The 72,089-nt window shown below is 36.6% G+C and overlaps 1 protein-coding gene across 1 annotated transcript; it reads left to right on the forward strand.

Moving 5' to 3' along the window:
• Positions 1–5,075: 5,075 nt before the first annotated feature.
• LOC127964049 (chemokine-like protein TAFA-2) lies at positions 5,076–30,368 on the forward strand. The gene is made up of 4 exons (XM_052564196.1): positions 5,076–5,187; positions 23,265–23,414; positions 26,518–26,642; positions 29,560–30,368. Exons 1-4 carry the CDS (start codon positions 5,076–5,078, stop codon positions 29,569–29,571), a joined length of 399 nt encoding a protein of 132 aa, XP_052420156.1. The 3' UTR covers positions 29,572–30,368.
• Positions 30,369–72,089: the final 41,721 nt, after the last annotated feature.

Raw genomic sequence — 72,089 nt, forward strand, 5'->3', positions numbered from 1 at the left:
TATTACAATAAATGCTATTTAGTTTATTCAAACAAATATTTTTCTAAAGTAATCTAATCAGTGTTTATGAAAAGAGGTGTATGTCTTTTTAAAATGCATGTTAATCATTTTAATTAAATACCTTAAATTATGTTAACTTGTTAACATAATGTTACTCTCATTTTTTCCGCAGATTGATTGCACCGCCCTGTGGCATTTTCAGTTCGAAAACCTCTGCTGTAGCACTTCTATGGCTTTGTAGACAGTGAAAATATTGTCAGGTCAGGTAAAAACCTGAACTACTAAATATTTAATCAGGCAGGTAACTTAAAAACAAATTTTTATTTACCAGCATGACCTGACATGTCAGTATTGATTACTGCACATTAAGCTTCAGAGCTTCTCAACTTATGCATTGTTCATTGATTTTAAAGACTGCTGATAGATAAAAAAATAAAACATTTATGAGTGCTGATGCATTAATATCTTCAGGCCTTCTACTGCAGCCGTGTGTTCAGATATGCAGATTGTTCCTTTAGGGGAGAGAGAGGGAGAAAGGGAGAGTAGAGGGAGAACAGTAGAACTACAAACACATTAATTTTATAGTGCACAAAGCAGCACAGCTACCAGCCTGCAGCATTTGTTACAGGACTGGAAAACCTGTCTGAATAGAAGCAGGAAGGGAAGATGAAAGGGGCTTTGGGTGATTGGGTTAATATTCTTTGATGCCTTTTGGTCTGTCGGTCATAATGAGGTCTACAATGCAAAAGTTGTATGGATATTTGTGTGTTTATTTTTTGTGTTGATTTGTAGCTAGTGTTTGAACTTGAAACGTTACGAGAAATGATGAGAGCTCTCTGAAATGGTAAGATTGTTTCAGTCTTGGCCAACCGAACCATTAGGCCATGGTTTAAAATACTGAATGAGAAACAGAGAGACAGAAAGAGAGAGAGGTTTGATGTGGACATCCACTCTACTTGGGGAGAAACTGAAACAGAAATGTCTGCGTGTTATGATGTCACCATCTGCAAAAAGTCCAGTGGGACTAATTAAATGAATGGAACTGAGACTCCTGCCTCTCTCTCTCTCTCTCTCTCTCTCTCTCTCTCTAAATGTTTAAGATGCAGCTGCTGTACTGTGAAACACTAACTGGGTTAAAAAAGCCTCACTGCAAGTATACCTGCCCCTCACACTTCAAATATGGCTATTATACTTTTGAATGGGTGCCATCTTACCTCTCAAATAGCCTACAACTCTCACAATATAAACTTGTATCTCTAAAATACTGTAGCTCTATCTATGACTCTCAAAATACCACCTTTAACATTCAAATACTGCCCTCTTATTCCTGAAATACTGTCCTGTACTGCAATACTGTGCTATATCTTTGAAATTCTGCCGTTGTATCTCTGAAATATAGCCGACCTCTGAAATGCAGTACTACTGCTCTGTTTCTGAAATTATGTCTGAAATATTGCTGTGCATTTTCTAAATATTGCTTTATACCTCTGAAATTCTGCTGCTCTTGTGCTCTATTTATGTGATATTGTTCTATACCTTTAAAATACTACTGCTGTATCTCTGAAATACTGTCATATACCTCTGAAATACTGTTCTATACAATACTGATGCGCTGTCTGAAAGTTCTGCTCTATTTCTGTTGTTAAATACTGTTGTACATCTGTACAATTCTGCTGCTCTCTGTCAGAAAATACTGTTGTTCTATATCTGACCTATACTGCTCCTTTCATGGATTTTTTTTTTTTTTTTTTTTTTTGGCTCTGAATATTTTATACAAATATCTAATCTTAAACCCTTTTACTCTCAAATACTGCACTTGCTCCTCTGTCACATCAGTTCTCTATTTTCTCCATTACACTACAAACTTTTTAACACTCAAATTCTGCCATTGTAAGAAATACTGCTCCTTCTATTATTAATACAGCCTTACAACTCTAAAATACTGCTCCTTTACTTTGTATTACCAAAATACTTATGATTGAGTGCATTTGTGGTTGCAAATGAACAATTAATTCATTCTTTTGGATACAGGAAAAGGTGTGTGAAGTGTTTTACTGAATCATTTGATCAGAAAGATGTTTTTCCAATGAACACATCCAACCATTCTCTCTCTCCTTTCTTTCACTTTTACAGTCTCATTTCTTGTATGCTCTTTGGCATGAAAAACAACAGTACATTTGATGCAGCTGCAGGCTGAAAAGTAAATAATTGAAAAAAGGGAGGAAAAACATAAAAATAAAAAGGGTATGTTGGCACCAATAGCCTTGTGATTAGTGCATTGACATATTGACTGTGCTCATGGTGAAATGAGTTTGATTCCCGTCTTAAGGTCCTTTGCTGATCAAATCTCCTCCCAAAAATAAGTAAAAGTAAAAAAGGCATATACAACTACAGTAAAAATATATATGAATTTACATCCGTTTGAAACTCTTTGCCCTTTTTTTTGACATAAACTAAATAGCTAGCAATTAAAGTCTTGCTAGAGATTAAGCTTGACTGGAATTAGTGCAGAGACATGTTGATGATGCTAGCCAGTGGGTGTTTGGCAGTGTTTACTGAGAGTTCCTAAAGAACTAGTGAACACACAGTGGAAGTTTAGCTATCTAAAGAAGAGCAGCGAGAGCAAACCCAGATATACACACACTCAACCCAGCACACACAATGCACTTCTTCTGTGTGATCAGCCTGTTGAAATTCCAAAAATGACAAAATTAGAGTGTGTAATGAATCTCATTGCTTATTATTTTGCTGATTACAGTCTAAATTGACTCTGATTTGCATCTGTGTATACAGTAGTACATAATAAAATGTTAATGTTGATGTATTTTATATTAAAATACTTCTATCTCAGCTTATTGACTGCAAGTAAACCCAAAAAAGGCTTAAGCTTTGATGAATGTCTGTTTGTCTAAACAATGAGGAGATGTAAGTGTTTGGGAGAACGGTTCGGTTTGGTGCCACTTGTGGTGCAGAAATAACACACAGCAGATTTCTGTGAGAATATGATGTGAGAATATAAATGACAGCAGCAGTATCCTTTTGTGTGTTCATGGTCATCCACCTGCAAACTGTAAAACTCCCTCCAGGCAGGGGTTTTCCTGCCTAGCCCTCAGCTTTAACAGGAGAGATTTCTAGTGAGCACTGCTGGTTGAAAGATAATTAGTACGCTAAATCTGCATAATTTGACACATCCCAGGGCGACTCATAGACTTCACTGAGCCAGGCAGACTATTTCCAAAACACCGTTTTATGTTGGTTGTGTCTCTTTCTTCCACACACGTCTAACATTTCTATTTTTCCGAAACAAAATCTATCTTTTTCAATCTGCTGAATAACTATATGTGTCTAGAGTATGTGTGTGTTGTTCTATATGAGTTAAAAAAAAAAGAGGCAAATTCATTATTAAACTGATACTAATCAGAAAAGCAACTAACAGGCCTCCATTACCAAACTTCAGGGGGGAATAACAGGGGAGAGTTCACTAAGAATGAACTGTGCCCAGTAGTAATGTCATTTATTTGTGCATGCTGTTTGTGTTGTGTTAGTACCCAATTCACTAAATGAATTATGCAAATCAGGTAACAGTGCAAACATGCCCCAAAATTAGTGCTGAATGCAATTTGCACAGTGCAATTCCCCATTTTGCAGACAGGTTGTGTATGCTAGATTGTGGAGGATTGCTGAAACTACTGTGCAGCATTGCTCAAATGCAGTCCAGGCACCTGAATCAGCTCTTTAGAATGCAGATTCTCATCAATGCATTGTTTTTGGATGTGTGCCCCGTTATAACACTTTCTTTATCATTTGATCATCATTGGATGAGGTACTGCTGCCATGATCAGTAGAACATGTACACAAACTTCTCTTTGTAAGAGAATTCTGCTAACCAACCGTCTGTTTTCCACAGAAGTATACATGATAAAAGTGTGCTCTTATTGGTTGGCTGATACTATTAAATGCTCTCACATGATGTCTTCTGAACTTCCTCTCAGAAGTGTTATATAGAATTATAGACTAATGCTTACGGTAATAGCATAAGCACACAGTTGCACACATGCATATTTAGAGTTCATTTGCACCGTTTACCTTTCAGATGTCAGAACATTGTAAATGAATGATCTGCTTTCATTTTCTCTCCAAATGAAATGCTTAAATATGTCTGTGTGAGATAAAAGAATTGGGGGAAAAAAGAAGAAAGCTGAGAGGTGCCTTTTTCCTTGCAGAGTCTAAACCAATGGTCTATGTAGTTTTATGATTTCATTTCATTAGACCCGACACAAACATTCCTCAGAAGTGTCAATTATTTTCGGCCAGAGTGTGAATGGTGAGGATGTTTGGAAGGGAACTGACTATTCTAATTAAAGCTTAAACCCCCAATCAACATCATATTCTCAGCAGCTGTCTTATTTTCTTTTTTAATAGAAATGAATACTTTTATTAGCAAGAATGCATTAAATTGGTCAAATGTGAGGATAAACAAATATATTTCAAATAAATGCTGTTCTTTTGAACTTTCAATTCATTAGTATCCTGAAAAAAAAAATGTTTTCCAGAAAAATATTAGCAGCACCGTTACTGTTTTTCAACATTGATAATAATGAGATATGTTTCCTGAGCACAAATGTAACATTTCAGCTTTGCCATCATAGGAGTAAATTCTGTTTTATAAATATACAAATAGAAAACAGTTCTTTAAATTGTAATAATATTTCACTGTTTAACTTTTTTTTTTTTTTTTTCTGAATTCTGATTAAAATCAATGCATCCAACAAAATCCCCACCTCAAACAAGTAGACAACATTACCAAAATCAGTACCAAAATCAACCACTAGGGTCTCAGGGTGTGCCAGAAAACCCCACCTCACCCACGAAAGCTTACTCTCTCTGTAAGTAATTGTATATTTCAGTGTTTTGGAGCACTCAGCATTGTATCAGAAAACATTTAGGAAGAACATGATGACATTTAGATAGCGCTGGAGGAGAGAATGAGATCCCCTCTAGAAACACGCGGTCTAATAGCCTTTCTGATCAGTGTAGTGCTCATGTGCTGATATGCTTTGTGTGTGTGTTTCAGAATGCAGGAGCGGGCAATACAGAGGGTGTGTGTGTGGCTCTTGCTGGTGGTTTTGACCCTTCTGTCTCTCTGGGGTCATCTGTCTGATGCCTCCTCTCACCGCAGTCACATCGGTAAGTCAAGGTCAAGGTTCATTCGGTCAAGCTTGTTGTTATTGTTTTATTTTCATTTCATCCTACAGTGTTGATTATTTTAATGAGCCGTCTCATTAAAAAACAGCTTATGTGAATTGCATGAAGTTAGATTTGGGTCGATATTACCATAAACATTTTCATTCTGTTTTTAAAGATCTGAAGATTGGTTCTTGTGTCTATCTGTTTTTTTTTTTTTTTCTGTTTTTTTTTTATTGTAACATTCACAGCACAAACCAAAGACAGAAAGTAGCGTATTTTTGTAGACAACTCAGTGGTAGATGGATGCATAGATCAGCTTAAGGCTACAATTACACGACAATGGTGTAGTCAAAAACTGAAAAGTTTTTCCCTTGGGTTTTTTAAAAGTTTCATGTTTATACACAACAATGTTTTTTCTTAAATTATTTGCATTTACAGATATCTGCAAAAACGACAAAAACATGTACTCCGCCATTGTTTTGTATGATTGTTCACACTTGCCTTAAAATCAACACATCGACATCTAAAATGTACTTTGCACGCACATGACGTCACTGTTTTCAAATATTCCCATATTGGGTGTTCCCATATACGGAGCTGTTTTCAAAAACTTGAACTTTGTTACCCGTTTTAAAAAAATATGCATTTTCAATCCACAAAACGCTGTTGTTGTGTAGATGAACAGTCAAAATGCATAAAAAGCATCCCATTTTTGGCTGAAAATGTTGTCGTGTAAACGGCCCCTAAAATAATCTAGAGAATATTCTCTATTTATGACGTTTGAAGACACTGACGTCTCTGAGGTCATGTAGAGGCCACTGCAGAATGTTCCGGTAGAAAGTGATAAATAGTTTATTTGTCATAAGCACTTGTTTCTTTTATAAAGTAGATGAAGATGATTGATTCTGATTTATGCAACTGGCAGTTGCATTGCATTAAAGAAGTACATTTATCAGTTTATGGATTACAGAGAATTGACCTCATGGCCTTGGTAAAACTACACTTCTGGTTAGACAAACAACACTGCTGTTCAGAAGTTTGGGATTGGTAAGACTTTTTTTAGTGTTTTGAAAGAAATGTTTTCTGCTCACCAAGGCTGCAAATATTTGTTAAAATATATATAAAACAGCAATACTGTGATTTTTTTTACAATTTCAAATAAATATTTATTTTTAAAACATTTATGGTAAAGCTGAAATTTCAGCAGCAATTAAATGTTCCAAAAAGTGTTATTATCATTTTCCAATGATACAAATAAAATTCAATTCTGCTGTAAAGCAACCCTAAAAAGACAATAGTAAAATTTCAGATGAAATTAGTTTATTGTTGATTCAGTGTAAAGTCCATCAATTTTGGAATGAGTTAAATGTATCTATAATGCAGTTCTCATCCTATAGCATCCATGCAGTCAAAGTCAATAATATTGCCAAATATAAAGTGTCCCCAAATAAGCAAGACGGAGGTGTCAGTGGAACCCAAATTTCATTGGTGATAGAAATGGAAATATAAAAGTTTTGACGAATAGAGACATTCAAAAGTAAAACATTTATTTAAAAGGGAAGTCATTTGTAACAGTATTAAACTCTTTACTGACACTTTGGATCAATTTAAAATGTCCTTGGTGAACATTTTTCTTTTTAAAAAAAGAATTTTTAAATGGTAGTGATTTCTAATGTTTTGTCATTTTCTGTAATCTATTTAACTACCTTAAATGGATAGTTCACCCAAAAATGAAAAAATGTTGTCATAATTTACTCACTCTCATATCGTTCCAAACCTGTAAGCATTCCTTTCTTATGTTTAACATTAAACAAGAATTATTTGAAGAATGCTGATAATTAAACAGTTGAGGGTCCCCATTGACTTCCATGTTTCTTTCCCTATCATGGAAGTCAACGAGGACCGACAACTGTTTGGTTCTTCAAAACATCTTCTTTTGTGTTCAGCATAAGAAAGAAGCTAGTGCAGGTTTAGAATGACATGAGTGTGAGTAAATATTGACAACATTTTTGGATGAACTATTTCTTTAAATCAGTGGTACATCAAAATGCAAGTTTTGTTGTTTGTTTATTTTTATACGTTCACCATCTTCCAATATCTACCTGATTTTGTAGACAAGCCGGTGACGCAATGCAGTGTAATTTACTCTCTTTTTTGAGTGTATTTGTCCATTAAATCAAGATGCTATTTTTTTTTTTTTTTAGAAGTGATAAAAATTTTATGAGGAGGGTGATAAACCTGATCATCTTTTCTGACTTGTGCAGTAATTTTAAGGTAATTATCGAGTACTATTAATATGACATGTTTTAAAATGAAACACTTGCTTCTTCCCAAGTCTGTTTCTTTTCTTTTGTGGTGAGTAGATTGAATTTCTTGACAACATGACTCACTCTTTGTGTGAACTTCTCTCGTCTGCTGCAGCAGAATGGTGGCTCAGACTATTTTCTGAAGAAGGTGGAGGGGAATATCTGAAAATGTCACATAAGAAATGATTTGTGAATTCATTGCCTTTTATTGTGACGTAAAAAAATACAGCATATTACTGGAATTAATTGATGTGGGTCACTAGTCACTAGAATGTCGTTAGAAAATAGAATCTGTGGCTTTTCTTCCCTACACATTAGTTCTTTATTTTGATTGGATAAGTAGTCCAGGGGTTAAATCAGCCAATCAGAGGTGGGAAACAGTTTAGACAATCAGTTAATTACACACTACTGCTAACAGGTCAGAGCAAGGTGACTGATCACACACACACACACACACACACACAAACACACACTAAACCACTGGGAGGGAAAAAACTAATAACTCTAAACTCTTCTTCTCTACGAGCAGCAAAAGCTTCAGGGACAATGAGCTAAACGAGAGTGAAGTATTTGTTTCAAACACACACACACACATACACAGGGAATATAGAAAGTTTGCTGCTACTGTAGGTCATTCTTTATGAGGCTCATCCTCTCAATAAAACTAATATCCCTGGAGAGAGAAAGACAGAGAGAGAGTAAAGGAGGGAGAAGGGCTGCAGAGATCCATTGAAGGGCATAAAGAAGAGAAAGAGAGACAGAGACAGATGAGTGTGTCATGAGATGAAACGCAGGAAGAGACATGGCTCTTGTGGATGACTGCAGTCCTGAGCTCTCCTGCCCTCTCTTTCTCTCTCTTTCTGTGTGTGTGTGTGTGTGTCCTGTGGCCTTCTGCCCTGTAAAACATGAGTCTCGCTCTGTTTGTCTGACATGTCCTAAACCTGCCCTCCCTAAACAAGACACAGAGGCCCTGTCCAAACTAGTTCAGGTATTTTAAAAGCCGCAGATTTTTCTATGCGGTTTAGCCATTCGTCCACATGCAAACATTTTAAAACTCCTGCCAGGGTGAAAATTTTCGTTTTCAGGATTGGCCAACATGGCTTTACAGTTGAGATTATATCGCCGCCTGTTGGCTTGGCATGCTCTTGACAGTGCTTCATAGCATGCTTTTGTGTTTTCATGTAGACAGAGATTTTTTTTTTTAATGGGAGGAAAAACTCTTATAAAAATACCAGCATGCACATGGTTATGGTCTGAGACCAGTGACATCAAAACTATGAAGAGAAATAGTACAATTCAGTGGGACGGTGTGTCGCAAGGACACAGGGGAAAGAGTTTATAAATGTGGAAGAAGCTTTATGGCCGAACAAAACTGTGGAGGAAAATTCTGAAATCTTCGTTTTAGTGAATTAGTTCATTGGGAAATTCATCAAGATTAAACTGTTCAAAAATAATCAATTTGCAAATTTTAGTTGCTATTTAGCATATTATAAAATGTTGTAATAGCAAATATTGCTTTTCAAAATTGATATACATGACTCATTGTATTTAATAGTTTAATATGTAGCTCTGGTCTAAAAAAGCTTGTTTTAGTGAATTGGTTCAATGGGAAGATTCAAGTAACTTGTTCAAAAATAATTGATTCACACAGCAATCCATTCACCAAGAAAAAAATACAAATAAAGATGAAGCCCGTGCATCACTTTCAGGTACATTCATAATCCTGTGAAACTTTTTTTGCCTGTTGACTTTAATAACGTGTTTTAATGTCGGTAATAATTTCACCATCACCAGCGCATCTAAAATTCTCTTGAGTTTCCATGTTCCCTTCTGAAAATGAGCCATGGTTTTACAGGACGATCAAATGTTTAATATCGACCAAACATTTAATTCAAATATCCACTTAATCTTTCGTTTTTTTCCCACCTTTGTGTGATAGATGACACAGCCTTTAGAATTTCTTAACAAAAAGCATGTGGTCATCACAACCCTTACAAAATTAAGTTATATATACATATGATGGAAGGGGCACAACAATACAGTTCTACTTAGGACACCCATTTGTCCAGCAGTGGCCCTGCCTACACACATGCTTTGTTATATTTCAAAGCTGTTGTATTGATGTGATGTACCAGATCTCCCTGGCTATTTAACCAGTATGAGTTTTCAGTATTTGAAAACAGGCCATTTCAGTCTGTCTGAATTTTTTTTTTAAAGAACCTATTCACAATCCCATAACTCCGTTTTGCCTTGAACTCCGTGCATGATTCTCTGATATGTGTTAGCTCTTCCTGTAAATGTTCACAGCCTGTCCAAAGCGCCCATATGGCCTGTGAGAGACACAGAAGGAGAATTAAAAATGTGAAATTTTCAAGCACGCTGCTCTGTTTCATCTGTGGCATAAAACATGTAGGTCACACCACCGTCAAACCCTCCCAGAGCTCCCCAGCCTCATTGAGTTTTATTCAACCATCTTTTTTCACCACATTTGGGCTTTAGTGGCGCTATTTTTGAAATCATGTCACTTCGGAAGCAAAGTTATTGTATTCAATTCATTACATAGCAGGAAAGTACTAAAAAATGTTACATTTTCACCAAGATTATTTCAGCAATTTAGTCATATGTCCAGTATTTTACACTACTCAAAAGTTTGGGGTAGGTAAGAGTTTTTGATGTGTATATTAATAAATTTTTAAGTTCATCAAGGCTGCTTTTATTTAAAATATATCATTACAATTTAAACAAATTGCTTATTTTAATAGATTTTAAATTGTAATTAATTTCTATGATGGCAAAGCTGAATTTTCAGCAGCCGTTATCCTACTTAATTCTTCAGTGTCACATGATCCTTTACATATCCACATTTCTTAATATCAATGTTGTAAATCTTTGTGCAGCTTTATATTTTTGTGGAAACTGTGATGCATTATTTTCAGGATTCTTTGATGACCATAAAGTTCAAAACGATCATTTCTTTAGAGCTTTAGTGTTTTAGTAAATGTGTAGAACAAAACTAGATTGCCCGATTCCTGAATGAATCACTCTTTTGGGTTGTGATGTTTGATAAACCAGGTATAGAGGCTACTAAATGTTTTAAATCCATTCACAATTGATTTTTAATCTGAATCACACTCTGAATAGCTCAGAGTGGTTTTTCAGTCTGTGAAACTGTAAGAAGATACTTTAGAAAAGAGAATGAAAAGAGTGACTGGATGAAGTGGAAGATTTATCTATGATCAACTGAAACCACTTAAATAAGCATTAGTATTTATGTTTATGTTGATTTTTAACATATCAAGTAGTAAATATGTAGCAAGTTGCGTTTACCATTTAGGGTGCAGTGTATTTTCACAGTTTTACTGTAAATAATTTTTATGCAACCCTTGTTTCATTAATTATTAGCATTCAGTTTCCTGTTTCATTTAGAATGCAGTCCCCTTTAAAGATGGCTCTGGGCTCCATTAGTGTTTGATTATTAAAAACATAGTTATTGTTTTGTGCTTTTATTTATAATTTTCTAACTATAATTCTAGCAAGGCTGTTGCTTTATAATGGAAGGGCCTGTGTCAACTGATAATTTTTAATACTGTTGTCTGTGATTGGTACAACGAGGCTACCCTGAGTGTGTGTGTGTGTGTGTGTGTGTGTTGAGTGCACTAGAGTACAGTAAGTGATTTAAAATGGGCGTTTATGAGTGTCTTAAGCAGGCTGCTTTGAGCTTGATGGGTGTTTATGTATTCCATCAGAGCATGGTGTTTAATCTCTGAGCAGATGGCAGTGCGCTCACACTCTCCATAAACAAAAACAGCTTCCTATCCATCAGGCGTCCTGATTACGGCAGAATCAAACATGTGTTCGGGCAGAATTCTGCATGAGAAAAGGTGCTGACACATTTTTCTTATTGGATAAAGAAAAACGTGCTGATAGGTTTGATTCCCGTGCTCGAGTTGTGGAGGTGTTATTTTGAGAGAGCTGTTGAAAGAGAACTTTTATATAACTATGCGAATCATTATCATACCCTACCCGTGAACCTGCTAATAGATTAATGTTTCTGATGTTAGGTCTTTTAGTGCAGAGTATCGGTACTGAAAAGTTGCTTCTATTTAAGAGAAAATGGAAAAACAGACTGACGATTCAAAGATCTCATCACTGATGCCAAGGCAATATTTCGAACTTTGGTGCAAGCCTAATCTTTTCAATCTAATATCAGTATTTTCACATTTATTTCACTTCATTTAAATAATTTAAATGTGAACATATGAACCATGCATGAACCATGATGTTTGAACCAATGAGGTTTGACTTTTAATGTTCATATTTTATATTTAATGTAGTCTGTGTATGCAAGTTTATAAGTGTTTTGATTTGAAAGTCTTAAATATAAAAAATACAAATGTATGCACTTCTGTTCATACAAAGTGAGTATTTTCCTTCAGACATTATATGTGTAAATCACCTGTGCTTTCTTTTTGGGACTTGAATATTTTGAACCCCATTGAAATTGACGTCATTTGGACAAAAACAGCTCAAACATTCTCCAAAACATCATCTTTTGTGTCCTATTATTAATGACAGGATTGTCATTTTTGGGTGAACTATCCCTTGAAGTCAAATAATAGCAGCCTGTTCTTACTTTGTACATGCAAGTTTGTGAAGGGCTTTCTGAAGAGCTTTGTTTAACTGACAAGAGCAGTTTAAAATACGACAAAAGGAGAGAGTGGCGTCTCCTGGGACATGTGCCGTCACATTCTCACAAGGTGGTCTTATCAGGCTTCTGTATAAATGTGCTGACCCCTTCCACAGGACCTGAGGGAGATTGGTCTCACCACAAATATGTATTTCAAGATGCAGACGGAGCCAGCACTCTGGGACAGCATGCTGTCCTCTGACATTTGATGAGACTCTGGATGACAAGACGGAAATGAGGAAGAGATGAGTGCGGAAGGGAAGGAAGAAACACAGAAGCGCCGGATGACAGGAAAGGGGAAAGGTTCCGTTCCTCTCAAATTGAAGCCAATGAATAACATCTTCAGCTTCAACGGGATTGGACAGCCGTCAGAATGTCACTTTTTTTTCTCTCTTTACCCCTCCTTTTGTCTTTCTCAAGGGGTCTGAAGTGTATAGAAGAATATTTGTTTGAGAGTTGGCTGTTTGCACTGGGAGTTTCACTGAGGTGTGTAAATGTGGGTCGGTCTGAGAAGGAAGGAACACTGACCTCTGGATTATTGGAAGAGGCCTGACCACAGCAAACAGGTCGCGTGATACTTATTTCTGCCCATGTTCTCTTTTTTCGTTTATTCCCACTGGCCTCTGTCTGGCATTTCCAAATATTTCAGGAAGCCACAGCCTATCTGCATTCTTTAAACAAGACTTAAACAACAAAAGATAAAAAAACACAAACCTGTACAGGGTTGCATCTCATATAGTGTAAGAAACAATACGGCAGAATCAAAAGGGTATGTATCAGCATTTTGGTTAAGGCAATCAAAAAAAGCACAAAAATGTATTAATTAATTCAATGATCTGATCCAGATGGGATTGCATTATTGCAGATTTGAACTTATTTTTTAATTGCTGTTAAATCTGTTTAATGCACAGGTAGCTCCAAGTCAGTTTGATCACTTTTTTATATTAATGCGCTGCTTTAATTGACGCATACACATCACCTGCACACAGAGATTGGAGATTATGCTATGCACACACAAAATCATCCACAGAAACTTGTTGTCAACGCTGCTGAATCGCTACATTATATTTCTCAGCAAAAAGGAGGTAAAATCACTGTTTTTGAAGTAACTAAACTTACAGCTTCATTGTTTGTAGAGAGAGATGCAGGTAATTACAAACCAACTTTTCATCTCTCTCTCTCTCTCTCTCTCTCTCTCTCTCTCTCTCTCTGTCTCTGTCTCTCAATCGATCAACAGTAAATTGCAATAAATACTATATTTCATTCTTACTGCACTAATTCATCTCTGAGTTTGATTGGAAGCAGGCTCGCTCTAACTAGCTGTAACTGAGGAAAATAAACTTAATTTTCACCTTTCCGGTCAAATATTGCACTGCCAACATTATTTGTTCCAAACTGGGATGCACATCTGAATTAAATGTATCATCATAAAAAAAAAAACAACAACAACAACTGTAGGGCGAGGACTTGTTTCTATCCACTGATGTCACTGATGGTTGTTGATTCGATGAAGCCAGATCTGAACCCTAGTGAAAAATACATATACTAAAATGCATTTGAAATACATTTATTTCATGATAAGTATACAACAAATACATTTAAATATTGTTGTACTTAATAAAAGTGCACTGAAATTGTACTGGTGGCATGCCAAACTGTATACCTTAAATCTGCTAAATTGGAACAACCAATAATGTATTCAATGAACTTTGTGCATAAGTAGTGCTGAATTCCAATTAATGATACAGTATAATTAAGTATATCTGGTCATGCTAAAGTGGAACTATTGCAAGTATACTTCAGGCACACTTTAAATATTTTGCATTTAAAGGCTAATATTATTAAAAAATCATACAATCTTGGTGTGGGATTGAAGCATCCCTATCGTGTCTCACTTTCTCAATAAGTCTCACGTCTTCAGTGTGTCTTTGTTTGATGGATTGGTGCTTTTTTTGCCTCTATTTGGTGGTCTGTAATTAACATCAATGCTGCCGATACCCTGATAGAGATGGAGAGCAAGAGATAATGATAAGAGGGGGAAAAACAGGCTAGGGCAAAGTGCTGGCTGGGCAGATTTTGTGCTCAGCCGTTATTTTACATGAACCTCTCTATTTCACAGTTATCAGAAAAGGATGATCTCCTGTCTACTGCTATGGGAGGCTTAAATAATCTAACACCCCACTCTCCCAAAGAGAGCGTATGCCGAAGGACAGCATGTTTTTAACAGATTAGCAGATTAGAGGGCGATAGAGCGGATCTCTCCACCTGCGACGCCGCTCGCAGACCCCTCGCTGCCAGCTGCACAGGAAGGAGACGAGACACAAACCAGATCAGAAGTGAGAATAAATATCCCCAACATGGCAGTGATCTGAAATGTGTAAGAGAAATATGCTTAAGCTGGGTTTATATTTGCTAGTCCTTTAATATTAGAACTTTAAATAAAACACAAATGCTACTAAAATACTAATCTGCTTTTATGCCCTAATCCGACTTTAATATTACATACTCTTTCTGGGGGGAGAGAGAGTGTATGTGTGTGTGTGTGTGTGTGTGTGTGGGATTGGGAGAAACACAGAGGCAAAATAGACCTTTTCCTTTATTTTGAAACTGAATGATGCTAAGATGTATCTTTACAGGAAGTGATGTCATTAACAGCACATTTTCGCCATCTGTCAAGAGTTATATTTGCGACACGTTCTGGGAGCAGGATATCTAAACGCTTACTTTTTGTGCGAGAGAGGTCATTATTTCTCCCAGCCATACAGATTTTCAAAAGTGACGCATAATCACACATGACAGAAATCTGCTTAGGGAAAACAGTAAACAACAACAGCTGTTCAGGCCGGTTCGATTGCCTGACAGATCCTTAGTTTAGCCTCATGGATTTGTTTTCTTTTACCACACACTGCTGTCATCGTACCGGTCTAATCTCTTAGCTCTGTTCCTAAACCTGTTGAGCTTCTTTGCTGTCTGCTGCCTACATAGGCAACTGCTTTCTAAGATATCAGCCTAACGGAATTGAATCCTCATTGACTGGTTTATTATATGTATTATATGGTGTTTAGATAGTGCTCCTTGCAGGAAGTGCACAAGAAAATGTATTCACACTTGACTCTTACCGTAGACTACCATGTTGCTAAGCGAGCAGTGTTGGTATATTGTTTGCTTTAATTTATTTTTCCCACAGATTTTTTGTTCTGATTTTGTGGGAAAACCAGGAGAAAGTCATCTTTTGGACAATCCTTTGTCAGCATCCTTAAAATACCGTCTAGATAGGCAGCTCACTAAGTGTTGGAACAGAGCTATTATATCTGTGGAACTCATTAGGGACACTAGCATTCATAAGAACCATCCTGCTTTAATCGGGTTTATACATGCTCCAATAGACACTGCAACAAAAGAGCAAGGGGCTTGTACTTTAATAGAGAAACAATCTCTTAATGACTGAAGAGAAAGAGAAAGAGAGAGAGAGTGCATTGGTGCAGGTGTAATTCCATTATCATCTCAGTAGTGCAACTGCTCCAGGTGTCTGCAGTGCTCGAGAGCAGCAGGGCGTTTCCTCTCATCAGAGCTTTATAGTCATCTCGCTAATGAATATAATAACTGCACAAGTGCAGACCATGATTGGATGACAGCCTGAGATCAACCCCTCCCACTGATTATAAGCCTTTTAAAGTGACTCATCCTTTCTTGGTTAATGGGCCGTCCAGAAGTGGCCGTCGTGATGGCCAAGATACACAGTTACACATACACTTCCACAGAATTACATGAGTATGATACACTTTGGTGTATTTTTAATGTATTGTTTGAAAAAGTTCCGATTCCATTCTAAATGTAGTTAATAAAAAAGGTTAAATGTTTTATTCATAGTTATATGCAACTATTTGTATGATTTTTTAGTATTTTTTATATAGTATTATAGTATTTTTACAGAAGCATAGTATTTCTAAATGTCCCAGATTTTACTAAAGGGTTGCAAAAACTGTTGCTCACTGTCTAAAAAAAAAAAAAAGATAATAAAAGAACAAGATCAAACCACTTATGTGGTCCTTGTGGAGAGAGCTGTAGCTGTTACAGCAGAGCAGGATATTGTATGTGTAGTGGACGACACTAGAGAGCAGGTTAAAAGGGTTTTTAATGGGATGTCCATATTCCCAATCCAGCCAGCCTCTGTTTTAACACACACCTCCACTAGTGCAGACTCCAATAAAATACATATAGCTAGTATACCCCCCCCCCCCACCACCACCACCACCCAAAACACACACACACACACACACACACATGATGGGGCAAACCCAACAAAAACAATAACATTAAAAGGAGATCATCAGCATTGGCCTGATAATGGTTGTGGTATTTTTTTTTTTTTTTTAGTCTTTGTATGATATCTCTTAATATTTACAGATTTCCGACTTTGTGTATTGACTGATCGCTTGATTCTCTCTTCCTTATATTCTGTATTTGTGTGTGTGATGGTAAATGATCTGGTGAACTCTGGTGTGGGCTGGAGCTCAAATTGTCCTTTGAAATAAAGCCTGATTGAAATGGCCATAAAATGACACAGGCTTTAATAGCTATGTCATGAAACTCCCCCTCACAAAGCAGGAGGAAAAATCCGCTTGTAAAAGTGAAATATGTCCCTAGGGATGTTTATAGGGCTGGATATCTAGAGGAGATCAGATTTCATCAGACTCACCTTTCAGTCGATCGCAACCAAAGCACATATTAAACGTTAAAATACATAATTATATTATATTATATTATATTATATTATATTATATTATATTATATTATATTATATTATATTATATTATATTATATTATGGCAGAAATATTTAATGTTTGGATTATTTGTGTGTAACATAGACCGCTATTTCCTGACATCGCACACTCCCAACACACTACAATAATACACACAAGACCACAAATACCACATGCTAGATCACATACTCCTTCAAACCTCTGCATAACGTGTTTAAATAATGTATAGGATTGCGTGTTTAAATGACGCAGAATATGCTAGTGCAATATGGGAGATATTTTTAGTTACATTCTGAATGACATATGTGTGTGCGATCGCTGTGCTTAACATGCATATTAATACAGCACAGATGTTAGCAGTAAGGACACTTACATAAGCTACCAGTCCACAATAGTCATGTATGAAATGGAACAGGTGGATACATTTACAGTAGTAAAAATGTATTACAAACTACTTCAAATGCACACATACAGTCACAGTGAGCAAAGAGATTCTGCTTTATGGATAATCTGAAATTATGTTAAAATGTGTCTAGAGCAATATTGTTGTGATGAACTAACACATTTTGGTAGATGAGTTATTCCTTGCAAGACTATTGGAGGAGTGTGCTCAAGTGTACTATGGTGTTTATTGAACTATGGATACTTTTGGATCTCATTCATCCAATAGTTGAAATCGTTAAGGTCTATTGAAAATCAACTCACATAAGAGACACCCGCATAACCCTTGCAAATTCAGAGAATATTGATTAGATGTAAAATGAAGAAGGGCATACAACTGAAAAAAATAAAAATGGCCAAAACACAACACATGGCCTTTGTACCCTCACATTTCTAGCACTTGTTAAGACATTATTTCTCGCTGCCTCAGTGCAGTAGTTTTCTATGTCTAAGTTTGTATTGCTAAGAAATCATTTCAATTTGAATGTGCTTTCAAACCTACAGATGGAGCGATAAAAAGCCATTACAGTTAGACAGGTTAATGGTACATGAGAACGTGCTTGTGTTCATTGCATTGTTTTATAAAACCTGCCAGGAATCTGCTTACAGTGTATTGCAGTGTAGTGAACAAACAATTGAGTTCTACACACACAAGCATAGCGAATTCAGTGTTATATTAAAGCCATCCAAAAGAACGTTAACGAAATGAAAGCTTAAGACCTGCTAGTATAACACAGTAACTTCAACAATAGCTTTGTGCTCTTCCCGCTACACTTCTCTGTTGGCAGAATATCTCTTTGATAGATATATATTGTTTTATTCCCTCTTCCTTTCTCCCTCTGTCTCTCTATCTGTACGATATGAGGTTTAATTTGATATAGAGAGTTATAGATATTGTCAATCTCCAGAAGATCTTCCTTCCTCCAGAGTTTAGATCCAGCACAGCAATATCACACATGATTTTCAAATATAAACCCTTTGATTCAGAGGTGTTTCACCTGGATTCGTGTACTAAACCAACACATTTTACGATGAATTTAACAAATTGAAAACTGTGTGTCCTTTTTTTTTTTTTAAGTCAGTTATTTCATTTCGTGTGAACCCCGTAAAAGCATCTGTAAAACCATTAGCTCCTCTTCGTGCATGTGTATATGAATATGTTTATGCATTTGAGGGCTCTTCTTCTTAAAAAGCCCATTTTAAAGCGACGCCACAGGGGATGCGCCTTCAGAGACATAATGACTGTCGGTTTCCCTACAGACATTTGAGCTTTTTGAACGAGAAACTGTTTGATATATCAATGTGCGATCGGTGTGGGATAGATAAACTGACTCTTGAAGACTGTGTTTTGTGTTGGCATATCAAAAACTCCCCATCATCATCATTATAATGACCACTAGCAATTACAGTAATGTGTTGTGATATTCAGAATTTAAATAAGAAAGCCTTCTAAGTTCTAATTTTCAATTGTGAAATTTACTTAATAGACCTTAGTCAGGGTAGTACCATATTTAATTTTGGGCAGGAATGAAAACAAGGCTGTGAGGGATAGAAGTAGTTTGTTTAATGAATTGTACTATTGTTCATCATTCGATTAAACTTTTTATTTTAAACCAAATATCATCAAGATATTAAAAGTTATATGAGTGGAGTAATGTGGTGGACACTGTGTGTGACGTATTAGCTTTGGGCAGGATATAAACCTGAAGATCTCAAAAGAAGAGCAGTGATGCATGAGAGCCCAAGACAGAGAGTTTCTTGAGACTAAGTGAGCTGTCTTGATAAATCCGGCAAGCACCATGAAGATATCATTAACATACTGAGCAATTATCAGCATCTCCTGTGGCTAGTAAGGTGGAGAATACAAATCTTTTTCCTTCCATCCTGATGATTTCTGATGCGTCAAGCCCATCTCCCTGCCGTCTTGGGGTCCCACGATACAGGAAAGCCATCGCCCTCTCATTCTGATTACACAAAAATTTGCATTATGGCATTTAGAGCTGATTTGGGCGGCACTCACTCTGAGCTATGCAATTTTTCCCTCACAAATTGAAGGTTTTCTGTCTGTAATGACTGGGTAAAATAATTCACCCAACTTAGAGGATCCAACACTCACAATATTTACATCTTGACATTTCAATCAGTGGACTTTAATAAGCTGGTATTAAAAGAAGCAGAGCGGAAACCACACAGAAGCTTAGAGAACATCTCAGTCTCACTGTAAAACAGATTCTGAACTAAAAGGGGGACAACACATTTTAAGAAAATAATATATATATTTTATATTATTGCATAAATATTTGAAATGTAGCATATTTATTGATGAAATATTCAATAAATATCTGTCTGTCAATAGATAGAAACCTGTAATATTGTGAGCTATTATTTAATTTTCTAATATTTGTTTTTCTGTTTGAATATACTTTAAAATATAATTTATATCTGTGAACAAAGCTGAATTTTCATCAGCCATTACTCCAGTCTTCAGTGTCACATGATTTTATTTATTTATGTTGGAAATAGTTGTGCTGCTTTATGTTTTGTTGTTGTTTTGTTTGGAAACTGATACTTTTTTCCTGGATTGTTTTATGAATAATATGTTAAAAAGAACAGCATTTATTTAAAATGTAAATCTTTTCTAACAATATGAGTCTTTACGCTCAATATGAGTCTTTTTATCCATTTAAGACATCCCTGCTGAATAAAAGTATGAATGATTATGAATGAAGGATCATGTGACACTGAAGACTGGAGTAATGATGCTGAAAATTCAGCTTTGATCACAGGAATAAATTATATATATGTATATATATATTTATTGCAATATAATAATGAAAATAACTGTTTTTTCTGTATTTTTGCCTTGATGAGGACCAGCAATTTTGTAAAAAAAAATATAAAAAATCTTACTGATCCCACACTTTTAAACGGTAGTGTATATATACTGTACTGTATATAGTATGCTACAAATATTGTTGACTCTATGTCAAATTGCCTTAGTTCCTCTTTTGTTAGTTGCTATGGATAAAAGCATCTGCTGAATCCATAAAGGTACATTAAATGATAAGATAATATTATATTTTTTAATAATATGTTTAATATATAATATATTTCTATCTATAGACATACATATTACATACATACATACTTAGGAAATAGCCAAATAGGAAATTGTGAAAAGCTAAATCGAAAGACCCAGGCCAAGAGAGAGGTAGAGGAAGGAGAAAGTGGCAGGTGAGAAAGCAAGAAATGAAGAGAAAGATGGAATAAAGAAACATAACTCCCCTAGGACAAACACACACTCCCAGACCCCCGACCCAAACTCCTCCCGGGTGCTGTATGACAGTGTGTGTGTGAAAACAACGCCTCCGTTCAAATCTTCAGGGGCCATATTGTGGAATCCCATCATGTTGGGAACACAGAAATGAAATGCCCTGTCACTGCAGTTAGTGAGATGCATGATGAGAAAGAATATGGTTGAAAGAACCGTTTCTCAGCTGAGAGGTCGATCTCTCGGGACGGTTGACATTTACACATTTCGCGCACACACACACAGCACAGGCTGTTGACCAGCAGCGTCAACCCCCATTTTGACCCAGTCAGGATGGATTAATCTGATGTGAGGTAATGTGTGCGGAGAATGAATTGATTGGCTGTTTCTCCCTACACCGCCCATCCACTGAAGGACAGGGCTATTCCAAAAGCAACATAAAGCATGCTCTGTTCTGAAGGATATTTCATTCTGGCACTCACAAGAATTTCCTCTTCCAACTAGCTAAAGGTCATTCCATTCGAACACCAATGTAACATTTGGTCATGTTGGTTGGTTCATTTTAGTCGTGTACATCACAGCGGTTCAGTTGCTTAGCCTGTTCCTCATGTTCTGTTGCTGGTCAAGGTCTTATCACACAAGGTCTGATGCAATTAAACGGCACAAAAGTACAGAATAAAATCTGTCCTGAAACTATTCACACCGAGTCCAATTCAGAATGTTAGTACAATGCAAAAATCTATTCATTTAATCAAGATTTTTTCTCGATTTCAAGGAACAGAGTCCTATAATTTATGCAATATATCTGGATTTTTTTCTTGTTTTAAAAGTAAATTAATGTTTTTTCATATTTATTTACCTCTATTTAAGATGAAGAAGACAAAACCATTTCAATGGGGTAAGGGAAAAAAAAAAAAAAACAGCATATTTATTATTATTTATAGAGGAAGTCCAGCAACAGAATTATGATGTCATGGTGTACATATCCAAAACCTTCAAAAAAAACTGACTGGAACAAACAGCTGGCTTTAGTAAGGCTCAACTTGCTTTCATGACCAATAAATCTGGAACAAACAGGTGAGATTTGGAATAGAAGGCCCAGTACAGATTCAGAGGTTTTATTTTGGGCAATACTAAAAAAAGGACCCCAAAGCTGCAGTATCGATCTATGTGCAAGTCCACATAACATTGCCAGTACTAAAATTCCCTCCACAAACAGGGATCAGAAACTTTATACCACCTAACAGTTAAGAGCATCCCCCGTAAACACAGCGGCTGATGCTAAACCCGCTCCAGCCATTAAGGGGAATGTTCAAAAGCTCAGACTAAATTTCAGCCGAAGCCTCTGGTGTTTCTTAGGGTGAAACTCAATAAGCTGCACTGATCCACTATAAACTGTTTTGAATGCTTCAGACAAGGTGGGTGGATTGAGAAAGATCAAGAGTGATCTTTAAAAAAATGAATGCAGACGTTTGTTTCTCACTCATTAGTGGCATTTTCTCTTTTCTCTAATAGAACTCTGTGTTTCTCTGTCTTGCAGCTTCAGTTTGAATGTTTCAAAGGCATGTCTACAAATTTCAAACACTCGGAAAGAGGAAAAACACTTTTCATTGACGTGATATTGAGATAGTGAGATGGTGAAGATCTCTGCTAGAATTTCAATCATTTTGAAGGCCTAGCAAGTAGCCGCCGGGCACCCAGAGCGGTTCAGTTATTAATTTTTTGGTTATGTCTTCTTTTCATCTCTGTGACCCTCAGAGCTTTAATTAAAGTTCTTAAAAAATACTGCGCAAAGCTTGTATGTTTCCTACATTAGAAAAACAGGCCTAGATTCTTTGGACAGATTAAAAAATTGCTATGAAAATAGCTAGAAATTATGGTTATTTGACTTTTAATTCATTTAAATTATTTATATTAAGAATAACACAGTAAAAAACTGGCACATGCCCCCTGACCTGTGTGCAAAATGAATGTTGAAAAATATTTTTTGCAACATAAGTTGTATATAAAACAAAGATTATTGGAGTCATAGTCATAGAGTTTCAGTCGTTCTACTTCAACATGTCATGTTTAATTCAGTGTGTTTCTTGCCATTTCTGTGTAATGAATTGTGAAATTTACTAGCAATTTCTGAGTGAAAATGGTTTGTACATCGTTTTTTTGTGAGTGTGTATTTAAACCATACAACTATTTTTAAATTACAAAACATCATAAAACAATTTGCTAACACTGAAAAAACATGAAACACTAAAATATGTCCTTAAAAAAAACTAAATAAAAAAATTAATACAATGTGATTAAATTGAAATAACAATTTAATTACAATGAAAAATTTTACTATATTTATTATTTTATTAAATGATTGACTACATTTCTTACTAAATTTATTCAGTTAATCTTATGAAAAGTTATTGAATAACACTCGAACTATAAATATTGCATAAAACGAAGCTGTACCTAGCATAGGAGCAGGACAATATGTGCATGCAGTAACAGACTGTGGTGAAATGACTGACTGCAGGTGTGCCTGTGTAAATGAGATGCTGACTGCAATGTCATTCAGAGACAAATGTTCTTATGAAATGTGTGTGTGTCTTTTTTGTTGCAGTGCACGTGAAGGCTGGCACATGTGAGGTGATTGCAGCCCACCGCTGCTGTAACAGAAATAAGATTGAGGAGCGATCACAGACGGTTAAGTGTTCCTGCTTCCCAGGACAAGTCGCTGGAACAACAAGGGCTGCACCCTCCTGTGTGGATGGTAAAATGGACCTTCAATTAATTTAAACTCCTATTTCCATGTATATGTTGTTTGGATGAACTGTAATGTTTAACAAATTTACCCCTATGTTCACAAGATTAAAGGGTTCAATGAGAAACTGTGCCCTGCATTTTTTCATTCTTTTACTCCACCTCTCTCTTTTTCTCTCATTCTTTGTCTTTCGGTCTCTTTGTCTCCCTCAGCTGTCTGGCTGTTACATTTAATATTGTGTCAACACTGTCCACTTGACAGAGAAATCGATCGTTATCTTATTTTGCCTGACTGTAAGCTCAGGAAAAAATAGCTCGAGTGTCTCTACTCACAGCGTTCTGCGTGAGAGGAAATGTCAAATAAGCCATGTTTCACCCCATCTCATGCTTCATTCTTTCTCTCTGTATCATCTCAAATAGCTCATCTGTTTGCCATTTTCTTGCTCCTGAGCTGCTCCATGATCCACTGTATTTAAAGGGGTCATATCATTTGTATTTTTATTTTTTCTTTCCCTGGAGCCCACTTATAATTTTAACTGAGATATTAAACACCCTTAATTTGTAGGGCTTAAATTTTAATGGAATTAATTACATTAATTATAACTAATTATTGATGGATGAAAGATGGTCGTCTTTGGTTTTTATCACATCCTGCATTGTAATTAGCACATTTTTAAGATGTCATGTGCATAGCTGAAAGAGTTCAGCTTTCAAAAGATGCATTCTGTTAAATTCCATCCAGCTGTTTTTGAGCACAAGTACACATCATGTTTAAGTAGTTAATCTATTCTGTCTGCTCTCGATAAGCATGATTTGGTGAAGCGTATCACTTTTAGCATTGTACATGTCAGGGGGCATGATTAAATGCATGAATTTTTTATAATTAAGTGCACTAAATTAACAAGTTAAATCAACAGCCCTAGTAATTTTCACAATATGCTGTTATGGAAGCATGCAGGAGGCACTAAGAAATGTAAACAGTCTTAAATCCAAGGAACACAGGGGAAATCCACACAATGTGCACTGTAGCGAACATATGTACACAACAAGTAGATCCAACAGAGGAGAACTGCACAGACAATAAAATGCTAAGGATAAATAACAAATACAGGTGCACTGAATGACTAAACTAAACGAGGACAAGAACATCACCAGTTAATGGAACAAAAGAACAGGGGCAGTCTCGCGTGGTCCTCGAGAGATCTGTCCCCCTGCTCCAGCAGGAGGAGGAGGAGGAATTCCAGGTTGATGAAGGGATCCATACAAACAATGGAAATAAAAAAACATTGAGAAAAAAATGGAGGGTAGACACACGGAGGAAGCGGTTTTCGGTTGGGTCTTCCATCGTAATACACTGTTATGAAAGCACAAAGGAGGCAAAAGGAAATGAAACAGTCTTTAATCCAAGGAACACAGGGGGAACCCACACAGTGGGTGCTGGAGCAAACACGTACACAACAAGTAGACCCTGACAGAGGAGAATTGCACAGACGAGATCTTAAATGCTAGGGATAATTAGGGGTGGGTGATATTTAAAATATATTGAGATATTTTTTTTAATTCTATATGGATTTTGACATATCGTATATATCGATATATTGTTTATATTTAATTCTGATTCCGCCACTTTGCTTGTTTGCCTTCTCTGTGCTGTGCTCGGCCCCGCCTCCTTGATTTAGATCATAGTGTCATTGAACATGACGTCGTCCGCGACCAACCCGGAGGCTACAGAACTAGTCTAAAAAAAGGACAACTGGCTCCATTATATGGAGATACTTCGGTTTTATTGCATCGGACAAACAGCAGGCAGATGTCTAGTATGGGGGGCCCTATGATTTCCGTGATGCTGAACATGTGGATGGAATTCGCAGAAGCGCGTCGTCGTTTATGAGACACACAGAAGTGTGTGTGACGCTCTGGTGATTTCAGCTTTTATCGTCTCACTAAATTAGGACGTAAACACATGAGGAACATCTCCAGAACTGCACTGAGACTCACTTCATGAGCATTTGACCATTTGATTTGAGTAAAACTAGCGTCATATATCACATCATAGACTGTAGTATCACATACACAGAACTTTAAAGATACGGTAACCCATCAAAATAAAAGTCTGGTTTACATAATTTAAAGACAAGTATTTGCCAGTAATCTATTTCTATTGTTCATACCATACTACTACTACTATTAAAATTAAACAAACATATTTTTTTTAAGGAATAATCACACAACATTTCTTCCATGTATTATTTTTAATAGTAAATCCCCTTTGTTTACCAAAAAATAAAGTTTGCTTACTTTTCAATAGTTAAAAGATAAATTAAATGAATGTTTTATGCCTTCATTTGATAACCAGAAAATTGTACATATCAGAGGGGAAAAAAGGCTATTTTAAGAAAGAAAAATGGTTTTATGCATTTCAATAATTACACATGCTAAAACACAGAATTAGGTAACAATAAAACATATGATGAAGAAAAAAATACAACTTTTCATAGGGCTCTAAACGTGTAATATTTGGCATATTTGTTTTTGCAGGAGTTTTTGGGGAGTTATTTTTACTGTAAAGATATCGAGATATATATCGTATATCGAGATATAGCTAAATATATCGAGATATATTTTTTGCTCCATATCGCCCAGCCCTAGGGATAATTAACAAACACAGGTTCACTGAATGACTAATTAAACTAAATAGGAACAGGAACATGATGAATTTAGTTAGCACAGTAACAGAAACGGGCAAAGCATGACAAAACAGGTCCATGATCCTGACAGTAATTTAGTTGTTCATGCCAATTTTCCACCCTTTATTAAATCCTCAAAAATTAGCAGGTTGTATTTGCTATGACCTCTAATGACCTCTATTTCTTTGCCAAGCCTGCACTACATTGTGAAAATACTATCTGCACTGAAATAATCTGGGACCTATACATTTCTAACAGTGAGTTTCTTCAAAAGGAAATGTAGAGTAGTAGGTGTTACACCCATCTAGAAACAATGCAAAATTAGCTTGCTTCCATTCCATGATATGACCCCTACTTCTTTTAAGTTAGTGTGTTTGTGTACTGACCTGCGTGTACTTGTTCATGTTCCCTGTGATGTGTGTGTAGCGTCTATAGTAGCTCAGAAGTGGTGGTGTCAGATGCAGCCGTGTTTGGATGGTGAGGAGTGTAAAGTCCTGCCTGACCTCACAGGCTGGAGCTGCAGCACAGGAAACAAGGTGAAGACCACCAAGGTTAGTATACATTCCCACACATACATGCACATACACCTCAAAACACTCACCTTTTGACCTGTGGGATGCCGTAACTTTCAAAGCTGTCAGGGTCATTCAAACTCCAAGTGCAATACTCCAGCATAAGACAAATCACACAGAAATATCTAGTAAAACAGTCAATATTTATTAGACTGATGTTATATATTTTTTATTTTGTTCAAAAACCACATTATCTGATTTTGTTCAACATCCGTTTTTTTTTCCATTGCACTTGCTAGTTGCTATATATATATATATATATATATATATATATATATATATATATATATATATATATATATATATATATATATATATATATATATATATATACTGTGTATATATGATGCCTAAGAATGTGGCTAAAATGCGTCTCTCAGTATTTAAATTGTGGTCTAGCTAGGCAGCACACTAGATTTTGGAACAAAGCCTGTCTTTCTTTCTCTCAGTGACCTAATTCCTCTTGTTGTGAACACGCTCCGTACCATACCTTAGGAGTTCATGTGGAGAGAGTCTGAAGTTTGTTGGAACTGACATCAAACACAGTACAGCCTGATTTAGGAAAAAAAGATGTACAAAACAGAGAAACAGAGACAACCTCTTTTTATCCTGCCAATAAAGCTTCTTGAATTTTGACAAAGAGAGACAGAGACAGAGAGAGAGACAAGCACAGCAACAAACACACAAGCACTTATGATATGAGTGACAGATGTGAAGTGACTGACTGAGACTGTTCTCAAAAGAAAAAGTCAAAGGCGGAACAAAGCAGTAAATAAAATGAAATGAAGTGACCAGAAGACTTGAGGTCAACATTTATTCTGATCTCTAGTCACTGGAGAGCAGGGTACAAAATTAACTCTTGCCAAGTGGAAAATTCGAGGAAATGTGTGTGTGTGTGTGTGTGTGTGTGTATATATATATATATATATATATATATATATATATATATATATGCGCATTAGGCTATTTTGTATTTTACTACAATAATGTATTCAAAATCAGTAAGACATTTATTAAACATATTACTGGCAATTTTTGTCAGTTCACCCAACATCAAGTGTGACAGAAAGTTAATTTTGGAGAAAGTATCTAGGACTCAAATCAAATTATGCACACAACTGCATATATTATTATTACAATATTAACCAGTAGAATATGTATTTCCACAAACTGCAGTTCTAAATATTGAAATTTCCAATTAAAAGCTTTGAAAGATATACATTTTCTAGACTTAGTAAGCTTCTACTCTGTTTTATTTGTAGAGAACAATACATGGAGATGTATCTGAAGATTTTCATCCATTACTGTAAAAAAAAAAAGAGTCATGGTAATTTTAATAGTTTTTTAAAGAGTTCTATAAAAAATAAAATAAAAAACCCTAGAGTAGAGCAGAAGAGGAGGAGAAGATAGAGTCTGGTATGATCAATGACTGCTAAGCTATTCTGTGCCATCATATCTCTCATAACATAAAATGCACACATAACACTGATCCATATTTCATCACAGTGAATTCATGTGAACCTACATGTGTGTGATGAAGGGTTTTTAATGCATGTAATATTTCTTTAGATGTAGTGAAATTGTGTGTGTGTGTGTGTGTGTGTGTGTGTGTGTGTGTGTGTGTGTGTGTGTGTGTGTGTGTGAAAATTAGTTTTTGGACCATGCACACACACAGCCCTCTGTCACATTTTTCTGTCTTACACATGCACACACATTCTATCTGTCTCTCTCTGTAGGGAGATCTTGTTCCCACAATGCAGACAAAATCTGACCCAAAGCTTATTGTTAGTAGTGCCTGCTAACAAAAAATCATAAAGACTTGTCTCTCTTTTGGCTCGAGCAACCACCTAATGTTCCAAGAAATAAACTCCTCCATATCAACACCCAAACCACCCAGTGATAACCAGCCAAAATACCCTACAGCCTCATGGTAGCACTCACATTTTCTTAAAAGTTATATTGAAGCATGTATATTGTCTTTTTATATGAAAAACAAAAATGTTATTTACTTTATGAAAAATTTTTACCTTTGAGAACATCCCCAGAGGTTTTATCAGGTCCTATAAAAGTACAGCTACATAAACCCACACAAACACATTAATTCTCATTACAGATGCAACTGTGCTCAGAATGAGACCTACAGCACTGAACCTGCAGCTCTTAAACTCAATCTGAAATGTTTTAAAGTGATCTCACGTCTCTAAGTTTGTATTCAGTATTGGACCACATGCTGATCAAAACTTTTAACCAAGATTAATGTGATCTTGCAAATGATACATCGCATTAAATGAAACCGAAATCAAGAGAAAGAAGCTGGAGATCTTATATATTCCAAGAAAGAAAGATTTGGTGTAAGAATATAAGAGAGTTGCTTTGATCAGGTATGGATGTTTATAATGATTGATCAGTATGGTAACTGTTCGTTCTATGCCAGCACACCTCTTTCAACATAAACCTTGCCAAAACTGAAAGAGACACCGGGAAGATGAAAGAAAGAGGAAGACTGAGAGGGTGGATCAAGTATCAGGCATCGTGCCATGCCACTCTCTTCAGTCGTCCCTCTGTGCCAACTTGGAAGGCATGGTGCCATATTCTAAATGAATGAGTTTGCTTGGGCGCCAACTGTTTCTCCCACAGCTCCAGCGGACCATGCCCATCAGCGGCCAGGACAAGCAGTCTGTGCAGATAAATGTCAAGCATTAATGAAATCTGTTCTAACAGAGATGGAGAACCAGGCAACTTCTTCCTCTGCACAAAATGGGGACATATAGTTCATATTGGTTAATATTTTGGAGTCATTGGAATCAGATGTGCTGGTAAACAAATGTGCTGATGGGTCAAATGGGAAAATACCCCAAACTGTCAAACGTAAACTCTTCCCTGTTCTCTATTTCAGGTGACCCGGTAGTTCTACGCTCCAAGGAACCACCAGACCCAACTTACTGGGGACAAAAGCGCTGAAAGTGAAGACTAACTAGAGACTGCATTGAGCTTCAGCTAACAGGATCGATTAGTATTAGTCATATGAAAATTACTTGCAATCAGAACATCTGAGGAACAGACTGAACTCCAGAAATATATCCACCATAAACATTAGGACCATCCTGAAGTTAATGTGTCCTCCTCATTGGACCCCCTGGCCTTCCGGACGCTCAATCTTCTGGGTGTGGATCCACAACCTCTGGAATGTGTTGGCCGGGTGGTCTCGATGTACGTACGCAGTTGTTGTTGTTTTTTTTGTTTTGTTTTTTTACAGAAGATGTTTGGATCATCTATACCAGTGCGACCCAATGGAGTTTAAGCTTATCAGCAACATGCTCTCCTTCCTCGTCCTGCAGTACTTCCGGCAAATCCATAACCATCCCTGCTTTTCCCCGATCAGAAGGTCTGATCATTTCTTGTGGAGTTCTTTAAACAGCGTTTAAACATGTAAAATCGATCAGGACTTTTAACGGACTCATCTTCTGTATATTGTTTGTTTCGAAATTAAAGCTTTTCAAGCCCACAGTCTGAAATAACAGATTAGATGTACCAGTGTATTCTAGAAAATGTAAAAGTGTAAAAGATCAAAGTGTTCTTCTCAAAACAAGCAGAATAAAGTTTAAAGGTTATCACTTTTATTATCAATGTTTTTATCCAGCCTGGTAACTGCTATCGAGTACATGTGTCAGTATTATATACAATAATTAAAAATGTTGAAAATTATTTTTCTCCGTACTCTGATTTCAGAGGCTGCAAGCTAGTGAAACCCCATGGCTTGTTGTGCCACAAATAATATGATTTATTCAGTTTTCCTCCACCAATAGTGATACGCAGAAAAAGAACATAATCAGCATTATAAATGTATCATGCTTTCTGACCTTTACGCCTTAAGACAAAACCGCAGTCACACCCTCATGTTTCAAAAGGATCTAAAATAACTCTTTACAGTGTAAATATGTACGCTCTCTATGCACCACCTCTCTCTGTCCTTCCCTTTCTGACAACAAAATGGGATTTGCTTTTGTCTAATCAAATGCTCAGATCTGTTCAATGCACATGCTATTTAGCTTTGAGGAAATCTTGAGAATGTTTGTGCATGTCATTAAGAGATTAAAGAAATTAGCCCAAAATAAAATTCATTAATACAAACCACAACGGCAGCAGCACAGAGACAGAGAAAGAGTAAGAGGTGCACAAAGAGAGAAATTTGAAAGTGAAATGATGCATAGGCCGTGTATGGAGATGCATGCTGATATCGTAATACATGATATCATGAAACGCACACCCAGAGGCACACATACACATCCTGGAACTCACTGTAGCAGAAATACCCCCCCGCACAACAACCAGACTGTGAGTTTTAAAATTCAACAGAACATTGCGGAATAATAATAGGCGCAGCTCTTTTCTAAAGCATCTGGGATTGTTGGGCTACCTTGAATCAGTGGGAATCTGGCAAAATACAAACAGGTGAACAAAGCTGCAGACACATATTGTCAAGCACTGCCTGACTTTCTCTCATTCGCACACACCAGGAAATGACACGTCACCCTGAGATGTAGGTGTTGAGACTTGGTGCCGCTTATGCAAATACAACTTGCAGATTTAATGAAGTCTGACGGTAGAGGGAAAAGGCCAGGAGAGATACCATGCACACTGACAGCAACAGACGAAAATAAAATGTGAGCTAGATGAATAAATAAGAAAGAAAGACGAGAAATAAAGAGGGAAAGAATCACTGTACGGTTGTTGTTGTGTGACTGTGCGTATACATGTAGGCACTGTATATTGTATGTGTATGAAAGTGCACATGTACATACATAACACATTAATGCTAGGTTTTGCATGTACTGTATATGAATGTGATGTGATGTGAAAGCTGTATGATAGGTTGCATAAAAAATTTAATTCTGTAGGTGAAGCAAATGCTTACCTGCAGCCATTTGCAAGATAGTTAGGGCTATACAATTAGTTGTAGTTCTTGAATCTGATTGGATGAGCGGCGTTCCAGGGATGCCTCTTTCTGCACTGTACATAGTCTTTAAGAGTTCTTGAAATAAACATTGAATCATTCACTCTTAAAAAATAAGAGTTTCCACTGTAATTCCAAGAATCATTTTTGGTTTCCCAAAGAGGCTTTCAGTGAGCAGTGAACATAACCATTTATCTGAACATTTAAAAAAATCTGAAGACCATTTTTTTCTACTATGAAGAAACTTTTGTGGAATGGAAAGGTTCCATGGATGTTAGTTTTCCTTCACGGAACCACTAATGCCAATGAAGAACTGTTATTTTTTAAAGTGTCACTATGAGTCTTTGAATCATTCACTAAACCAATGTGTTCAAAAACACTAGTAAATTTAGAAACTAAATATGTGTTGCTCTTAAATGCACATCGGTAATTAACCTGCGACTTCATTTGGAACTTTTATCACTGATGCAACCAACATAGACACAATACAATTTCCAAAAAGTTGTTTATTGAACTGTTCATAGCAATATCATGTGGTATCACCCTTTATATCAGCATTGTCTAAAGCCAAAACACAGCCATGGTGATTTTCCAAACTTGCACTCTGCTTGATTAACATGCACACATGACCGTGACAACAGAATTTTAACACTTATTATTTAATAAATTATCACTTTTATTAATTTGAAAGGTTTTGCTTTAAAGATGCAAACATTACAGAATAAATCAGCATAAAATTACAAGTGGGTAGAGGATAGCAGCTTAATCAAAAACATCTGTAGATTATAAATTAGCATTATCGCCATCACACACACATAGCTACAAAGACACGCAGAGGAATGCATATTAATCATGCTTTATCTGGCTGGATTGTGTAAGTGTGTCTTCCACCGTTCCGAAGTTTAACATCGGTGACCTACATAACTGTTTGCTGATAAAAACACATCATTCCTCATTATTTTCATATCAGCCAGGCAGATGAACAATAATAGAGGAAAGATTGGATAGAGATTGGAAATGTTGTCTTCATAGTTTTTCGAATAGAAATTTGCATCAAAACACTGGTTGGGGCTTTAATGCATTTCGGCTAAATTATGATGCATTAATAACCTCCCAGCACACAAACACAGTACACACACTAAACTGTGTGTGTGTGTGTGAGAGAGAGAGAGTTTGTCACATACAGTATTCTGCAGCCTATAGCAATGTCTGAAAGGACATTCATTTTTCAAGTGTAGAAGAAATGGAAAGTTTCAGCCCCAAATTGCAAAGTGATGATAAATATTTTTGACCTGCAGTTGGCTCTTAACATGCTCACAGAAGAGTCGTTCCCTCCAGAGACCCAAAAGGCTTGTGGTGTTTAGAACAACAGAGACAAGCCAATAGGTGAATTGGGTGTATGCCACTGACAACAAGGATAAAAGAAACAGCAAGTAATATTGAGGAGAAATCTTTCTGTCTGCTCTTGGGTAGATCCCCTCTAGCATAATAATGTGAGAGGACACCAAGATCTTTCAGGAGCCAAACACCTCACAGCTAAATCTAGCAGATCTTAATAATTCAGCTGGCATGATGGTAACATTTAACTGACCCCTCTGTCATTCTGCTGTTCCACATTCAACAAGACAACATTCCCCATCAAAGTGTTTGTTGACATTAAATATTCAGGAATAGTAGTACTAAATCTAGTACTGCTATGGTCTAAGAAAATGTTGTTGTTTTTCTTTGAGCTCATTCTTTGGAGAAAGCAGTAATGCAAGTGGACTGCTAGGTTCAGGTTTTCGTTACATTGAGAGGAACAAAAACCTCTACAAAGTTAGTAAAATCTGAAAGCATAGGGACATTCCAACAATCCTCATGAGGAAAAAGGCTTAATAAATATAGTAAAGTTCAAATGCAGAGCAAAGTTCATTTATATAATCTCAAATGTTAAAATGTGTTATAGAAGTAGTACATTTTTAATAAATAGTGAGAGATTTTTGTACTTGCATATCTGCTTTCAGTTGCGCCACTAAATAATTAAATCTTGCCAAAATATATTTTAGATATTGAACATTGTTATGGTAAACCAGGACAGGAGGCTGAAATAACAGTAAACAGTTTATTGAGGCACAAGCAGAGGAGCAGGTAGTGTACTGAGGTAATGGTCCTGGAGGTAGTGTTGATGGGATCTGTTGGTGGAGAACTCAAGACGCTGGAGGTAGTGGACACACACACACACGATGGAGACTTGGAGATCGCTAGAGAGATGTAAGTAGATATATATATATATATATATATATATATATATATATATATATATATATATATATATATATATATATATATATAATTCTTTCTTTTTTCTTATATATTTAGTCTCATTTCTCTGTTCACATTTTTATTTCATTAATTTCATGACTAAATTTACTAAGTTTAATCATGTCTCTGGAGATCCAGTCCTTGGTGATGCTGAAAGAACAAGTGTAAATATGTGGAAATGTCAATGAAAAGTAGCTTGACTCTTTAAAAAAAAATATTATTTATGAGTGTTTCTGTGGCTGTCATGTACATCTAAATATCTTGATAATTTTTTTTTTTTTTTTTTTTTTAGGAAAATGCATGCTGAGAATGTTGTTGATTCAGTGACGAACATAAAATATTAACTGCTCAAGAAGCTTAAAGTGGCAAACCTAAAATAAACAGCCCCTATCTGAGTCACATCTACAGGTTTATAGGCCAGACTTCTGCTGGCACAGATGAAGCTTCCCCTCATTCACATTAGGAGTCTGTACCCAGATCCCTTGACTTTTCCTGAAAATGTGCCAGTGGCATGCAGAAAATAGTTCAGTGTGTGAGGGATTGTAGATTCCAATGCTCTAATTTGGTCCTATAGGACTTGCCGAGCTAATGCGACTCCTGTGGTCAAATTCCTTCAGATGCTGCCAACCGTCTCCACCGCTGTGATCCAGTGATCTCCAGAGCTGGAGTTTCATCCTGTGGTCTAATTGCTTAATTAATACTGTGGTTTATGCTGGACTTTATGCTATGGTGTTGTTGCACTTTTAAGTTTTATGATGCATCAAATGTAGTTCAGTGGTGCATCTTTGTAGTTTAATGTGCTCTTGTCTGCAGTCCATTGCTCCAGTGTAACCATGCAGCGTAATGTTATAGAATGATCACATTTGCCCTATGCTAACACATTTACACACCCTATTTAAATTTGTTGTGATTATCAGATACCAGGACACTAGTGCCATTTAGCATCACACAGTCCAGTGTGTGTGTGTGTGTGTGTGTGTGTGTGTGAACAGATGGCCCTGTCACAGAGCCATTAGCACTGAAGAGGATGAGTACAGAGCAACAACAGATGAACAGAATGAGTGAAAGAGAGATAAAAATGAAAAACAATGAGGATGAAAGAGACACATGAGTTTTATGAGTGTGTCATATGGTTTAAACTTTGAAAGTCTCTGAAATGTTTAGTTTAGTCCAGGGTTATAGAGTTTGTAGAGTTTGATATCTTTTTACATACCCAAAGCTCAATATGAATGCTTTATGGTTTATGGAAAGGGTTTTAAAACTGGCATCTGCTGGTATCGGAAAAATTCAGAGGGGGAAAAAAACATTTAAGAAATTGTTACTACTAATAATAATTGACATTTTCAGAATGTGACATTATTGGGTTTCATTCTGCTTTCAAAACACTGGCCAGAAATGATTAGATTAAACAAAAATTAAACACACACACACACACACACACACACATAGATATGTTGTGAAACCTATATATATATCTATATATAGGGGCATATTTCTACATATAATTAAAACAAGCTTAACGCTAGCGGTCGACCGATATATTGCCAAGGCCGTTATATCGGCCGATATTTGCCATTTTTCAAATATCGGCATCGGCCGATAAGTTTATGTGCTTGGCGATGTGTTCGAGGCGGGACTTTTATTTTGATGCCGTTGAGAACGGCAGCGCCACAGCACACAGCGCTCACCATAGACGTCTATAGTGCTCATGTTCTCCCTCTTGTTAGCTGTCATCATTCAGTTCTACCTAATACAGATAGAAGGCTGTCTATAATCGGATAGAACTGTTGAACAAATTAATTAAAAGGTAAACAAAAACTATTTTAATGATTGCTTTTATATTATTAGTAACAGAAAGGCAAACATAATACTTTCTCGTTTGCCATCACCATTCAGCAAATATGCATGTTATTTAAACAAACCTTTAAATGACTAATGAAAATTTTATTTCACAAAACTTAGTCGAATTTAGCTGTGAGATCTTGTGCCATGCGAATGGAATCTGGACAGGAGAGGTCAGCTTCACTGGAGACATGCGATCAACTTTAACCTCGTGACTTCAAACTATGCTGATTTATGCACTGTAATATTCATATAATTTTTACTGCGTGCTGCATGTGAAATTAATCTTGGCTTTAGTTGAAAAAATATAATTTCCAAATGCACACAAACTTACCAGATTACCATGTTCCCTGTTGGTTACAGTGTTTGCTTTCTTTTTGTTTAAATATTTTAAAATATTTCTTTATTTGTAAAAAAAAAAAATAATAATAATGATAATAATAATAATAATGATAATAATAATAAAACTGTAATAGAATTATAGTATCAGGGATGTTGCAATCTAAAGTATAAGTATGTATAGTTTACACATTTATTTTTAATATAATTCATTTTCAAATGATTTCAAGCTTCTCAAACATTCATGAAAATAAATAAAAATGATAATTAAAATAAAATATATAATTGTACACACACACACACACACACACACACATATATATATATATATATATATCGGCAAATGGACAGAAAATGGCCTATGTAGATGTTGTACAGAATAAAGCAGCGCTGAACACTCATCACCCAACCATTCAGTTCTTATCCAGAACCACACTGACAAAGACAATCAAACCGTTGGAAAAGAAGCTTGCAGTTGGAACCTCTATTATTTCTTGTGAGGCAGAGAGCAAACGAACACAGTGGGATTTGCAGTGAGAAACTAACAGCAGGCTTTTATTATAAATGAAATAACAAGGATTTACAGTGTCCATAGGGAAGTGAAGGTCAGGCTGTGCAGGGGGCGTTAGGTCCAGAGGCACAGGACCAGGCGGTCATTCTGTCTATAGGGGTCCTGCTATGTCATACCCTTCCTGGACTTTAAGGACACCTTGGTCATACACATGGGAGACCCGTGTCCTGTTAGAGAGACATGTGGAAGCCTTTATGGCAGTGCTGATGAGGCTCTAATAAGTTCAGGTGTGCCTCATCATACACAGAAACAGTCCCCTCTTAGCCACCTGCTTCTGTGAATCTTCTGACACCATGAAGATATGAGGGGAGGCACAATCTTTGTTGTATTTATGCTGATTTATACATTAGTGGTATATTACAACAACAATAACAATGACAACAACAATAATAATTGTTATGAAAAAAAAGAGAATGCTATGTTTGCATTAAATATCTATTGTTGGTGCTAAAAAAGTAATTATAGAAAAATATTATTATTATTTTTATTATTGGTTTGTTGTTGTTGTCAGTGTTATTGTTGTTGTTGTTATATACCACAAACAGTTATCAGTTAATTGTTTTCAGTTAACAAATATCAGTGTTATCAGTATTTAGAGAGATTGAACATATGCACATAAATATTTATTGCTGGTGATTAATTAGTATGTATATAATAATAATAATAATAATAATAATAATAATAATTGTATTCTCTCTAAATAAATTGAGAAAAGGTATAATAATACATAATACAATACATAATACATAATAATAATAATTCTGTCTGGGGTTAAAGGCACAGATAGAAAAAAAATCTAACTTAAAATCTGTGCAACATGCTCTTGTTCATCTTGTCAGCGTTTTTGGTTATAAACAAAAAACCTTCCATTTAGATGCATTGCAGAATTCACCTGATTTACTTGAAATTGCAAAAAGACTATTTTCAGATCTCTTTTTCATCTTCCTGTGTGTGCCAGGATGTTTCCTGTTGTGGAAGTTTGTGACCTGTATTTGGGAGAGAAGCAGAAAAAAAAGTGAGTCCCATGGTGCTGGAGCTTAATTAGTAAGCCAGAGCAGTGAGAAGAAAAAAAACCTGAGAACAGAGGATGGAGACAGCAAGACAAATGGCTTGAGAACACAATGATAAAATGGCAGCAATTATATCAGTGTTCACTGGCTGTACGGATCCTCTAAACACATTTATTCTCCAGTTCTGGATTTTTGGGAAGAATACACACTGAGAAGAACACAAGAAAAAGGGACTATTTCATAGCTGGCCGTGACAGAAACAGCACACCAAATGTGCCTACAGTCAGAAAAGAGAGAGAGAGGACTAAACCAACTGGAAGTCATTTATTTTCAATGAGAATTGGCAATTTACAGCAACATGAGAGACAAGGGCCACTGACGATCTCATTTAATGCAGCAAATAAGCATATTAGAATGATTTTTGAAGGATCATTTGACACTTAAGACAGGTTTAATGGCTGCCATCACAGGAAGAAATTACATATTAAAATATATTCAAATAGTTATTTTAATTTATAATGATATCTATAATCATATAAAATGACAGTTTTTACAGTAGTTTTGATCAAAGAAATACAGCCTTGGTGTGTATAAGACTTCAACATCTTACCAACCTCAAATTTCTAAACAGTAATGCTAAGCTAAGTCTTAAAAACAAGTTGTCCATAGAGAGGTTTATGTCACGGAGAATGATTTCACTGTTCTGTGTGATCTATCTCTGCCGCATACAGCGATTTAATAAAAAATGATGCACTGAAAACCATGTCAGAAATACTTTGATAACCATTCATCTTGTTCATGATATGATGCATTATGCACTGCTGCCACATATAAACAAACACTTTTCCATACAGCATGTCAGTTTTTACAGGAGCAGCACAAGAACTGTTTCTTTTTTAAAAATATAATAACATGTTCATGAGCTATTTTTTTATGTTTTCAAAATCTATGATCAGTAACACAGCTCACCAATCCAGGAGTAAGCATACAGCACAGTGACCTGATGACCCCAACGATTAAACTGCGCTCATTGTGAAAGGGGAAAAAAGTCTGTATATATTCAGTGCAAGTATATATTTATTAAGCATATTTTATTAAAGACACCCACTGTGAGGTAAACGATTTCAAGCATGGTTTAAAAGACCCATCTTTCCCACACTTCCAAACGAAACACCCCACAGAGTGCTGCTGAGAGACACTCCAGTGAGAAGACACTGCAGCACAGTAATTTCATTTCTATTTTATCAGCAGTATAAAATGATGCAGCCTCTAATGGCTTATAGCCCATCAAATTAATGTCTGTCATAAAGCTGCATTCACTGAAGGATTTGGGCTAAAACTGACAGTAACAGCTGCAGTAATTGTACCACGAGTGAACATTGCCCTTCACTCTCCTTAATAAAACCGAAAATTGCTCATTTTTGAAACATCTATTTGAACATGACTCAATGGATGGAAACTGGCGTAGGGAATTAGTTCTACAATAATTTACTTTGGCACAAGCATAATAATATGCATGTCCCAATTTTTTTAAAGACAACTTTAATAGTGCCATTGAAACTGAGCTCTTAAAGGTAATTTATACAGTGGAAAAAGCTGAACTTGTTCTACTGTTTCTTATTGTTTAGCAATTAGCCTTAAACTGACTAGCTGACTATGAAACAGGTTCACTAGCTTATATTCAGCAAACCACAACTACAGACTGAAAAAAATAAATAATTAAAAATAGAGTATTTTAGAGAAGTACGTCATTCTGATTTGAACTTCTGTTGCTAGATGGTATTCACCCAGATGTGATGTATTCAAACTCAAATCTATGAGTGTGAGGGTAGAACTACCGGTATTTTTCCTCTAAAACAGATTTTTTTTTTCATCACTATTTCTAGAAAATGGTGATTATGAATTATTATGGCAGAAGTAATAGTTACTCTTTAGTAGTATAGATACCATTTCTCACTATTAACTACTTGCTTATTAGCATGCCTATTAACATATTTGCTGTTTATTAGTATTTATAAAGCACATATTTTGCATGAACATTTTCTATGTCCCTTACCCTACCCAATACCTAGACTAAACTTAACAACTACCTTAATACCAGTCAGATTTTTTTGAACAGTAAGATTTTAAAATGTTTTTTTTTTTTTTTTTTATGTTATTAAGTCTCTTCTGCTTACCAGTCATGCATGCAGTTATTTTAAATAGTAAAATATTTCACAATATTTCTGCTTTTGTTTTGTTTTTTGTTTTTTGGATCAAATAAATGCAGGCTTGGTGAGCAGAAGATAATTATAAAAAAAATAAATCAAAATCGTTCAAAATCTTTTGACTTGTACTGTATTAATTAGCAGCAAATTAGCGGTTTATTGAGGCAGAAGTCAGTTAATGGTTTGTTAATAGCGAGAATTGCACCTAAAAATAAAGTGTGACCACGATTGAATCATTATTTGCATTGATTGGCCCTAGAAAACCTCCGTTTTTCTTTCAGGTGAATTGGGGGTCACTTGTTTTCTGTGGATGCATTCACGTTCACATTCATTCATATTACCATTGTGAACAATCAAAGGGTTGCTTCTCAACATTTGAAAGTTCCATGTGACTGGCACTAGGGAGTGAAATGTGACATTCACACTGTATGACAAGGTTGAAGATAGTGAAAAAAAACAGCTTTAGAGAAAGTATTTTAACACCCCCAAATAATTATAAAGCAAAAAAAAAAAAAAAAAACATTAATGCTCAATTGTGATATTTATGATTCCTAAGAAACACATTTTCCAGATTGTCTCCGGTTCATTAAAAGGTCTAAATCATTTATGTGACAGCTGTGGGAAATAACTCAAGTGCTGAGTTTAACTTGACGTTTTTAAAGATTCGATTCATTTATAGGTGCCTCCCCCCAACCCCACCCAGCATTAATCCACCTTTCTATCAGACTCTATCTCTCCTTGTGTGTTTGACGGAAGGCGAAACTATCAGTCAGTGGCCGTGCCGATCAATCGCTTCGATCGTGCAGCCGCAGTAAGACCTATTCATCACCTCAACCCTGTTTTTTCCCTCCATTTTATCCCTCCTTCCCTTCATGCTCCATCTCTCTGCTCCTCTGGGGATAGTTGTGCAGGTGTTTGACCCCTGTGAAACACGAATAAAAGCTACTTATTCTCTCTCTGTCTGGATGTGAGTGGAATGGTTGTGAGGATGCATGTCAGGTGTCACAAGAAAGCTGGCAGACATGTTGGCACAAGTTTCTGATGTCTGTCCTCTATGTGTCCCGAAGGCAAGAAAACCTGTTCGGGATGCTGTAACTTGTCATGGGTTTTGCGAGCAGGGCAGCTGTCCTCTTTCAGGGTTGAAGCCATCCATCTCACTTAAGCACATACGCACACACACACACACACACACACACACACAAACACACACAGAGGTTCTGCTGATGGTAGTGGTTGGAGTTGGTGAACTGTGCAGAGATTCATCCAGCATAACCCTGCTGATTTCAGAGCTTTTCTGAATTAATGCCACCACCCCCTCATGCCTGCAAGCTCTGAGCATCTTGCACTCAGGTGATTTTACAGTTGCTTGCAAATTGATGCCGATCAGCATCAAACAGCAGTTAATGACATTAACTAGAACTAGAGATTTATATGCAGGACTCTGGAGCTTAGCAGACTAGTTTTGCTGGCTCATTCAGATTTGCGGTTTAACTCGTATCTCAAAAACAATGCCCTTTTTCCCCTTGTCTGGCAGTTTGAGAACTACTAATCACTTTACATTACATCCTCATTTAAAACTCCCCAAAGGAAGAAAATGTGCATACTTTGAAAAATCCACTTAGAAATAAATTACATGCATGTGGTCAGAGATGTTTCTTGTAATTCTCTCTTATGCTCAGTAAAAACAGTAATATTGTGCAATATTACAATTCGAAACAACTGTTTTTATTTATTTATATATGTATAAACAGTATTGTATTTTTATTATGTATTTTATTTTCATTTTGCATATATATTACATTTTAATAAATGAAAATTATTGCATGTCATTTCTGTGGTGGGAAAGCTGAATTTTCAGCAGATCCTTCCGAAATCATTCTAATAAGGTGATTTGGTGCTCAATAAACATTTCTTATTATTATCAATATTGAAAACAGTTGTGCTGCTTAATATTTTGTGCAAAGCAGGATGCATTTTTTACAGGCTTTTTAATGAATAGAAATTTCAAAAGGACAGAATTTATTTCACATAGAAATCTTTTGATTTTATTTTCTTGGATTTTACTCTTTTGATCAATTTAATGTGTTCCCTAATACACTATTCTAAACAGTAATTATAAAACTATAAAAATAAAAATTATTATTTTGCCTGCTCTCTTAGTCTTTTAATGAACAGAATAGTTATGTTTACATTTGTCATATTCAAATCACCTTTTGTGGAGAATGTCATTAAGTTTTAGGCTGAGAAAGCATTAAGCAGTAAATTCTGTGGGTCCAAGGAAGGGTTAAATCTGCGACAGAAGAGCTTGTCATTTTTTGTCTACCCACCCTGTTGCTCATCCGTCACATCCAGGAGTGCTGCAATAGCCATAACTATTATTTTATCAGAGCAATTATGGTTAAATCAGTGAGTATTAATCTCAAGGTTGTTTAACTGGAGGGTCAGAGAGTCTCAGGTTTTAATAAAATAAAGGAGACGAGGCTGAATGGTTAACAGCTTTCATAAATACTACAGAAGCAGTGTAGACCCTAGTATTTAATAAATGGTCCACTAACTTCACAGAACTGTCTCTGCTTTATCTCCTCATTTAAATACGAAGCTAAACCCTAAGGGCCCCTCTCTCGCTCGCTCTTTAATTTCACTCATCCCTTTTTTAATCAGTTTTATTTTATCTCGGGAAAGTTATTTTAATATGTCTACATATTATTTCGTTCTCGGCAAGAATGTGTGACATCAATTATTCAATCACGACAGAACTGAAAGATAGGTTAACATTCATTATGAGCTCACTTCATCTAAGAAGATTAAATTGAAACAAAAAGCAATGCTAGAAATGTGTTGATTTGGACAGACTGGCCATGTTCATTTGCGAACGCTAAAACACGTGTTTACGCTGAGACGAGAATGAACGGGGCAGCTCTGACCACCTGACTTCATTAGGTGCTATATTTCTGGAACACGTTTAAAAGTTCCCTTAGCCTCCTGGCATTTTAGACAGCTAGGTTAGTGTAGCTGCTAATTAGTGTGCTGGTAAAGTTGATCCGTGAAAGCTAAGGATCATGTTGCTATGGTGAGTGTTATATGTAATGTGAGTTTTGCCACGGCAGTCTCAGGAAGTCATACTTGCTCTTGCAGGGGTGGACGCAGTGGAGAATCAGAGGCAAAGGCCAAGCTAATCACAAATGCTGGCACATGCTGAAGAAAGCACTGAGGAAATAGAGAAAGGAACATCTGTAACTGCAGGGTTAACCGCCGTCTGATAATTTACAGTGAGCTGTCTGGCTGGCTGATATACAGAGAGGAAACATAATTCTGTCTGATCAGGCTGAAAAGCCATGGCTGACAGCTTATTGCTTTTGGTCAATAGGGGATGTACATCACTCTCTTGCTTTCGCTCCTACACCAGGGTCTTGTGTTCTCTTGTGTGCTCTATTGTTAGCTTTACCATGAAGGTAGTATACAATAATTCTGTCATTCTCAGTGTTTCTGTTATTGCCCACAATTTACTTCTCTGTCCACTTGCTCGCAGCGTTTCAATGACATCATAAACTCTAAGAAAAAAAGCTCCTGTATGCACAATTAAGATACTTATATGTTTTCTTTTATGTAATAATATGTACCTTTAAAGTATTAATATGCATATTTTAGGGGTAAATTAGGTACAAAAAATAAAATAAACTTTTGAAAAGGTACTGCATTAACTAACTAACTAACTAAATAAATAAATTTATTAATTAAGAAGAATTGTGATATTATAAGATTGATTCATAAAAACTCAAATAAAAACTAAAGATCTATATACAAAATAAAACCATTTTAAATATGTATTGTGTAAAAATGTTTTCTAAACATTTGTAAAAAAAATAAAATAAAATAAATTATTACTGTGCCACAGGTGTCATTTTTGACTCTAATAAAGTTTTATTAAAAGTTACTGAATGTGTTGACCAAGTAAGCAGCATCAATGAAGAACTTTGAATGATGTAAACAGATTAAAAAAAAGTTATCACTTGTGAAACGAAACTTTTTATTATGCACTAACTCCAATAAAGTTTGAAAATCTTATGTAATTGTTTATTTAGGATACATAAATGTTAGCGATAAAAATTAAAAAACAAAATAGTCCATGTGTGCTTTTACACACAATACATAATTTGGTTGAAATTAAATTAAATTAAATATATTTTCCAACATTGGATATTATTATATGTTATGATTAAATATTTAATATACAAAAACATATATTTCAAGGAAATTTGTCTTGTACCAGAGAACCTAGCAGCCAAATATATGCTTAACACATACAAACAGTACATAATGATATTTAAAAAACAATGCAATATAAAATGTAGGCTACACAGTATAAAATATACTTAAGTAAAAATGTTAAAAGTCAGTTATTTGAGATAAGTAGTAGTGGAAATTATGGAATGGTGGCAATGTTCATGACTTTTAGCAAATAAAATGACAAAAGTCCCCTCTAATGTATGTATATACACTGTTGAACATTGTTAATGAACACCTTAAACTGCTTAGAGTGTAAAGTGTGTTTAAAGTTCTAAAAGTAAAGGCCATTTTTCTAATAGTCAGAACCGATAGAGCCCGGAAGTTCCCATAGTCCAAGAAAAACCCAGCTCTTTCTTCAACCAGAAACTTGTATATCTCTCCATATTTCTGTGAGAGAGCTCCACACATCAATAGCAGTTAGAGCAGAGGCACATCCTGCCTTTTCAATATATAGATGCAAGCCAGAAATCCTGGGTTTGATACAGCATTTATCAAACAGCTGAAAAAAAAAAAAAATCATTTTCTAACCAACAACACAATATATCAACTATTTCCAAATCCTGGTCTGCTGAGTTGGCTGTGACTGCATGGAAACCCATTGCAGCTCTTCTTAGAGGTTTAAGGCTGCAGACGTTGGAGTCTTATGACTACTCTAATGGTTCTTGGCAGATAGGGCTGGCAGATGTTCATCAGACATTCACATTGAGATTAGTGCTGAAGCACTTAAAATCTATTGATAATCTGAGCAACAGATCTTTGACTAATGGAGTCTAAATACAGTATGTTCTCTATCCACAGCAGCAGTTCAAACCCAGTCAGTGACACTGTTGTAAACTCAAATTATTGAAATGCCGATATGAGCATCTCAGTAGTAACGAATGATGTTGAAATTGCACCAGAGAGAAGACTGCGATTTCTATGAGAGAAAGTCTCTTTATATGTAGATGAACATGGGCTGCTTGTGTCGTGGAGTGTTTATTTTATGATGTTTTGCCTTGTCTTTTAAATTGTGTTTTGCAAAGTCTTCAGAGTCAAATGTAGGCCCTAGGCAGAGAGCGAGAGAGGAATATGAATGGAATGTTTGTTAGTCAGCACGAGTTCTCTCCTCAGAGATCAGACATCATTTGAACGTGGTGCAGCAGTTCATTCATCATTAATTAGCAGAGCCGTGTGAAACAATGTTTCTCTGTATTACTTACCTGAGCAGATGCGAATGTGTGTGTCTATCAATCTATGCCTAATTTACCTCAACATGTTTTTGTTGTCAGAGAGTAAGTGCTCAGACAAGCCTCTGTGAAGATCTTGTAGTCCAGTTATACATGCTTGGAAGTTAATTTTCTTTAAAGTATGTTCATATTAACACGCACACATGTACCCTTTCTATATGAATGGTTTACCTATGTGTGTATGTGGGTCCAAAATTAAAGGGACCTGTTATGCAAAGTTTAAAATTATGTAATCATTTACTGACATTCATAGGGTTTCAAACCTATATCATTTACTTTCTTCTGACATAAAAGTATAAAAGTAGTCCAGACAACGTGTGTGCTATATTACAAGTCTTTTGAAGTCATTTGAAGGTGTTAAAGTTTGTTTCTCACAAAAAAAAAAAATATATAGCTTCAGATAATCTGGATTTTAGTACCTCAGTCTGGGCAACTTCTGTATTACTTTCATCATACCTTTTGTAATTTTGTAGCTTTCACTTATATAAAACAATGTTCAGGACAGGATTTTCTTCTAATTAAGTGTTTAAAAGTCATACAGGTTTGGAATAACTTGAGGGCGAGTACGGTATATAAAAACCAAATTTTAATTTTCAATACCATTTTATTATTTTAAAACCACTGCGAGAACTATTGGACAATCTGAACTATCAGTCTTTTTTCAACATGATTTTCTCAAACAACATGGCTGACTCATTTATTTGCTGTCCAAATGCTCTACTAAAGATGCTTACTAAAGCATCAGTGACTATCTTGATATTTTATAATTTTTTTAACAAAATGTACTGTACAATCAGATGTTTCCCTCTAAAACTCCATTTGGTGACACATATGTGGAAGATTCCTCACATTATGGCACCAAAATGAGTCACATTTTTCATGTTTTACAACAGGTGGTGTTTCACTGTGCTTCGCGTGCCAGAAAAAAAAAAAAAACCCTCGTTATAAGAATAAATATATATTTTACAGTGCAAAGAAGAGTTAAAAAGATTAAGGAAAAGAAGGACAATGTTTTATCCTTGCAAATTCATGTAAAAAAATGACAGAAGTTTCATTAAATCTTTCCTTATTATCTATTTTATTAAGCTTAAAGGGCGGTCAAATTCCTGCCCTGCATATTTTCTTTTACTTGACACAGCTAGCCCATTTTAACATTAAGAGTACAGTATTTGTCAGACAGTTATCCTTGTGAAGAGACATCATCATTCAGTAAAAATACCTTTTTATGCTAAATGAAAATGTTTTAAATAAGCCTTTTCTAACAGACAACCTTGACTCAAGTGCACTGTAAGAAAAGGGACTATTCAGACAATTCAGAAATCAGAAAAATTGCCAATTTTGTTTTGCCAGGACATTATTCGTTAAGTTTACTGACATTTCCTTTAACCCTTTTCTTTCCTTTAATCCTGTAAAATCATTGTTTTTACAGATCTTTGTGTGAACAAGCTTGATTGGTCTTTAGACAACTGTGTTTCAAGATTAATCAGAAAGAAAATTTAGCTGCTGCTAAATAGAAAGTTTAAAATGGGATGTAAATAAATATAAACCAGCTTTGTAGCTGTACAGTATGTGATGTGTGTGTGTGGTTGTGTGTGTGTGTGTGTGTGTGTGGTTGTGTGTGCGGGGGATCAATAGCAACAGTGTTTGACTGGGTCTGTGTGCGGCAGTAAGGCTGATTAAACTCAGAAATGAGCAGCTGAGTTTGACCTCTCTTTCAAAGCCATTATTTCACACTGAAAGGCTTGATAACCAATCGATAAACACCATGCACTCTGAGACTTTCAAGTGCTGCTTAAACACACATACATTGTGGCTTAGCTACTTTATAAAATATTTATGGTTTGTGTCTTTGTATGTTTCATAGGAAAGGTGACTCTCTGATGATTAGATTTGACATGGCTGCTCAAACCTTTGTGTGGTTACATGAACAGAGGGACAGAGGTGATGTTAGGGGTGGGAGGTTACAGTATGTCCCCAGTCACATTCCAGTTGGTCAGAGTTTGGCCAGTTATGTTCATCAGTAAACCTCAAAAGCACACTATTATTTGGGCAAACAGCATGTTTCTCAAACTTGTCAATAATAAAGTGATGTATTCTGATTTTATAATATGATCATATACAGAAGAATAAATGCTTTATAATACTAATAAAAAGCCAATATGTTAATAAAAGGCATGCTAATAGTTAATAGTGAGAATTGGTCCCTATACTAAAGTATTACAAACAATCTCTCATCTGTGTAGTTTAGAGTTTATGCCACATGCTCTTATTCCTCTTGCACTAATTTCGGCAGAACATAAACTGGACCCATATTTCCAGCTGGCCCTGAAAGCTGTTCCATTCACACAGATGCTAGAACATTCCAGATAATGTGTCGTAAATGAGGCCAGAGAAAAAAAATAAAATCATATGTACAATGGTGTATGGTTTGATCTATTCTAAATAAAATTATGATCTTGAAACCAGAAATTAAAAGATAAAACATTTTACAATCTATCTAAGAAGTTTTTTTTTTCTTACCTTGAATTTGCACAAAACAGGCTTTTCCAAAACATCCACAAGTCACAACAGATTTGAGTTTTGTGCATGTCCAGAACTCATACAGATTCTGCATTAAATTATTAGCAATGTTGCACTTACTGAGCATTTTGCACCATGGCTCATTCACACAAAACACCTTTTTACATTCTATTGTGCTATTTTTACATTGTTTTTATTTAAATGCACTAGACGGATTAATCTTGTGTGTTACCATTCTAAAATCACAGAACTCAAGTTAAAATAAGTTCAACTTTTAAAAATGTGTCTGCATTTCCCCCCATTCCACTGCCCACAAGGTAGCATTCTTTCACTGTGTGTGTGTTCGTGTGTGTGTGTGTGTGTGTGCTTAAGGGAGTGTTTCATTAATAGTAAGATCCTAAGAAACCTCAGCTCCGTATGGTGTTATTGATCTGAAGAAAAGTGCAAGGCTGGACAGAAGTGAAACTGAACCTCGCTCAGCAGTAGGTGTGTGAGATTACAGGATCTACACATCAGAGAGCAGAGAGCTGTAAGAGAGAGGAGACCAATCAGAGCAAAGTCAGAGGAACAGAGCGAGGAGTAGAAGTTCAGCTGGGGAGCAGGTCCGAAAGGCAGAGAGCAGTTACTGGAGCACAGAGAAGCAATGCAGGCATCAGAGAGCTCACGGCTTCAACGAAGCATGAATGAGAAAGGTTTTCTGAACGCACCACACTAATTTAACGTTGCCACATGATTCTGCCTTCAGCTGTGTAGGAAAGTCTTGATGACTCAGTGAGATGTTGTTAGTGATGTTTCAGTGTGTGTGATCCTAAAAATAGTTCTAACGACTTAACATAGCTAGTGTGTTACATTTCACCTCATGAGGTGAGAGTTTATTAGATGTACTCTACAACCTCTGCTTAAATCACCTTATCTTGTCGCAGTGTCTAAATATGTGCATTTTCATGTCAGAAATAATAAGGAAGGTAAGAGGTAAACAAGCGCTGCAGGTCACACGATGAGTCATAGCTTCTGATGAGGTCTTCGTAACCAGTAAACCAGCCACAACAGGTGCTGTCTGCAGAGCTGCAACTTTCCCCACTGGCTTACAGAAAGTAAATATCATGAGGCTTTTATAACAATCTATGAGGGTAAAAATAAAGTCTATTAAATTTAAGATGGTCTGAGGATTTCATGTCCATCACTGGGAGGAACCTCATGAGATACAAACAAACAAAACCCTCTGAACAATAGTTTTATATAACAGAGAGAGAAAGAGAGAAACTGGTCCAGTTTGTCTATAATAGCTGGGAGAAAACTAGTGCTGTAAAATGACTAATTGCATCCAAAATCATAGTTTTTGTTTGCGTAATATGTGTATATTTATTATGCATGTACAATTGTAATTGGGATCTCAATATGGCATGTTATACTTTAAACAGACAGGGAGACAAACAGACTTCAGTTCTATCATTATCCTGAGGTAGTTCAAATGGGAGTTAGTTTTAAAACTCCATCTCCATTGGAGATGTTCAGTTCCAAAGCACTACTCATTGTTAAACATCCACAGCTGTCAATGTGCATGAGGCACTTTATCACTGCTAAAATTTAGATTCTGATCCAATGTTTTAATGCAGAGCATGGAGAAATACATCAATAACACAGTGAAAAAAAGTGCTAGATTCCAAAGGGACTGTGTGTGTGTGCGTGTGTGTGTGTTGTACTTTACGATATGTGCTCTATAGCTAAGATAAAGCTTGACACAGCAGATTACACACATCACACAACATCTTCAAATCTACAAAGGGAGCCACAGAAGACTATGTGACACTGTGTACAGCATAGGACCGCTTAAACATAGCTTGAAAAGAGAGGATGGCCTCCTTCCCTTATTCTGTAAAAATCTTTGCTGAGCCAGCCTTTTGGAGATTGTGCTTTCTAATCAGTTTGAGTGTGCAGGAACATGGTATACTTCCCTCTGCTGAGATCTAAAGCTCTGATCTACAGCTCTGAGAGAGAAAGAGAGGGGCAATTCACTTTCTTTCTCTCTTCCTGTGGGAGTCATCTGCTTTACGCTGATGTATTAGGGGGTTCTGGTGTTGTTGCGAAGTACAGACAAACACGCTCAGTGAAGACGCTATGCTGAGTGCGCATGGGTCTCTGGAGTCTGAGGCTTTGTGATGTGAAGTGGGTCAAACAGGGCTGTTACTGGGAGCAGTCCAGAACTCCGCAGGGGATTCTGCTCCCACAGCTCAAACACCACAGGCTAGTCCCGCTAACACTGCTGTCGAAAATACGCACTTAAACTGCTGCTTATGCTGTACTGCACCATACCCTGCTAACACCACTTCTAATACTACTCTAAACGCTAGGCTAATATTAATAATACCACATGCAGCTATACAATGCTAATTAGACTGCATAGCTAACAACAATAATGATACTGTACAGTGCTAATTATATTGCATCGCTAACATTGATAATACCACATACAACTATACAGTGCTAATAGCAATACCGTACACAACTATACAGTGCTAATACGCTGCATAACTAACTTAAAACACATTAGTAATAGCACATTAATAATACCACACACAGCTAATTACACTGCATTGCTAACAATAGTGCACATAGCAGTTCAGGTGCATGCCTTCAGAGTTTACAGTAGTGATTATACTGCATTGCTAATATTAATATTAGTAATTAATACTATTACTAAATAGAGCTAACAACACCACTTATAACTTGGTCAAGTAGCAATATTAATACAGAGCTAACAGTATGGTTTTTATGCTGCATATCACTATAGAACTACAAAAATTACACACAGTTAGCAGTGTGTCTATTAGAATGAATCCGATCCCCTGTACTGTATCTAACACAATATAGAAACACTCTACATCTAATATGCTTCATGATTTATCTTGAGGATAATATAAAAAGTATGGTCTGCTGCAAACACATTTATTTCATAAAAGCTAATGTTTCTGCTGGGTGAATTTTCAGTCTTTTATCTTCTGGAATTCGTCTTTGCCTTTGATATTTTTTAATGGACCTAATGCAACTCTCTCTCTCTCTCTCTCTCTCTCTCTCTCGCTCTCTCTCTGATTTCAAGAACATTTCATGAAACACTTTTACGGAGGGTAAGCTCCACATAATGGAGGTGTTTCCCTGTTCCTTCCGAGTCCATGGAGAGTCATTAGTTTACGCAAAGCTCTTGCCATGTCCATTTAGACCGGCTCCCCCTACCGAGATATCTCTGTCCAATTACAGAGCCACTGAGGGCCAATACAAGCATCCGCAATCTGTAGTCCTGCTCACACATATCCTCAGCAGGGAAGAAGAGCTACAGTGGATTATGATTACAGGTTAACCTGGTTAAAAGTGATTAAACTGTTGTCACTCATTAGGATTAATTAAACATTTTGAAACATTTATTTGTTATTATTATATATATATATATATATATATATATGTATGTGTGTGTATATATATATATATATATATAAAGGTATTTAGTTACCCTTTTGGTTTGAATAAATGCAAAACCATGTATTCATGATAATTATTAGAGAAGGCTGCATATAGTAAAAATGTTCGTCTGTTTTCTGGACTATCATGCTGTCACAGTTCCCTGAAACCAGGGAACGAGGAGACACAGAATAAACTTCAACAATCTTTAATAATAATCCACAAATAGGAACAACTTCAGGAGCACAGGAGAGCAGACAAGGAATGACATTTAACAGTGGATAAAGAAACTCTGAACAGAATGATCCTTAAATACACAACTCAAATAGGGAAAAACAAGACACACCTGGAATTACATAGAACAGTCATGGAACAGGAACAGGAAGACCAAATATGGGCATAGGAAAATACAAGGAGGAAGTAGATCAAAAGGTACATGGGATACGAGGGAAACAAAACAAAACAGACCGGTGCTTGGGCGTGACACATGCTACTGAATCACATGTGTGTGTCCTATATGTATATATATATATATATATATATATATATATATATATATATATATATATAATTAGAACCAGAGACTTCAAGGAAAAGAAGCGCTGTATCGTTTCTATTACAATCTGGTGGCCAAAGTGTTAATACCCATCCAACTTCATTCATTAAACTGCATCACTATGTAACACAGTACAGATCTCTTTTCTCCACTCTCACTTTAATCTTTTTTTCTTTCAGAAAGAGCTGCTGATGAAGGTTCTCTTTCATCATTCTCTCTGAATACATTTAGTTTTAGAAGAGATGATACTGTTGAGCAGCAGATAAAATCAAAGACAAGTTTGACTTCACTTAGTTCTCTGTTATTTCATCTTGACCTGACCTCTCAACATAAGAAGCATAAGACTTTAGAGCACATTTTAAAGATACTTCTGTTGCAATGTAATGGAAAATACATTCACAAAATCTCAGTGAGTCAATTAAAACCTGCAGAGTCATGACTGCTTATACTGAGCTGTTTATTTCGTTGGGATGTTGTGTTGTACAATAAACCAGTTGGAGTATCAGCAGTGCAGGTTTAACCTGTAACTATGGAAACTGCGAGAGCGGTGTGTTTGCTTGTATGGGGTCGGTGAGAGTCGGTTCTGTCCTATTGCCATGCTGTCAATACTCTGCTGTCAGCTGGGAGCTCTAAATCCATTCATTAGTTTCACTCCGTGATTTCCCTCCAAACCTCAGCTACCTACATACAAAGACAAAACTTCTGCTTATACTGAATTCTCCAGAAAGACAAAAGAGAAATTTGCACAGAATTTTTTTTTAATAATGGGGAAAAATAAAAGAAAGGAAGCAAGAAAGAGAGAAAGAGAGAATGAGAAAGAAAGAAACAAACAAACATTAAGGAATAATGTCTTATATCAGAAAAATATTGGAACCTCCTTAAAACAAGGTTTAAGAAGTCTATACATCTTACCAAATAAACAAAAGAGAAATGAATAAATATAAATAAACAATAAATATAAAAAAAAATAAATAAATAGATATTAAGTAAATCCTGTGTTATATCAGAAGTATATCTGAAACTCCATAAAACAAGATTAAAAAAAATATAGTAAGAATAAACAAACAAACAGACAAACAAATAAATAAATCTGATTAAGAAAGTAATTTGTTTGCAATGTATTTTGCAAGATATACGACAATTCTTCAAAAATGTAGTCTACTGGGTTGAGAATACCCGATGAGCAGAATGGACAGCTGTGAGGTGTAGGGAATGTGTCTGAGTCCATGTTGTTGTTTGTTTGTTTGTTCATGCATATGTTTGTGCATTGTGATAAGGAGGAACATAGCAGCTGTCAGCATCACTCCCAATGCAGCACCATGGACAGCTCCACAACACTTCACAGGAAGTGAGGTGTCAGACACGAAACAGAGGCATGACTGTCGGCTCATCATCGGCTCAACTCACATTGTATCAGTCCATGTGCATCAGAGGCCTCCTGAAAGCTTCCAGACCACTCAAAGGAAATAGAGGTGTTTTGGAGCAAAGTCTACATTCATTACTTGTTGTATCTCTAGAGGATCTGGATCGAAGTGCTATGTCTGAAATACTAGTGTATTGCTTATAACACACAAGAAACTGTTTACTGTAGTGGTGCAGGTTTGTTTTTGTTTTTCCTACTTGATTTGACCCTGAAAAATATTATCCAGTAACCTACTGCAGTTGGGTTAATTCATTCAGGTTTGTTTGCTTCTTTGTTTATTTATTTTGACCTGAATAAAGCTATATGCATTAAATGTTTCCACATGACGTACATTTTTAGGGGTACTGGGAAAAAATAAAAGCAAATACAAAGGGCAGAAAGATATCTTGCTTTTGGTTCATTCATTCAAGTATAAATTGCTGTATTAGTTACAAATGTATTCATATTATATATATTATATACAAAGCCTGAGGCACTGATCCCCCCATCTCACATTTGTCACTGTTGAGGTGTCACTGAGAAAGATCCAGACAAACGAACAAACACACAGATGTCCCATGCAGATCTGTGATCAAAGAAAGTCCATGGAACAAGACTGTCATTGCAGATACCCTGGATATTTTTACAACATAAGGGACCCATTAGGGACTTGTCTGGTATGTGTGTGTCTGTCTGTGTGTGTGTGTGTGTGTGTGTGAGAGAGAGTCACTGTAAATGTGCCTAATTTTCCCTCTTAATTGCCTTGTGTGAAATTCAGTGGGCTTGCACAAGTCTCTGATCATGGCTCTTCTCAGGTGCTAGATTAATCTCCCCGAGCTTTCAGAGCAAAGAACTAACACAGCTTGCTCCGTCTCCCACTGTCTGAGTGTGTGCGTTCTTGGCTAAATTGAGCCAGCACAGACTGATGAAAACCGCAGAGCGTGAGCGGCAGCACAAGAGTGTTATGAGACGGATAATAATAATTAAATGTCTTATAATATCACAAAACGAACAAATGCAGTTTCACAAAACTCATAAATGTTAAAGCTAATATGGAGCAGTTTGATAAGAAAGCCTGGCTGTCCAGATGAATGTACTGGACTTTACTCAAAGGATCCTCCAGACATAAACTATTGATAAACACGGGGGAAAGAAGATGAAGGTTAGCAAAAACATCAGTCTGATGGAATGAGCAAAATAGCAGCTTAAGTAGGCTACTCATGTGACTAAAATATTCTGCAGCTTTTAGACCATAACAATTGGCTTTATACTGTATAGTGTATAGCAAGCAATTATACTAATATGTAATTATACATAATTGCATAATTGCAAGCAAGTAACCCTAAAACAAACCCTAATCCTAACAATAACTATATAGTAAGTACCGATAGTTAATTCATATTACTTAGTACTTATTTGTGTAATTTCACTGTAACAAGGACACCTTAAAATAAAGTGTAACCCAATTCTCTTCATAATGGATGCATATAAACAAGCTGCATTCAATGATCTGAAACACTCCTGAAAATTTGTAATTTAGCAGCAAAGTGATTGGCCTTATTTTAGTAGTCAGTTGTCTTATAGTCCACTTAAATTATGACTTCAGTGATGACATTATGATTTTGAATACTTCCCTCCTACAAAGTCTACAACTTTGCAATCTGTAAAATGACACCTTACTTGATCCACAACTTATAAACTCTAAAAAGCTGTGAAAAGCTACGTTTCAAAATTGTCTCACACTCTTCTACGTGAATTAAAGTGACATCTGAAATCAAACCAAGCACACCTCTCTCTCCCCTCAACTAATCTGAGCAAGAATATTGAAAACGTCATGAAGCTCTGTGGGACTTTATTAGTAAACCTTGTCTGAACTTCACCAAACCTTCTGTCTCATTTTCTGTCTGTGCTGAGCAGATATCACTTAGGAGGCATGAGAACAGCAGGAAAAATTCATAATAAAGATTCAATGTGTAGGGCTGTTTTTGAAGTATATTTTGGTGGGCTGGGAGAAACATTAGCCTCAATTTTCAACAAAACAACGAAACACTTAGCGAAACGGGTTGACACTAAACACAAACTAATTAATTTCTTCAAGGCCAGGTCTTTTACCCGTGAACAGAAACACTAAATGAGATTCAGCTCTCGGAGGGAGATCACTGCCTCAGTCCGACCACCAAAAATTAAATTCAGTTTCAAGAACAACAACAACACTGGCACAGAACTCCTAGCAGATATCAGAGGAGAAATTACTTGCAGATCAATGGCATCTCCTGAGGAAAAGTTGGCAATAGCTTTGGATTAAAGGGCTGTGGTGCTTTTATTTCACATTTTATAGGGTTTTGCTAATCAATTGACAAAGATTTAGTGCAATTCATATTTGGGATTACCGTCGCACTCATCACTGTGTGAGTCATGCAGCTTTAACGGATCTTTAGACGGTGTCTCTCATTATTGAGTTGGGGAGGCAAAAGGTAATGCTAAAGATCTTTTGTATAATCACATCAGGTCAGACTTTGTAAGAACTTGTCCTGTGAAAGAGGTGAAATTAAATCCAGGGCTCTCCACTTCCAACCTTCATCCACACTCTCAGCTATTCCGTATCTCTTCAACCTCTTACATGCATCACGCTCGGGATTATCATATCAATCAGAATGACCTTATTATGAGAGGTAGAAGGAGCGAGAAAGGAACAAAACCAGAGAGAGGGGAAGAGCAAGAGAGTCTTAAACCCAGCCTGACTCATACCTGTGATCCTTTAATGCTCAAGTACCACCCAACCCCCACCACACACATATATGTGCACTTATGCCATAAATGGATGAAGGCCTTTCACACTTGAAATTGTCAGCTCTTGGTTGTGTTGTTCAGTTTTTCACAGTTTGTACATATGTGTAACCTGGTAATACCAAACTCTGCTACTTCGCTTTTCTTCGTAGATAGAGTCTGGAATGGCATAATTGACAAGCGTTTTCTTTCTCGTGGTGGGGTGCTTGTCTGAAGTTTAAAATCTTTAAATCTCTTTAACTTGATCCTGCATGAGAGCAACCAAGAGGGACACAATCACAATTATCGGCATGCAGGACTTTGGCCTCCCCAGTTTCTCAATGACGATCGGTAACAGTCGATAAATTAAACGTTTCCCAAAACCTGTCGCGATTAAGGCCAAAACATCACCTCCATTCAAAATGTAATACAAACACACCAGAATAGCATCCGGTGTCTCCATGTCCGATGTTCAATGTTCAAATGTCGTTTTCAATTTCCCTGACCTAAAGTACAATCTTACATTCGGCGCTTAGGGTCTAGGTCACGGCTCTCAGCCCGCCCTCTGTTCCTTGATTGGCTGGCTGTTTTGAGGCCGGAGGAAAACTGGGAGATAGGTCGCTATCTCAGACTGAGTACAGAAGCTAAATGAAATTGAGAGGAAGTACGAAGTCTGACGTAGTCGGAAGTCGTGGCCTAATGGTTAGAGGGTTGGACTCCCAGTCGAAGTAGTCGGAAGTCGTGGCCTAATGGTTAGAGGGTTGGACTCCCAATCAAAGAGTTGTGAGTTCTAGTCTTGGGCCGGACGGAATTGTGGGTGGGGGGAGTGCATGAACAGCTCTCTCTCCACCTTCAATACCACGACTTAGATGCCCTTGAGCAAGGCATTGAACCCCCAACTGCTCCCTGGGCGCCGCAGCATAAATGGCTGCCCACTGCTCCGTGTGTGTGCTCACTGTGTGTGTGTGTGTGTTCACTGATCTGTGTGTGTGCATTTTGGATGGGTTAAATGCAGAGCACAAATTCTGAGTATGGGTCACCATACTTGGCTGAATGTCACTTCACTTTTTTTTATTTTATTTTTTTTATATACATCAGCCTCTTTTAGGGATTAATCCTGGTAGTAAATTTTACACTGTTTATTTATTTATTGAGATTTACACTTTACACTGAACAACTACCTTACTAACTAATAAGCAGCAAATGGAGAGTTTAATTAAGAAAAAAGTCTTAGTTAATGATTAATTCATTGTGAGAACTGGACCTTAAACCAAAAATTAAAAAAAAAACATATCACAGTCTCCACAAAAAATATTAAGCAGTACAACACAACTGTTTCAACATTATTATTAATAATGATGATAATAATAATAATAATAATAATAATAATAATAATAATAGTAAAAATATTAAATGTTTCTTGAGCAAGAAATCAGAATATTAAAATAATTTCTTAATGAAGTAATTGCTGCTAAAAACTCAGCTTTGTCATCACAGGAATAAATTATATTTGAAAATCTATTAATATTGATTTGTTTGTGCGTGTGTGAGAGAATATTAAATATTAAATTAATATTTCACAATATTACAGTTTTGATTTTCTTTTTGATACGTCTTAATACATAATAGAGCATAAGAAATTTCTTGTTTAATTTTTTCAAAAGTTTGAGGTTAATAAGATTTTTAGTGTGGCTTAAATAAAAAAAGACAATACTGTCATTCATTTGTTCTGCAAAATACACAAAAATACATAACATTTTGAACAATATTTTTTGGTCCCAAACTTCAACATTAGACCCCACTGGCTTTCATTCTATTGGCAAGATTTAATTTAGAACATTCATTATTAACAAAATAAAAAGAAGAAGAAGAAGAAGAAGAACAGCATAAGGGCAATTAAATGATGACAGAATTCAGAATGTTGGTTTTATCATGACCAATGGTAAAACTAAGTGCTTTACTGCTAAGCCACCTTTCAATATCAAAAGTGTGAAAATTGCTTGACCTAGGTTTTAATCAGGGACAGGTGACGCCAGAGGATTGGGAGAAAAGTCACAAAACACATCTCTTTTATGTCTTGATTATGTCTCTTAGCACTGAGATGCAATCACCAGAGGTTTTAATATGAACATTTCATATCAAATTATTCCAGTTCTTCATTTTGCATATGATTTTTTTTTTTTTTTTTTTAGTTAAAAGAAAACATTTTTAGTTACTTTAGTAAATGAAACATTACTGAGAACTCCATTAAAACTCTCAAGCTATAAAATAGCAGCCCCTGAGCGTTAAAATGTTCCTCTGGGAAAGGATGTTAACCCAGGGTTAAGTATAATGTGAAAACCCCTTAAGTTCACTTCACATTGTGTGTTGTTTGTGCTGCGTGGCTGAGCCTGAACTTCGGTGCGTTTTACAATTGTTGGCAAATTAAAAAATCCTGCTGACTTCTTGATGGTCTGTTTATTTAATTTCAACTAGCTTTTTGCCATTGTTTTTCACTAAATATAGCATTCCTCATGGACAGGGCATTCAACCACACAATTTTACCTTCATCAAAACAAACAGCGAAACAGCTTCTGGCTATTAAACACTTACTCAGCAGTTTTACATTGTCTCTGTGGAGGGAGTCAGGAGCACGTTCAGTAGTTTTCCATTCAGTCTTCATCATTGGGCAATTATTGCTGGTAGATGCCCTGGGCCACAAAATAGCGATTTAAACATTCCCTAAAGCTGAGAAATGTTTGCAGGCTTTGATACACAACATCAGATGTCAGATTGCTGAGGAGCTTATTTTGTCAGGAAAGGGGAAGTTTGTCTCCTCTCTCCACAGCTTCCTCTCTCAGGGGGGCAATGCGGCAGGCCATCGTCTATCTCCAGCTTCGGTCCATGAGCTCTTGTCCTTAAGGCATGCATGTTGGCTGCAAAACAGCATGCTCCATGAGGACAACGACCAGAGCACGCAGAAAATAATGCAATGTGCACTCAGCCCCCAGATGACCCTCTTCTCTCACAATAGTTCTCAGCTCTTTAGTGCACTTCTGTTAAGGCCAAATCCCCATCACAATCCTCTGAGCCTGAGCTGCCCATTAAAACTGAATTCAGCTGCTGATCAGATATCTTTTTTTCCTTGGCAATGGCCAAGGGTGTGATTTAGTGCAGGTAAAGCTGGTCTGAGATCATCATTTTAGGGTAATATTCTCCTAACTCTGAATCTGTTTTAAAGCTCTTATTAAAGTGCGGTTACAGTGAGACAGAGAGAAAAGAAACTGGAAATGACTGTGCAACCTGCACAGTTGATGTTGTTTGTATGCTTTTGCATGATTATTGACCTTTGTGTTTGTGTTTTTTTTTAAGTAGCCAATACTGTTAAAAAAAAAAAAAAACTGTTACGTGTTAATAGTAGACGAAAATGCCAGACAATGTTTCAGGCAACAAAAAGCGTGATAATAATTAAATGAAATAAAAACTAAAGAAAAATTGAAAACAGTTAAATATATTCATTATTAAATTTAACATATGTGTACATATAATTTTAGATACATCATCAGTGATGTAACCTGGGGTAATCGGGTCTTATGTGTCTTTCAACATCATACAGGTGACCCAGCCAGGGGTGATCAGTCCCCGATTTGTGTCTAGGTAGCTTGTGTAGTCCACAGAATGCCCCTTTTGATCCACTGCCATCTTGATGCCTTCTCAGCGGCATCCATGATGTTCCTGATGGCTTTATTCTTGTGCAGTCCCCTTATTCCCAAGAGCTTGTATATGTGCCTTGTATAATGACTGGCCAGCAAAACCTTGGCTACCAACCTCGATGGAGAGGCAGCAGGTCTACCATACACTGTTACCGCATTCTCCTGCCAACTCTTCATACTTGGCCCTCTTCCGTTCAAAGACCTACTCCATCCAGTCTTCCAAGGACACAGTTAATTCCAGTAGAACCACCTGCCTTGATAATTCTGAAAACAGGACCATATCAGGCCTAAGCGTTGTTGTGGCAATGGTTTCTGGGAATTTAAGCTGCCTTCCCAGGTCAACCTTTAGCTGCCAGTCTCGAGCTGTTGCCAGGAGTCCACCCGCTAGGTTCCTGCTCCCTGATGGATTCTCCCCAGCCTTTACAAATGCCTGAAATGCTCACAGGGCCTTAGGGCAGCAGCTTTATATGTGTTCCAGGAATCTTCTTTTTGGCATAGTAGGTATGTAGGGGAGTCTTTCAAGCCCCAGGAGTTGGTTGGACTGGGAAGGACATTGTAGACTGATTGGATAAGGATCTGGATCCGGTATGGCTCCGCTTTCCACAACCCTGCCCACAATATCTTTTGGTCCATCACTTGTTCCTATTAAGTCCACACCCTTTATTGTCTCATCCCCACCATCCCACTAAAGTGCCTTTCCTTCAACCCTGCTCAGATTTATTCTCGGACCAATTGATCCTTTCCCCGGGCCTTGTCATACCGAGGTTTATTTTTACAGTCAAGCCCTGCACATCCTAACTCTACTGTCCCCACCAGTACACTGTGCTGCAGCCGCATTTCAGCCTGGTCAACTACCTCCTAGGTCCTCCACTTCTTACCCATCCTCACCCATCCTTGATGCCAGCTGAGGAAACTTTGGTGTCAGTGGATTCTCTATACAGCAGCACCTCTCTTGCTCTGGAAACCATGAACTCCTCCGACATGCTACTGAATGGGAGCTGTAGCTTGTTCTCCCTTCCATATAAGGCTGTGCTGATACTGCGTGGAAGACCCAACCATCTACATAAAGAGTGGCTGATTTTCCTCTCAAAGCTCAAGACAGTGGTTAAAGGGATGTCATTAACCAGCAGGGGCCAGAGGAGTCATGGTAGGTAAAGGATTTAAACTTCCCTGGCAGCCCTGACTTGTCCACTGTGCAGGCATGCAACTATTTTCTGGTTTCATGAAGTGTGGCTGTGTCCTTAAGTGTCCTTTAGACTTTCCCTGGACTCTTAACTGGCTTGAAGGTGTTTGATAGAATTATACAGTATATATATATATATATATATATATATATATATATATATATATATATATATATATATATATATATAAAGTACATAAAAAACAGGGTTAAACACTGCAATAAGAAAAACATTGAAATGTAAAATAAAACACCCTTTTATACACGGATAAGAGCTGATAAGAAAATAAGAATCAACTGTATTACTATAAAACATAAACATAAATTTAAACTATATGTACTTGAATCTAATACATTTTCAACAGAAATTACATGGTTAACATTTTTACTAAGCAAATTCATGATATTTATTTAAAAATGTATTGTAATATTTCACTGTATAGTAACTGTAAATGGCAAGTTATGTAAAGATAACTTGACAGTTAACCAGTTAAAAGGTTCTTACTTCATTTTCTATTTCTTTTTAAATTACAGATATTTAAAGTGACTGCGAATTAGTTGTGACTCAATCTACAGGTTGAGTTTGCTGTATAATATTTCTTCAGCTGAATTAAAATAGTTACTCTCTTGTTGCCAATACAAATAAAAAGAAAATCTAGTTGGAAGAATATAGTTGCTTTAAATATAAACAATTGCTCTCAAATTCTAAGAACTGATTGCAGTATTAGTAAATCATATGCACTCTGATGCAATAACACCTGGTGTAATCTGGTGTGCCCTAACACAATTCTCCTCAAAGGACTGAAACAGAGCACAATTTACATGGCACCAGCCTGCCGCAATACACTGATTTTACACAGAAATTAAAATATATCTGTTGTCTATATATTTATTTTGATTTCAGGGACTGAAGTGAAGCTGTCTGCATTTCAAAGGCAGCAAAGCAGCATGTAAGAGCTGAAATATTCTCAGCAAGCATACAGCCTCATTCCGCCAGTAACAAATTACCGCACACACACACACACACACACACACACACACACACACACGTTTACATACACGCTGTGCATGAGTTCACATGCTGCAGCTTTAATACAATGCGGTTACCTTGTAAATTGGAGATACTACAGAAATATTATTCATACACACATATATCATGTGGAGAATACAAATCATGAGTCCAGAGAGCCACATGCCACCCCGGGTCTCATCTGCTCTGAGCAGTGCTTGACGCTGTGAGGGTTTCTGTGGTGAAGGACACGTTTGAACAATGTTTGTGTGTGGGTATTAGTGTGACTTGTCAATATCAGAGTGAAGTGGATATTGGGCCGGCAAGAATGAGTGACTGTGACAGTGAGCAACGTGAAGAAGAGTCCTTGGACAGAGAAACATCCTCCATCTTTCTCTCACTCTCTCTCTCTCTCTCTCTCTCTCTCTCTCTCTCTCTCTCTCACACACACAAACACACACAAAAACACACACACAAACACACACACACACACACACACACACACACACAAACACTCTCTCTCTCTAACACCTCACACCTTTAATAAAATAACACTGATTTCCCATTCACCATCTGATACTGCAGTTCAATTCTGCCACTATTTATGGCATTAAAATGCCATTAACTCTCATATGGAAGTCTTTTCCGTTTTTGGTGTAAAAAATTAAAAGTAATCAGGACCTTTATCACATGAACGAAACATAATTTCTCACAAATATGATTTTATTTCTTGTAATTGCAAGTGTTGAACTCGTAGCTGCGAGTTTACAACTCATATTGGGACTTATACTGTTATTCAAAAGTTAGAGTTGGTAAGATTTGTATCATATACAGTACATGCACATCAAGGCTACATTTAATTGATCAAAAATACTGCAAGAACAGTAATAACATGACATATTACTACTCAATAAATACTACTATTAAATGTTTACTTAAAATAAACTGTTTTCTTTTTTTATATATTTAATAATGTAATTTATTCCTGTGGTGACAAACCTAATTACTGCAGTCTTCAGTGTCACATGATCCTTCAGATTCATTCTAAATTGCTGATTTGCTGCACACTGCTCTAAAGAAGAATTGGGCTTCCAAATAACCTCACGCTGTCTCAAAGCCTTTTGACTTTCTTTTTTCCATGGAACACAAAATTTATCTCAAAATATTATTTTCTAAATCATAAAAGTGAAGACGGTCAGGGCCTGTCAAGCTCCAGAAATGCAAAAATGGTACCATAAAAATATCATAAAAGTAGTCCCTTACTGAAAGAGAAGATTGTAAGAGAATAATGACTTAAATAACAGTCTGTTTCTTATGCAAAACTATTGTATAATATCTAATGAAAAACTACTGTATATTGTTACCTGAATTGTGCTTTTTGAAGCTTCTTAAACAGGTTTACAACAATGTGCGGGAGGGCGAGTAAATAATTTCCATTTTTGGCTCCACTGTCCCTTTAAGGTGTCTGTTTTATGAGTCTATAACTCAAGTGCCAAAACTGATTTAGTACAGACAGACTTTACTCCTTCAGCCCAGATGCATGCGCTCCGTCACCACATACACATGCTAAAAAACACTCGCCGTACCCTAGACTTCACCACACCGACATACAAATCACTCCAACACACCCAACACACGCAACTCCTTCAGGCCAATGGCATATAAACCAGCCCAAAATAGATTCCCTCTGCCAGGGTTTGTAAATGAGAGCCTGCTCTATCCTCACAGTGTTGGTTTGTAAACAACTTTATATTCATAAAGACTTTAGCCTTGGAGCAGAAGAGAGAGCGGCTGAACATGAAGGGTGATGCGGCATCAGTGATGTCAGGATTACAAATGAACACAAGTGCATTGTAATGGACATGAAGGGAGGCAGGGCAAGAGAGAGACACAGTCAGCATGTGTATGGATCTACTCGTCTAGACCGTGGCTCTTCTGTCTGCAAGCAGATGTGATATTTGTCAAAGTCAGCGGCACTGGGTAGGGCAGTATGTCACAGTGGGCGGAGGGCTGAAGGAATAATCTTTAAAGTGAGACAAGCCCTTAAAGGAAGACACACAGAGACCGTGATGCCTGGATTTATAGCACTTGACCGGCACAGTTCCCTCCATACTGAGAATATCTATCCTCTAACCATCATTCTTTACACAAGGCTGCGTGAGTCTTGGCCTTTGACACTGATCCGCAGGTCACATTTGTTAAAGGCGTTTTAATAGCATGTCCAGGTTGTAAGTAGGAGGGCTTGAGCAATGGCTAATGCTCTGTGTTGATTAATAATCACTCGGGGCACGACATATAATAATCATTGCTCTCATTTAAAATGCTGATAAGACTTAAAGGTCTTACCTGATGATGTCACACAAAGCTTGAAGGGATATTCAGTACATGTCAGGCTCAATAAGGCAGCAGATGTGGCGTAATGTTAATGACCCAAAAAATAATTTCCTCTCGTTTCTTTCTAATGTCTCTCATTTCTCTTTTAATGTGGTAAAAAAAAATTAAAACAAATTAAAAAAATTATGACGGTACAAATGAGGAGAAGATCTTTACAGCTCAAATAATACACAAGTTTTAACAAAATAATTAATGTTTTTTTTTTTACATTACTATATATACTTCACATTATTGCTTTTAAAATTCTTTAAAAATGGGCCCCATTTATTCAAATAAACTGCTCTAATTTGTTTTCAGCCTGCTGCATAATTTTTTCACTTTGTCTTTAAATTCAGCCCTGTAGGTTGAACATTTTCATTTCCATCAAACAATGTGGCATCACTCAGTCCATATCAGTATAGAAATACAGCATGATATTTTCCCCCATTGAGAGCTGACATGTTCCTTTAATTTTTTGAGCAGTGTTTATGTGCCTTACCATAACCTCAATATTTATTTATTATTTTTCAAGAAATAATTGCTAAGCCTTAATTGTATTGATTGATTAATTGATTAAAGAATTCACTTTATGTCACAAATGTTGCATTAAACCTGGAATTTTCCTTTACGCGTCTGTTTCAAGAATCATTGATGATTATAATGCTTTGATGCCAGAAAAACACAGAAATGTTGTGCTCCTGGGCTCATTGTACATTACACACTGATGGCCCACATTAGTTTATTGGTTTCATGGACAATATTCAGTTTCCAATCACACAAATAGCCTTCTCTGATGATGTTATTCTAACTCCGATGTCCATTATATCTGAAAGTCTGCTGCAAAGACATGCGATTGCGCGATCGTGCTCTCTCAATTCCAGATGGTGCTTTTCTCTCCAGCTGTCTCTGCCACATCAGCCTTAATGAAGGCCAACGGCCAAATTACAGCCCTCCTCCACTTGTCTATTTTTCCTCCCCCTCTCTTTCTCTCCCCCCATGCCTTGTTATCACCTCATATTTGACGCTTCCAAAATTTGCCTGTTACACCTTATACAGCAGAGAATAATACTGGCTTTCTAGTCACCTCACTCACTTTCCCACCTTCCATCACTCTCATTTGTTTTGTACAGAGAGAACAGATTGATTTAGGGAGAGAAAAAATTGTGTGTTTATGGTTTCAAAAACTAATAACTAGCTAGATATAGCTCTGGTGAACACTGTTAATTGCTCATTCTTCCCCTGTTGCTGAGCGTCTTTCTGTTTCTACAGCTGTACAAACATGAATTATTTAAAACTAATGAACACATAAATAAATAACCCCCCCCAGTTCACTTTTCAGAGTGATTGATTCACTAGAAGGTGAAACAATAAAATCCCTCCCCTATCCAATAACCCTTTATCTTTTCTCATAAACCTCTTGCTTTCTCCCTAGATGTGTTAAGGAACCATTTTAGAACAAGCTTATTGCTCGGCTCGGATTTTATGGATTTTATGAATTCTGGAATGAACCGAGGGGCAACATATGAAACCTTATTTCATACAGGACAGCTGAAATAAGAAGTATCATCTAAAAAGCAGAGCATAAGGAAGAATATCTATCTAAACTCACAAGGATTATTAGGAACACCTGTTCAATTTCTCATTAATACAATTATCTAATCAACCAATCACATGGCAGTTGCTTCAATGCATTTTGGGGTGTGGTCCTGGTCAAGACAATCTCCTGAACTCCAAACTGAATGTCAGAATGGGAAAGAAAGGTGATTTTGAGCGTGGCATGGTTGTTGGTGCCAGACGGGCCAGTGTGAGTATTTCACAATCTGCTCAGTTACTTGGATTTTCACGCACAACCATTTCTAGGGTTTACAAAGAATGGTGTGAAAAGGGAAAAACATCTAGTATGTGGCAGTCCTGTGGGCAAAAATGCCTAGTTGATGCTAGAGGTCAGAGAATGGGTCGACTGATTCAATCTGATAGAAGAGCAACTTTGACTGAAATAACCACTCGTTACAACCGAGAAATGCAGCAAAGCACTTGTGAAGCCACAACACGCACAACCTTGAGGCAGATGCAGGGCCGGCGCTCCGCACACGCACTGCGTGTAGGGCACCAAGTGCTTTGGGGGGGCACTAGGGTGACCACCTGCTAATAAGCCCAAGGCGGGACAAGGGGTGTGTTTCTGAGGGACAATGTGGGACACCCCATGGGCAGACTCACTGATAGTGGTTTACCCATTTCTAGCACAAACCACCTTACATGGTATATTAATAAGTATATTAATAATGCCCTATTCCCCTAAACACTGACAGATGCACTTCCACTAACGATTTACTTTAGCTATTTTATTTATTTTTCATTACAATTTATTAACTTTAAATATATTATACAATTATAGGATTAAAATGAATTGTAGGTGCTCAACACCACAGGAACAGTTAAAAAAAAACATCACAACTCAAGGGTAGGGAATTCACTAATCCCTATATAGTGTACGGCAGTTGAGTTCACTATATAAGGAAGGAGTGAACAAATAAATAAGTGAACGGATTCGGACAGTGACGTATAGCCTACAATGCACGTGAGACTTGGAGCTGTTGCAAAAACATTGCCATGTGTATTTTTATATTACATGTACCTAATTTTAGAAAATAATACTAATAGCAATAATACTCAAAATTACTTTATATTGCAGTTATACATATTTCCCGCGTCAGCTTTGTGGTTTCATCGATGGTATTTGTAATAATAATAATATATATTTGGCTGCCTGGGGCTCGAGGATATAGAGCGACCAACTTTTTTTGAGCAAGCATTGATTATGCGTGACACAGTCTCAATTTGCGGGACGCATGAATGGGGCTTCAAACGCTGTGCGCGCACGCGCTACGCGGACGGGTGGTCACCCTAGGGGGCACCAAAAAATCTGGGTCGTGAAAAGATCATCACAATAGGCTACTAGTATAAATAACAAATAAAATATTTCTAAAAGCATGTTAATATACAAAAGCAATACAAAAGTAATATAGGCCTAGACCAAATTAGTCGAGAAAAAGGTGAATCTCTGTGCCAGTCTCCCTCTGGTGCCCTCCCCCCCCTTCCCCACCCCCCAGTGGTCTGTTCGATTATGCCTCAATCAATGTCAAATTTGGCAGACACCGACCTCAGACATGGCCTCGAAAAGGTACCAAGAGTCGGGGGCGCAAAAAAGAAAAAAGAAGAAACAGCGGGATGATGCTCGCGCGTCGCTTGCAGGTAAGACAATGTTTTAAATAAAAATGTTAGTTTTAAAAGAACGGCGTTAACGACGTTATTTTTTCAGTGACGCGGTAATCTAACTAATTACTTTTCCCGTCGTTACAACGCCGTTAACGTTAAATGTGGTGCGTTACTATGCATTGATTTAATAAACTACGCAATCCGAACGCACCCCTGGCTCACACAGCGAGTGAGCAGGTGGGTTAATGACGAGATAAGCGGTTGTGATTGGCTAAGGCAGAGTCATGTGTTCCATGGTAGCCAATCAGAGCCAGTGTTTTTACACACATGCCGGCACACGCGGCTGCGCCAGCGGTGCCTAACACACACACACACACAAAAGCTACACAGAGATTCGCAGCAGGGATGGCGAGTCAGGAGCAATCCGATGAAAAGTCGGCATTTTCAAGGTAAAGATATAAGCACTACTTCAAATTCATTGTGGTCAAAGGCAAGAACGTGCATGTAATGTGTACATGCAATGTGTGACACGCATCTACAAAGCTAGTGGCCAAAAACACCCTTTCTTTCAAAGATAATACTTGAAGTGCAGGATAAAACTCTTGCTGTCTGTTGAAGTGCAATAAATATTGAAAGTTATGTACCTGTCTGTTCTACTAATGTCAACTGACTTGTGAAAACTGCAAAAAAAAAAAAAAAAAAAAAAAAGTACAAATTCTCTGACATGTAGCAACTTTTTTCTTTTTTACAGTAACGCAAACAGCTACTTTCCCTGGTAACGAGTTACTTTTATTATAGGAGTAATTCAGTTACTAACTCAGTTACTTTTTGGAACAAGTAGTGAGTAACTATAACTTATGTGGAGGGTAAGGGCGGAACTCATACGCAGACAGGAATCACTACACAGAGGGTATATTAAAGACAAAAAGGGGAAAACAAAACCCACGAGGGGGAAAACAACGACTAGGGCAGAGACTAAATAACTTAACAGGACTGGGTTGACACGATAAACAAACTCTAAACACTGGAACACTAACTACAAACAAAACACTTACGGGTAACACAAAGACTTTCTTCAAGGGGTTACAAGGACTTGCAATATCTCACAAGCTAACATTCACAAGAACCATGTAGAAACATCTATAGAAACAATGTGGAAACAATCACAACGAACCAACAAAAGACAGAGCACACTAGGGGATCTAAATAGGAGAACTAATCAAGACACAACAGGTGGCACAGGTAAGGCAATCACGACAACTATGATAACAAGGGGGGCGGGGCAAGGGAACGAGACAACACAAGCACATGGCCCAAAGACAAGGCCATGTGCTTGGACACAAAACACGGGTCTGTCATGATCCTGCCTCAAAACTAGAGAAAAGTCAGGACATGAAGGCAGAATCATGACAATAACTAATTACTTTTTTAAAGTAAGGTTCCCAACACTGCTGATAGCTTATTTTGCAGCTAGGAAATGTAGGCGTGTGCCTCTGTAGGGCCTCTGACAACTGATGGTAGTGAAAATGTTTAATATAGTTCTATAGAATAGCAGAATGGTCTCTTCATAGAGATGTAGTCCCTCTGTTGAGTAATTTCTACTGTGCAGTTATGCATGGTTATTTGCAGTTTAAAATGTGCACTTTAAAATTCAAACTTAATAAAATGCATACACTTATACTGTTATTTGCACTAAACTTTTTTTGCACTTTTTTAACTTTCTGTGTTTAAATTGTTCAGTTCCAATTATTCATTTGCAGCAGTTATTTTGGAAGTAAAGAGAACCTAACTAAGAAATTCTGAATGGTAGTTATTTCTTTGGTTGGTGGGTGGTTGGGGAGGGGGAGGGGGAGGGGGGGGCACCGCCAAGCATTTGTGCTTAGGGCACCCAAATGGCTAGCGCCGGCCCTGGGCGGATGGGCTACAACAGCAGAAGACCCCACTGGGTACCACTCATCTCCACTACAAATAGGAAAAAGAGGCTACAATTTGCACATGCTCACCAAAATTGGACAGTTGAAGACTGGAAAAATGTTGCCTGGTCTGATGAATCTTGATTTCTGTTGAGACATTCAGATGGTAGAGTCAGAATTTGGCGTAAACAGAATGAGAACATGGATCCATCATGCCTTGTTACCACTGTGCAGGCTACTGGTGGTGGTGTATCATTATATTTATTTAATATAAATTCAATTAATATTATTATTCAATTAATTACAGCAACTATTATTTATTGATTTTTTTTTTACAAATGAATTTGTAACTATTAATTCCAATATTATTTTATTTTAGCTTAATAATTTGATTTAAATAAAAAATAATAATATCATTTATAATTATTTATAATATTATTTTATATTAATAAGAATGTATAGTAATTTATATATATATATATATATATATATATATATATATATATAATATTAGAAATAAATTATATATAAATTATTATAAATGTATATAATTATTAACAATACCATTTATAATATAATATAATATAATATATAAAAAATGGAAACATTAAATAATACTGAAATAAAATGTAAGATTATTGTGACATTGCCGGTGTAGGGTACAAATGCAGGCACGAGTCACTTGTTAAAATGCTATCTGTGCGGTCACATCGTGACTCAAGCATACAGCGTCACTTTGAAACCTTGACACCAGCAGGCGGTGGATGTGGGTGGAGCAGAATTATGTAACATACTGGAAATGACAGTGTTGACAGGGTCAGCAAGGTTATGGAGGTCAGAATGGAGAAGGGCCTATAAATAAGGGTCTAAACTGGTGTTAAGAATGCTAGAGGATTGTAGAGCAGTCTTCTCAAATATCACTGATTCTAAATGAATAAAGGTACAAAAAAAAGAGATCTGTTTTCTCATTCTCTTTCTCTATTCCTCGCTCCTAGGTTGTTATATTTGTGTACTTTTCATTACTCTGTTGCCTCTCTGCGATGACAGGGCTGTAATAACTTTGGTAAAATGTTGGTAAACACTTCTGACAAATGAAATTCACCTTGTAGTGGGTCGGCTGGCCGTCTGCCATCACAGGGGGAGGTCAACCCCCCACCCCCGACTGAGGAGAGAAACAGCATGTCAATTTCATCCACAGAAAATGCTTCTTCCATCAGGAAACTATATCCCACCTCAGCCAGGTAATAAACATCAAATTGTGTGCCGCTCACTCGCTGTCTCCGTACAGAAAACACACACACACACACACACATTATCATGAGTGAGGGAGCAGTTTATCTGACGCACTGAGAATTTGGTTCTGGATAAATCGCCACGTTGGCAGTCAGGCCAGATGAACAAACTGGATCCAGCCTGCTGTTTAATTTCAGCTGAGCATCCTCCTGCTCCTGCTCCACTGAACGGCTCTCACTGCTGGGTTCCTAAAGACATCCATTCTGTTTGAACATGCGCTCGGGATGACCAGAAACATCTCAACACTCATCTGAAACTGACGAAGACCATCTATTTTTGGACTTGGGGTGTGGGAAAATGATCATTATTATAATTTGTATTTTCTTTAAACGATAATGGAAAGTTAATGACTTATTGGGTTAATTGCGCTGAGGTATTATTGAGTTTGAACTAAAGTTACAGGGATCCATGAACTGGAGAGATGAAATCCCAATCTTCCTCCAGCACCATTGTGCCCTTGAGCAAAAGACTTAATCCCAGCATGCTCCAGTGAGGCTTTCCCTGCAATTAAAATAGTACAATGGTAAATCATACAATAAATAGCAGCGAAACGGTGGATCTCGCCTTATCTTAACATGGCTTATCGCTTTCTCTCTTTGTATGTTTAGAGAGACTAATAATTGAGTTAACAGTGTCTACATTAGCTAATCCATAGGATTAGAGAAGGTAAGATCTCACCCTGCCGTTCAAACAGCCCAAAGTCTCTAATGAAGTAGAACAACCTGTCAAGAACTCCGGTCTGATTTTTATTGAAAAAACTACAGCACACACTCTCCCCCTCTTCCTTCGTTCCTTCCTCCCTCACTTTCTTTCGCTGTCTTGTCAGTCCCATCAAACTCATTTAGTGGAATTCAGTCTCACAGTTTGCCATGCATGACTACATCCCTCTATTTAAATACTTGGTACATACACTATAACTTTGATGGCCTTTTATTTAATTTAATAGCTGGGGTAGTGGAAGATTATATGACTATTAAATGTAATGTATTATTGTGTGTATGTGTTTGTGTGTAAGAGAGAATAACGTGATTAATGATATAACATAATAATAATATAAATTAATTAAATCAAACTTTTTGATTTTATTTTGTTTACATAAGTATATGTTCATGATATTGGATGTAAATTATTTTAATAATGCATTATATATATATATATATATATATATATATATATATATATATATATATATATATATATATATATAAACAAAATAAAAAGTTTGATTTAATTCATTTATATTATTATTACATGAGATTTAATTGATCACTTTAATCTCTCTTACACAAGCAGGTACACACAAGATAATATAT

Source organism: Carassius gibelio, chromosome B8 (assembly GCF_023724105.1).
Source record: "Carassius gibelio isolate Cgi1373 ecotype wild population from Czech Republic chromosome B8, carGib1.2-hapl.c, whole genome shotgun sequence".
NCBI lineage: Eukaryota > Metazoa > Chordata > Actinopteri > Cypriniformes > Cyprinidae > Carassius > Carassius gibelio.

Bases quoted from the DNA above. Each gene is read 5' to 3' on its own strand.
- LOC127964049 (XM_052564196.1), top strand. From the start codon at position 5,076: ATGCAGGAGCGGGCAATACAGAGGGTGTGTGTGTGGCTCTTGCTGGTG. The intron at 5,188-23,264 runs GTAAGTCAAGGT...TTTTTGTTGCAG, and splicing joins CTCTCACCGCAGTCACATCG to TGCACGTGAAGGCTGGCACA. The intron at 23,415-26,517 runs GTAAAATGGACC...ATGTGTGTGTAG, and splicing joins TGCACCCTCCTGTGTGGATG to CGTCTATAGTAGCTCAGAAG.